Source organism: Crotalus tigris, unplaced genomic scaffold (assembly GCF_016545835.1).
Source record: "Crotalus tigris isolate CLP2741 ecotype Arizona unplaced genomic scaffold, ASM1654583v1 scf7180000017592.2434428, whole genome shotgun sequence".
Classification (NCBI taxonomy): domain Eukaryota; kingdom Metazoa; phylum Chordata; class Lepidosauria; order Squamata; family Viperidae; genus Crotalus; species Crotalus tigris.
In genome coordinates, this window is record NW_024096498.1 from 2,317,765 (window position 1) to 2,389,853 (window position 72,089).

General features: G+C 36.2%; 1 protein-coding gene across 6 annotated transcripts; it reads left to right on the forward strand.

Annotated features, from left to right (window-relative positions):
- Window positions 1-1,520: 1,520 nt before the first annotated feature.
- PIK3R1 (phosphoinositide-3-kinase regulatory subunit 1) lies at window positions 1,521-58,080 on the forward strand. 6 transcript variants are annotated; one of them, XM_039365337.1, is made up of 16 exons: window positions 1,521-1,596; window positions 12,186-12,888; window positions 31,469-31,561; window positions 33,893-33,967; window positions 35,160-35,291; window positions 36,253-36,454; window positions 36,560-36,636; window positions 47,221-47,323; window positions 47,773-47,871; window positions 47,969-48,149; window positions 48,871-48,996; window positions 50,432-50,574; window positions 50,678-50,854; window positions 50,944-51,012; window positions 52,050-52,220; window positions 53,846-58,080. In XM_039365337.1, exons 2-16 carry the CDS (start codon window positions 12,555-12,557, stop codon window positions 54,033-54,035), a joined length of 2,172 nt encoding a protein of 723 aa, XP_039221271.1. In that variant the 5' UTR covers window positions 1,521-1,596; window positions 12,186-12,554; the 3' UTR covers window positions 54,036-58,080. The 6 variants fall into 6 exon arrangements, with proteins under 6 accessions (XP_039221271.1, XP_039221254.1, XP_039221261.1 ...); XM_039365320.1 differs by lacking the exon at window positions 1,521-1,596 and adding an exon at window positions 1,631-2,081; XM_039365327.1 differs by lacking the exon at window positions 1,521-1,596 and adding an exon at window positions 3,111-3,470.
- The last annotated feature ends 14,009 nt before the right edge of the window (window positions 58,081-72,089 follow it).

Sequence of the window (72,089 nt, forward strand, 5' to 3'; positions counted from 1 at the left end):
TGGTTGAAGAGAGACGGTTGCCATCTCCGAGGCATGGCGCGTGTGCCCACAGAGAGTGCTCTGAGTACCGCCTCTGGCACATGTGCCATAGGTTCGCCACCACTGCTATATGTGTATATGAGTTGAACATATGTTGCAGAATTATTGTGCATATACAATTTACTATTGCATGTTTTTATGGACAAGGTTTTTTAAAGATTATTTTTCTTTGTAAGGCTTGTTTTCATTTGTTCCATTGGGGTCAAGATTTTAAGAAGCACCCATACATCTGATAAATATATGCTTTAAATATTGGACTTCCATCAGTGGATGGTATCCCTCAAGTGGATTACAATCTACAGATAGGTGTCTTGAACTATAGAATTGCCACCATTTCAATATATGGCAATGAGTAAGAATTAATGCAGCTGCAAAATGCATACTTGAAATAAATAAACTATAATAACCCCAAGAGACCTAAATCTAGCCCCCTCCCTTGACGTCCATTCCTGCGGTGCCAATTTGCCTTGACTTGTTATTAGATCAGATTCTTGTGCATGGAATAAACATTTAGTGCTTTTGAATTCTATTCTGCCTCCCAATTTTCTACCTGACACAAGCAAATGGAAAGTGTACTGAAATTCTTCTACAAAAGAATAAAATGAAATAAATAAGCAGGCAAAAATAGCCTTTTTCTCCCCATTGAATGCGCCACCAGCATCTTTCAATAGCTCCTTGTCCACTATTGCTATCACATTCAGTTCTTTCCCCATTCTAAATGGTGGGATATAACTTCCCTTCATCCTCCAGCAAATTGTTGAAAGGCTTGCCTCCCAGATATACAATAATTTATCAGAGGGATGAACCCAAACAGGTATAGCTCCAGAACTTTTTTTTCAGAGTAGAAGTTTTGATATCACAGTTGATATCAAGTGGCAGAATGCCAGAAAAAAGCAGACCTTTCTTGGGTTTAGTAAATGAAAAATGGGGCTTCCTGTTGTGATAAATTAGTATGAGAAAAGTAAGAGAATGAGGAAGCCAATAAGCTTGATTTATTTATTTGTACACCCTACTGCTGTTTGCATATTAGTATAGATTCAAATCACAATGAGCTGATGCAAGTGAAAATGGTCTTGCGTTTTCTCAGATTTATAGTGCTATAGGCCATGTTAAAACTAAGCTTTTTAGACTTTGTGTTTTGGGGCCATATTTCCAGAGTACCTTCCGCAGGTCCCAAAAGCAGTTCGGGGAAGGCTGTTTTGCGCCATCGTTACCTATGGAATTCCACAACACAAGTTCAGGTTGTTCCTTTTTTACTTCCTAACCCAGGCTCCCCTTGTGTATTATTTCAGTCACCAAACTTTAATGCGAAGACAGGCCGCCACACAGACGAACGTCGCATGGCACGAGACTGATTACTAAATTGATATGATTAAGGCAGCGGGTTGAGCGGGGGCGCGCGCACGTGTCTGCCTGCATTGGAATTTCAGCGCAAGAGCTCCACCAGGGGAAAAAAAAACGAAAACCTTTGCGGACGGGGCTGCAGCGCAAGCCCGCATGAAGCAACCGAGGCTCTGGCGTCGCCTTGGCCAGTTCCGTTCCAAGCGTCAATAGCGAGTGAGAAAGGGCATGTGGGGGGGAGGAACATCCAAACCCTACGATTTCCAACGCCTTCCCCCCGGCGGGCCCTTTATACTGCGGCCTTCCCCGGGGCCACGAGCGCCCCATTTTCCCTGCCGCAAAGAGGATGGGGTTGCAGCGCGAGGGGCAGCAGCAGGCGAAGCGCTCCGCGCCGGCACCAGCTACCAGCTCGTCGGTTCCTCAGCCAGCAGCGCGACAGCCCAGCCAGGCGGGGAGGCGGTGCTTGGGTCCCCAAGGCGCGGAGCGGGTTGGCAGGGGCGACGGAGCGGAGGAGGAGCGAATGGCGAACTGAGAGGGCGGCCAGCCTTTTCGCGGCTCGGGCTGCCTGGCTGGGACGGAGGCGGCTGGAGGGAGCGGCGCGGCAGCGGCGAAGGAACAGGCGGCTTCTGCAGAATTCCCTCTTTTCCCTGCCTCGGTGGGGAGGCGCGCGGATCCAGGCTCGGGAGAGCTGGCCGCCGAAGGTGAGGGGGTGCCGCGGGTATCTGGGCGGCCTAGCGAGGGCGACGCCAAGGGGGGCCCGCCCCGCCGGACCGGGACTCCGCACGGCTGGGCGATATCCTGTGCAGCGCAGCGAGGCCTCCTGCAAACCCGGGGCGGGAAGGGGCGCGTGAGGCCGCGGGCTTCGCTGCTGGCTGGGCTGCTGCTTTTCCCCGCGACGGGCTCGGCGCTGCAAGCAGCTTCCTAGTCCTGCCTCTCCCCGCCCGCGCTTCGAGCTTTGCAGAGGAAGTTCAGGAGCCGCTGCAGCGCTGGGGCCCGACCTGCATGGGGTTCCGAGGAGCCCCGGGCCCTGCGGCTTGGACGCGGAGGTGGTTCGGGAAGAAATGGGCTTAAGCGTTTAGCTGCCGTCATAATGGTTGCGTACATGGCAGCTCGTAACCCCAGGCACGCGGGACTGCCGGAGACTGCGGGCAGACGGCGCTGGCAGCCGAGGGGAAGATATATTGCAGGAATGCCCACATTCAACACGTTTTTTCCTATCCGCTGAAGATAATAGTCCTGGCCGCAGTCACTGTAAATTTGCCCTGAATTGCAACACGAGTAGGCGAACTGTTGAATCCTGTAAATGTCTGAGCGCCTCGGTTTTTTGGCTCTGTAGTTCAAGATAGACATTAATTACCCTTCTCTGACGTTTCCCCGGTTTTTTTTATCCAACATATCCCGTCTGGGCATCAGTGGTCAGGAAATGCATTGCTACCTTATTAAGTTTTATTATTTATTTATTTTTTAGCAATCCAGAATCCTTGCCTAGAAACAGTCAGCAGGGGCTGTAAACCGAAGTGCTAGACTGGTAAATGCTAAAACAAAGCTTGGTAGAAAAATTGCACACAATTATAACCCATCACAATAAGGCGATGGGAGTGGAAAAGATTTGATTGCTGCAGTATACAGTTGGAAGTGCCATGGGTTTAATCAATAACAGTGATATTTTAGGAGGCCTGTGTAAATTTCAGTGAAAAAGCCTAGTGAGCTGTTAAGAGAACTTTTTATGCTGCTGAGAACACTGCTTTGTGTTTTGCTTCTTATTAGTGGCATTTGGGAAGAATAGCTCTTATTAAGAAGTATTATGACTTTCTTGGAAATCAGTGTCTAGTTCTGAAAGAACAAATGAGGTTTTGAGCACATGGGAGGGACAAAAATCTGGTGGGTTTTTAATGCCAAATTCTTCTTCCCAACCATTGGAATAGCTGTGTGTGCAAATTGTGTCTGACAACAGTGAGGCAAGGAGTTGTGATACCAGTTCTGGCCAAAAATCTTTGGAAAGCAAGAGGCCTCTCTCACTGTTTTGGCTGTTAGGAGACCCTATGCTCTACATCTGCAGCACATCTTGTGAGGACTGTTTGTGGAATAAAGTATGTATAAGCTAACTAAGTTGGCAAAAAATAAAAATTAGAAGGGTGATTTCAACTGTATCTAGGAATTAATTGTACGATAATCCAGATTGTTGGGATTCCTAGTTATGTTTACTCTTGGGAAATCCCACATCAATACCAAGACAAATTGTCTTGTGACACTTTTATAAAAAAATTCACTGGAATGAAATGTAAGTAGTACATGGTTCTTAATTATTGTATTCTATTTATTGTAGAATTAATTATAATTTAGTTTTGAATCCAAAACATTGATTAAATGAAAGCAAATTGACTTGACTATGAGTTATGTTTAAAGTAACTTTTAGAATTGGGATGATTTTAAATTTAATTAACCATCCACTTTCATTGTTTTGATACATCTTTTTCTTCTGATTTTTTTATTATAACTCCCCTGTTTGTAGTTATTATTCTAAGCTTTGCAGACTCCGGAAAACTCTGAAAACTGTTTTAGATTAAATTATGAATACAAGCAGGAAAAAGTTTTAGGACGAGTGCAACAACTGAAAATGTAAATGCAACTTTTTGCTTTCAAGATGGCAAGTGCAAAATGTTGTGTAGTAAATTGAAAAAAATACTTTAAGCTAAGTCAAGTACTTTAACATAGTTTGTGTACTGAGCTATCATTAAATTGCTTAGAAAATCAGAGATTGGACAACTATTTGTCTGAAATGGTACAGGGTTTCTTCCTTGAGCAAAGGGTTGGACTAGCAGACCTCCAGGGTCCCTTCCAACTCTTGTTATTCCGTTCTACTTTATCATAATCTTAGGGATCCTGATATGGAAGTAACTACTTGGGATATGTATAATATATATAAAATAGTTTGAATGTGTATATAAAAAATAAGTTAGTATCTCCCTGGTGTGAGCAGTGATTCTCATAACACAATCTTGTGCTTGTCTTCTTGGAAATAGGTTTGACTGAATTCATTGGGATTTATAATTAGGAAAATAGATTAAGATTGCAACCTTAATCTGGTGGTGTTCTATTGATTTCAGTTGCATTCTGATGGTTTTTTTTTTTTTTTTGAATAACTGATAAAGCAGATCTTTGCAGAGATGCAACTGGATGATCTTCATTACTTAGGATCATGTTAACTGCATGTATGTATGTATGTATGTATGTATATGTATATGTATATGTATATATATATATATATATATATATATATATATATATATATATATATATATAAATGTGAGCCATATTTATTTAATAGGCTCTTTGACTATTCTAAATTCTAAATCCATAATCCTAAATGTATTATCTGGCATTCATGTATATGAATAAGCTATGTAAAGACTTCTATAATTAATCAGTTCTAGACAGTTTATGTAATCATAGCTATAGGCAATGGCTTAGGTTTGGATTAAATAGGACAGGTCTGTGTGTCTTCTTTCAAAAACTTCTGATTTTGTTTTCTAAATATAAGCTCACCCAAATGTGCTTAGGCAGAGTACTTCAGTATATCTCCAGAAACAGAACATTGATACTAAGGCTGTTGCCCAAGAACATAACCGGGCTTGTCACGAGAAATTCACTTTCCTCTCTGATGGACTGCAGACAAGAGAGTGCTGTAAAGCTGATAACTTGGCCAGTATTGCCAGCTGTTCTAAATACAAGTATATAGAAATAAACCTGAACAACCAGAGAGGAGTTGGACAAGAGAATGATGGTAACTTCTGTGGACAAAGAGCATAAAGGGAAATCTTTCATAGTAGCTCACTCTGAGCTACAGACATTCCCCTTGCTCTGTACTTTCAAAGTAGGGAACATACTAAAATTTACCATGAGTGATTGGGTGTAAGAAAGTACTTGTATCTAAGAAAGTAAAATGTATTCTTTTTCCATATTATATATCATTGATCCTGATGGATTAGAGTTTCTGATAAACTTTGTTTATATTATAATCCCTATTATATTTTAATATGTGGGAGACTGAATTTATCCTACTATAGCATACTACGGGACAAAATCGAGTAATTAGATTTTGTAGTGTTTAGAGAAGCTATCAGAATATATATGACAACAAAAATAAACTGAGAATACCTCCTGACACCCTTATTGAACTCAAAACTATTTCTTCACAAGATAATAAATATTTCAAAGCATTTGGAATATTTGGGCAAGTGTTAATTTTCTGGTACATAGTGTACGCATATTAAATTGAATGTTGGCAGTGTTCCAACATCTCAAGGCAAGGTGTATTTAAAAATATATTTTCTTGTTTGCTGCAGAAGTTAGGAAGGAAAACAATGCAGTTAAGACGGCTTCAGAACAATTTAATTAATACTTGAACATTCTCACCCCTTGTGTCCAATTTTTGTCATGTAATTTTGTGTAGTGTGGAAGTTCTAAAATAAGCAGTGGCTTGATAAGCCTTTCAAATTAAAGTGAAATACTTTGGTGGTGTAATTTAAGTTAAGATACAACCTTAATCATGAGTCCCAAATCACTGAAATATTTTCCAAGAATCTGACTTTAATATAAAATAATTATTATAGGATAAGGATATAGTATAATTGTGTTTCTGCATGTGTAAAATTAAACAGACAATCTCTGAGATTTCAGTGGTGCTTTGGTCTCAATACCTCTGTATGTTACTGCCTCTGGATTCTTGTGGTACACAGTTTGCCATTATGCATAACCTCTAAGCAAAATACTCTTAAGGCAGTGTCTGGAAATGGGCGGAAGTAACTTATCTTAATAATGCATGTTAATTCTTTCAGTTGGAAAGCATAGAAAAATAATGGAAAAGAGCTATTGAAGAGAAACTCTGCAATGCATAGATAATTACTGATGACTTCTTTAGATTGAGAAAGTAAACCTTGCAGGAAGGAGAGAAGGACAATAGGTATATTTAAGGAAAACCATTTGCTGTTCAAAGTAATGCTTGTTTTAACAGGCCCTGTTTGTTTTGATTTTCTGCAACAAACTTTTCATTTGTGTTAAATACATGGTGGTTGGTACAGTAGTGCTTTCTGATATTTTGTATTCATAGGAATTTTTTCTAGATTTAACAGCTTGGAGAGGTGGGGTGGTATAGTGGTTAAGGCACTGAATTAGAGCTCTTTTCTAATTAATTTCAGGTGATGGATGATCTTCTGGAGCTTTGGGGCAATTAATTTCTCCCAGCCCAAGTTGCTTTAGAGAACTGATTTAAGGAACACTGAAGGAGAAAGTGCTGTGTACAGATAGTCCTTGATTTACAATCATAATTGAGCCTAGAATTGTGGTTGTAATTGGAGCAGTTAAATTGTTAAATGAATCTATTATCCCCAAGGAGTGTTTTTTGCTGGAAACAGGAAGTAAACACTGGAAACTGGCAAAAATCACTGAAAATGTGACGGTGGGACATTGCAAAGGCCATAAATGTGAACAATGGCCAATCACACAATTGTGAGGTGAGAGATGGTTGCTGTTGGAACTTCGAAATTGGGTTGTAAGTACCTTTTGGGGAATTTGTCATAATTTTGAATGGTCGCTAAACAACCGGCTGTTAAACTTTACTATTATTATTATTAAATAAGGACTACCTATTTGCTGCCTTGAGTTATTAAATGAAAGGCATACAACTGCTGTATCGAAATGGTGAGTGCAGTTGTTTTGGGTTTTATTAAAAAAAATGGTAATAAATGGCAATATGGGAAAGTTAACTAATACTAATTGCCCATTCTCCTCAAATCTGTATTTCAGAGAAGTTGCAGGTGAAGATAATGAAAATTAAAAGCTATTATGTTTGACCTTGGATTATAATTTAAAGTTAATTTTCCCTTTTAGTATAACTGATAAAGCAGATTCATAAAAATAACATCTACCTTCAGTCGAGCTTGATGGATGCAACCAGTTAGACATCTTCATAACAAGACAGAGGGTTTTGCTGTTCCAGCCTTTTAGAGTCTCTGCGTGTTTGTGTATGTGTATGTGCTTTGTCTACTACTATAATGTAGCATTCCCTGGAGGTCCCCCATCCTAGGACTGACCCTGCTTAGCTTTTAAGCCAGGTAAAATCAGCCATGTGCTGCCACCTGCTGGGACACAAAGCAGGTCCTTGAAACTATAGAAACATTTCCATTGAGCATTAATAATGCTGCCTTACAGAAATGTATCTCCAGAGTTTGTTCTTTGGTGTGACTGTTCTGTCTTTACCATTGTTGTTGCTTACGAATTAGTGATAAACAGCTAATTATTAAGTTTTGTGTGTCTCAATGAAAGTGTCAAAAGCAGGGTTGGAATCTGCAAACCATACATAACACTATGAATGAAATGGTCATAGATTTTTTTCTCCATTAAAAATAATTTTGTTTTGCTTTTAAGTTTTGTTTGCCTATGATATGCTGTTGAAATTTTCCTATTTGTCTGGTTACATTATTTGTATGAGAAAAAAGCTTCTAGAACTTCCTTTATTTCTGGTTTATTTTTTTCTCCAATGTAACGGGTTTTTTATTTGAACTTTCATTGTTGATTGCTACAGTACAAGTGAAGTAATATAATACAATATTTGTATTGATGTATATATTTTTTTCAACTTACATTTGGTCTCTAACTTTTTTCAATATTCCATAATTAGATCAGTGGGTTTTTAAGATTCGCCCAAAATTTCTTCAAATAACTACTACTTTATAGGTGGGAATGAGTGTACATAGGTGTGTATATGACTGCATATAGGTGGATGGATATATGGCAAATGAAAATAAAAAAGAAGATAGGGAGAAATATGGCTTCATCCAAGGAGAAACAGTTGTATGGAAACCATGCTGCTTCTCAAAAGATTCATCTCAGAGCAACAAGACATATTTGCACAGATGCCAAATGTTAAAAATGTTATTCTCATCTAGAAAACAAAAAAAAGGTAACTCTGTAGTTCTATGGGTTTTTCTCACTTTTAACTGCAGCTCTGTGGAAAAGATTATCACAGAAAAGAAGATAAAGGCTCTAGCCATAGGAGTGAAATTTGACAAGAAAATATATGGATATTTTCATTGTTAGAGTGTGATAAAAATATGAAAGCTATTAAGTATGATTCAATGCAAAAGATCTCCCCATGTATTTTTCTTGTATATATAAGCAAAAGGAGAAATGTTGACTTTGTCAGTTTGATGTTCAAACACAGGTGACCAATAAAGATATGAATTACTGTAATTGTATTGCTTAAGAGTAATTATGATATAGTTATGTTTGTTGTTTGGCATTACCCAATTCTGTGGGGAAGAGGCTGCCTGCATATAGAGAATTGTTGGCCTTGACAGTTTCATGGTTTAGGTGAAAAACATTTTTTTCGTGACTCTTTGAAGAAGACTTAAGTAGGGACCATTTTGTCCCTGTTGATATAAACTGCTGCTTGCGCCTCTTGTGTCAGTGCAAAATAACACCATCATAAAATATGTTGTCTTAATTGTCAGTCCTTAACCCTTCCCCTGTAGTCATCCATTGCCCAAATTGCAAATGTATCTAATATTATAAACTGATTGGTTTCCTTCCCTGATTTCATTTTTCTTGTCTACATTTCATCATCCTGTAGAAAACATATCTATCAGGTGAAGCTGGCATTGTTTTATAATTTTGAAATTTATATTTAAATTTAAAGGTATAAAAAAATGAAGAAACAATTGAGAATAAGGTACACCATTATGTACTTAACAAAAATTAAAAGTTAACCGAGCAGTGCCAAACATATTTTCATTTTTTGTACTTTATTCCATATTTTTAACAGATAGGGTGCAAAAAACCCCCAAAACTAAATTGTCGAGGGAGATAGTTTTGCATTTGTTCTGGGAAGCTGAATTACCCAAAGGGAGTTGAAGTGAGTAAAAGCATATCCAGAACTCCAGTACTGAAAAATTACCGTTAGAATTCTAGCTAGGGCTCCATGCTGGCTTCAAAATGGTTAAGAACTGTATCGGTTGTTGTTGTTTTTTTTAAAAAAATCAGAAATGTAAATGCAGACATAGGTAAAAGAGGAGAGAGAACAAAGAGGAGAGAGAACAAGGCTACAGGCAGCTGAAGTAAATATTTGTACTCATTCTATTTGGTTGCATTTCAATAGTTCCTCTGGATGGGAAACTAGCAAACTGCCAGGCCTGGGTGGACCTGCTAAACGGGAGAGCCTGATAGGTGGTGTTCTCCCTCTTCCCCCATACACAAAAGTTATACCAAAAAAAAGGATAGAGGCCTAATCGTCCTCACCAAATTTGAGCATCCAAGGCACTGGACAGTATGTATCAGTATGTATCAGTCACATGAGCGTGGACACTGCAAACAACCTAAATGTGAGCCAAGTGTCCAAAATGTGGTCACATTACCACAAGGGGGGCAGTATGTGCCATCAGAACTCTGGGACTGGGTCATCAGTAGCTTTAGGAAGATCTGTCATAACTTTGAATGATTATTAAGTGACTAATCATTATGTGAGGATTGCATGTGTACATGCACACAGAGACACATGCACACAGATACAGAAATCTGGCAAATAATTTTCCAAAACTCAATACATTTCTCATTATTCTGAACTATTTTATTTTAGGATATTGAAGAGTGTGCTGCAGCTGTTGCCCAAGTATGCTTTCTTTTTCCAGATAGAAGGGTAGTGTGGTCTGGGCTCCTCTTTTCTATGGAAGTCCAAAGTATGGTTGATTTCAACAAGTGAATGGGTGGGGTAAGGGGTAGGTGATAGATGAAAACATAAATAAGACCAAAGTGAGAGAACACATTTTAGGAGAGAAATATTGCACAAATAGCTCCAAATTTGTGCAAAATACATTTCCTACCATAAATACAATAAATCACCTGACCTTACTACTAATAGTCAGCAAAATGTTACAGATTTTATATAGCTTGAAACTGCTGGAAAAAATATTGGATTGAGGGTAAGTGAGAACTACAGTACTTTTTTCCCAATATGTAAGGTGATGAAATATGATTATTTAAATCATGGCTGCAGATAATATGTAGCCACTATTGAATAATCTTGGGGAAGATTGGGGTTTTCATGTTGGAAAATAAGTGGACAGCCTATGATCCAGAGTTGATACCTTTGGGAATACACTACAACAGCTCAACTTCTTACACTGCCCAAGGAACATGTTAGCTTGTGGGAAAATTAGGAAGAAAAAACTGCAGGTTTATAATTTAGCTGCAGTGTGTAAAATCAGATGGTCAGTGGTTTGTGGATTAGCCATGGGATTATGCTGCTGTTATATATTGCATGAAGGGGCAGACCAGAAGTTCTGTAGCTTGAGAAGAGAATTGCATTAAATAGATAAAATAATGGCTTGGCCATTAAAAGACAATCTTCAATGCTCAGATTAATGTGACTTCTCAATTATATTTTGTTCATTTTACTCACAGAATATAGAATAACTTGGAAATTTGTCTTAAATCAAGAATAGATATTGCACCAGAGAGTTGGATCTGTAGGGTGCTGATATGCAATAGACGAGACTCCCCAAACCTGTCACTGGGGGGGGGGGGATTGATGGACATGTGCAATTTTGAGAGCACATTACTGGCATTCTTAAAAAAGGGATGACATGATGATATATCTAGTTACAGAAGACAGTGTTACTTGAAGACATAAACTTAAATAGCTATTCGCTGTTTCATCTTTTCTATTTGTTTGGTCTCTATTAACGAAGCTTTCTTGGTAACTGGGCAAATATGGGAAGTATTGGTCTGCAGCCATTCACCATTTTAGTTTCTAAGAATCCCTCTAGGACGGGTTCCCCAATGCCTAGGCTGTGGCCCATTACTGGACCTTGAGCCCTTTGGAACCGCGGGCCATGGAAGTGGCAGGCAAATGCGCATGCACTTGTATCCCCACTTACACAAGCAGGGAGCAAGTGCGGGTGCTCACACGAATGAGCTGCATGCATGCTTGCCTGGCGCTCACATGGAACTATCCCCCCCCCCAGGCTGGTCTGCAAAACCGGAAAGATTGGGGAACTCTGCTCTAGGATCCACATGGATCCCAATGCCTTTTTGGAAAAGATAGATTATGTTTTAGGATGTTTGCTTTGTGCACATTGACTACTCAATTATCTATTATATATGGTATTCCTTTGGGTTTGAAGAATATATGTTGTGCAGTTCATCTTTGAATACAGAGTTGGCTCTATAGTCTCAGTCTGGAAGCTCAGAGTCTAGTACAAGGAGGGCATTGGAAGTCCATTATTGTAGAAACCATAGCTATTATTCTGTGACATCACACATGGTTTTCTATCAATTTTTGGCAAAAGCCTGTCTTGAAAGCTGGTGGAAGCTTCACAACACAGCACTCACCAGCAGATCATTTATTAAAAACATTTAAAATAGCTTGACATCAGGGAAATGTCAGCAGACACATATTAATGTTCAGAATAGCAGAGAGACTTTCTATCCTATCTGATTTGCAATCAAAAGAATCTTTTTTGGACCTAACTGGAGTTAAGTATGCAAACTTAAAAAAAAATCAGAATTTTATCTTTTCTTTTGGTTTTTATCTACAACAATGTTCTATTTGTGAAAAAGTTACCATGAAGATGGCCAATCTGTGGCCATCCAAGTATTGTTATTCTCCAACTCTTAACTCCCATCAGTATTATCCTGCATATTCATAAATCAAAAATATTGAGATTTGTAGTGTATGAGCATTTGGATGACCATCATTGATGCTTGAATAATTGCACTGATTTTGTGTCTCAATGTTTTTTTCTTCATAGGTAAAGTATGTGCAGAATTCTACAACAAAGGTTTTAAGAAAAGTAAACATTATGGCAAAGCCATCAGAAGGAAGTTCAGCAAAAAGTAACATTCATCCCACCTTGAAAAACTCTGCCATTAAGTGCCAAACAGATCCGAAAAAGAATTAGCCGGGAATCTAAATCACAATTTCTCCTGGTCTAAATACAAAGAAACAACAATAACATCCCTGCACAACCACGGGTTGTGGTGCCTTTTTCATATTTGAGTTACAGTTGTCATAATTCATATGTATTGCTGTGTTTAGAACTCCTTTAATTGTATATACAATAAATCCAAATAGCACTGGCTTGCTGTTCATTAGAATAACTGCTAAAAAAATTGCCAAAATGAGTGCAGAAGGATACCAATACAAAGCTTTATATGATTACAAAAAAGAACGAGAAGAAGACATTGACCTACATTTGGGAGATATTTTAACTGTAAATAAAGGTACTTTAGTTGCTCTTGGATTCAGTGATGGAGAAGAAGGAAAACCGGAGGAAATTGGTTGGTTGAATGGCTATAATGAAATGACTGGGGAGAGGGGAGACTTTCCAGGAACTTACGTAGAATATATTGGAAGGAAAAAAATTTCTCCCCCTACTCCAAAACCTCGTCCGGTTCGACCACTGCCAATGGCACCAAGTCCTGCAAGAGTCGGAACAGAGAGTGATCAACCAGGTTAGTGTTTTGTTGTTATAATTGGCCAAACAAACTGAATACCAGATACTATGACCTTGCTTCTTTTTCCTCAGGTAATTTAGATTCTTTAGCACTTCATGCTGCAGAATATTAACACTGCAATTGGGAAGAAATTAGTTTAAATATTGTGCAGGGTGTTAAACAATGTAAATGAATGTAAATGTAAAAGAAGCAAGTTCATTTGATAACAAATCTGACTAGAAATTATTTCACACTGTCTTCACATTTCGTTTAAGTAGGCAAACATCTATTAAAATTAGGGAAATATTTACCATTCTTTTCTAAAAATGTTCCTTTACACCGATATACTGTAATTGTGGGAGGAAAAGGAAGCCCAGTATTGTAAGGCACGTAATCAATCTGTAAAGGTGGCAGATCCTGACCAGGATCCTTGAGTACTCAATCTCAAAAAATCAAGTCCTGTAAAACATTCTGACAGACAAGTAAATGGTTTTCCACTATAGTAAGGAGAAAATTCTGATAAATTTGGCTGCTGCTTATGTATTTATTTAAAATCATGGTTTTATTGCACTATAAATGTGTAAAGGTTTTTTCATATAACTTTGTTGTTTGCAGTCACAATATGTGCATATTGGTTTCTATTCAAAATCTTTTAATAACTTGACTGATAATTACGCTGGGATAATTAAAGTTGAAAACTTGGAAGTCAAATTATGTGGGTGGCTTTTTGTATTACCAATTAAAAGATAAGAAACTTAACATTTAAATAGAATTAACTAATTATGGAATATGTCAACAGTGCCCAGTTTGAAGTCAGTGGCAATATACTTATGTAAGTGGTGATTATCTTTCTCCAGTTTCTCTTCCACCATTCTTCTGCTATAAAATAAAACAGTACCCTGTCCCAAAGTATATGAACAGATTTCTAAAATGGATTTTCCCCTCATTTTCTTCTTAGAAGAAAAGATTTATTCCAGAAAGTTTACCAATAATGTTTGGGGAGAAGGATACCTAGAAATGGACTCTCCATTGAATCTGTCTGTTGCATGTGAAGCATTACAATGGCAGGCAGATTTTTCCCAAACTAAAGAGGTCATATGGCATGCATATATCTGGAGTCCTTTTTATAGTTACAAATTTTATCAGTGTTCTAGAGCTGGGAGGAAAGCTATTCAGATTATTGAAGGTAAATATAAGCTTTTCTTCAGACTTTCACTCAAAATAAAAACTGTATAGGTGCATTTAAGCATACTGTTAACATATGTGGGAGTTACTTTTCCATTGTTGCAACTCCACGGATTAAGTCCATGGCTCTTTTCCAACATGATTGTTGCTTAGCTGCAGTATGATTGCAGAATGTCATGTATATGATTAGGTTCTTCTGAAACATGAGCCATGAAAGATAGATTAGAAACTAGTCTTCAAAAATGTGATAGTAATAACAGAAATGACTGTGTAGAAAATACTTCCTAATCTATCAGCTGATACAATAGAGATGCAAATAATGAACAAATAATCCAGTATGCTTACAACCTATTTTTTAAGAAGCGTAGAACTTCTGAGATCTTAACACTAGTATTTAATCATTGCATTTAGAGCTTCAGTTGTTAAATATGATAAAAATAGAATTTCCAGAGAATAAAATGGTTAATGGTTTATATAGTCCAGATGGATGTGGGCAGCAGACCAGAAGGAATCTTCCCAGAGTAATAAACTCTTGCTTTGCAATTTGAATATAAGGAGCGTGGTGTCAGAATTGCTTGACTCTATTTGGTCAAGTTTATATTTTCTAGACTTCAAAGTTTTGAACTGCTGTGTGCCAGTAAGTGGTGAAGAGTCTGAAAAAGTATTTTCTTTACTGTTTGGAATTAGAGTGAAAAAGCCATTTGTTTGTGTGGCTTACAAAATACATCTTTGTTGTGGTTTCCCTCCGCTACATTAGTTATGATACATTTTCTACAAAGTTTTCCTAAACATATAAGGTTTTCTATAAACATGTTCTACTTATGTTTTTACTTATGTTAATCAAACTAAGCAGCTTGACACTTAGTTCAGTTGTCTTGGTTAATCAGACAAGTGTTTTGTTGTTTTTAGGAGCACTTAGAATACTTCTCAAGTACATCTGATTGGAACTTAAATCCCATGTTTGGAAGGCTGATGTTTCACTTAAGCTTTATTTACAGTTGAGATCATTTTAATTCATAAAGTTGACAAAGTAATCCTGTTAAAAACAGTTTATTCTCTTTTCCTACAGCAGAGAAATTCTAGGTAGTGCAACTTTAATGGAGAACTAAGTTTGAGACTGTAACTGTTTGATTTGTTGTAACAAAAACTGTTGTGGCAGCTTTAAAATCTTAACAAATTGTTAGTACCAATGATACTCACTTATTGCCAGTAACACAATTATTATGTTTGTACTGTTTGCATTTCATTTTCTTCTAATCTCGGAGCTTATAGTTCCTTTGATTGTACTACTTTCTGTCTGTTCCTATTTTGAAAGAAGTATCATACAATACTTCATAAATATTGTGGCTTTCAAATAGTAGCACATTTCTTCCAGTGATGCTGATAATTGGAAATAATCAAATTATTTTCTGTGATCTTTTTTCTTGGACACTATGAGAAAGTAGTCAGTACTAAGTGGCAACTGCTAGACTTCACTAAATAAAATTCTACCACATCATAATTTATATTAAAATTTTAGACCTTTAAGTTTTATATGTGCTCTTGCTGATTTTGGCAATCTTGAGAAATTAGAGAAAAATGTAAATCTCCTCATTCCGTATTCATATACCCAATATCGATGTTTCCTTGCTCTTCCCTAGATGTGGATCATATATGGCAAAAGCAAATGCTTAGCAAGCCTCTTCAGTTCCTCTTAAATATAATTATATGAAAGTCATGAGACCGTTATTGCACATTGGATCTGTTTCCCAGTAAAGCAGTTTTAGCCCATTGAATGAGATTTTTCAAAAATGAAAAATAGATTTTTCAAAATTACCTTTTTAAAAAGGAAGACATGTATTTTGTTAGTTTTGTTTATTTATAAAATAGACAAAACTAGGCAACACAGTATTTTATAATATACTGATGAAAGGATTACTGTATTCAAAAAAGTTAGGAACTTTATAAAGAGTGAATAATAGTAAGCATTGCCAATGTATATTGTCAGGAAAAGTCATCAATTTACAAGTAACATCAAGAGTAGTTTGGAAATTGTATATTAAAAGAAAATACCAAAACAATTTTTGCCTATTTATGAAGAGCTCCATATAGTACAATAATACTATTGAGTATTCATAGAAACACCATCTTCCTTACAGTTTCTTTAAACAGAGTATTGAGAAATTATGTGGTTTTCTAAATGGATTGACTTTTCTTTAACAGTTAAATGATTAGAGCCTGTGATAAAGGAATGACATCTTGTCTGTTGTTCCCTGGGCACAATAAATAGAATACAGTTGTTTATGCAGTAGCTGTAATCCATAGTCTCACTGGAATTTACAGGAATATTAAAAGGATCCTCAGATTGCTGCCCATTTCTACAAGTGTGAATATTACATTACAAGTGTAATTGTTTACTAATATGATATGCTTTGTAGTTTGTTTCAGTAGGGCTAGTTAAAAAATGAAAAATAGTATAAACAAATGCGTACAAATTAAAAATTGAAAAATTATATACTCTAGATAGAAACTGAAAATAGGCTGCTGATAAGGAGGTCAATTCATGGAGGAATTAGAAAAAGAAGAAAGATGTTTCCAGAGGCATTGTCACACTGGAATGAAAAATGAGCACACTGAGGTTAAGAATTTAATAGGAAAAGGCAGCAGATTCCCCTTTTATGCTTTGATTATAACTTACATTAGCTTTGGTAGTAATGATAATGGTAGGTAATGTTGTCCAAAACCTCTACAGAGCAGATTACTTACAGGATCGCATACTGCCGCACAGTTCCCAGAGACCGGTGAGGTCCCATAGATTGGGCCTCCTTCAGGTCCCGTCGGCCAGACAGTGTCGGCTGGCGGGCCCTCGGGGAAGGGCCTTTTCTGTGGTGGCTCCGACCTGGTGGAATCAACTTCCCCCCGAGGTTCGAACTACTCCCACCCTGCCAGCCTTTAAGAAAGCCATTAAAACTCTCCTGTTCCGGCAGGCCTGGGGCTGATGTCCCCGGGGGGGGGCGGGATATGATCGGACACGCTGTGTGAATGTATTTATTTTATTGTTTTATTGTTAGATTATTGTTTTAATTTTGTATGCCGCCCTGAGTCCCTTGGGATTGGGTGGCATATAAATTTTAGAAATAAATAAATAAATAAAACAGCAAAAAAAAAAAAAAAGTCCATGGAATATACTGGATTCACTTATCAACCAAATTGTTCCCTTAACAACCATTGTAAAATTGTCAGGTCACATGATGATCCATGTAATAACTGTTCCAACTTAGCCAAAATTTTGCACCCAATTGTGATTGTAAACCAAGGACTATCTGTATTGTTTAAATATACAAGGAAGCAACAAAATTGCTATCTGAATAGCAACCAAGTATGAGAAAACCTGTTCAACAAAATAGAATTTAATGTCCTTAAAGACATACATATATTTCATGTTATATATCAAAAGTCAGGTGAGGAAAGAGCATTGGATGTATATCTACAGTTAGGTGAGGGAAGGATGCTGGGAAATATTAAGGCTGTGGCATGTGGGAGGTTGAGAGTTAAAATTACCAGTAAGAAAAGGCCATTCACAATAAGGGGTTTTTTTGTGAGTGGCATGTACTTTTGTACTGGTTAGTGGATAGATGTGTATCATCTATCAAGATTGGATTTAATAAGCAAGAATGTTAATTCTTAACACAAGTTTTTTAGTTCAACCATTTTCCAGTAAAATTTGTTTTTCAGTAAAGATATGACTAAGGCCTAAAATTGATCCCTCACTTTCCATGCACAAACTAGTAAAATTGGTAACTATCTTTAAACTGTTCTTTGACTCCACCTGCTGGTTATAATACTGGAAATACATGTAATGCCAAATCAATGGATTTTAAATTAGTAAGAAACAAAGGCATATTTTTTCCAGATTTGAAAGAAATGTGATTACTGTTGGTGATGCTTCACCAATCACTGTAAATATTGCGTTTAACTTGGTAATTCCTGCTGAAACAAAACATACACAGATTTTCAACTTGTCTGTTTTTGGATTTATTTTTTTAATGTCACATTGAATAAAATTTCATCTCCCTCCCTTTTCTCCCACTTTAGGGCCTAATCATTAATCAGATAAACATTTTAATTGAGATAATATTTACTATCAGGAAAAGTTGGAATAGGTTAGTCATGTTTCAGTTAGAAAGGTTTAAAAGGAACACCTTTTTTTTTGGAACTGCTGAATTCTTGCCAAGGATGATAATTCTGTACCATCCTGCTCTCTTAAATCTTTATTTAATGCTATTTACAGATATGCTGCCTCTTGTGAAAGAACCCAGATGTCTGCATTGCAGCTGCTTATAAGCCCTTTGCACTGTAGCTTGCTTAAAATTTTGTGTTTCGTTGAATGACCATGAAATCAGTTTGAAGGCTAAAATCTTAGGAATTATAAAATGTTAATGGAATGAAAAATGTGTTTGTGTTATATTTAATAGTAGAGTTTATAGATTCAGAACTGTTGCATTGTATTACTTTGTCAGTCGGAGGATTGGGGTACTTTGTGTCAGTAGAGCTACAGTACTTATTTTAAATATATTTCAAAAGAAAGGCTGTAACATATTGTTATTGATTATTAAAATTGCTAAGTCGTACTCCAAAATTTATTGCAATAATTGTATCCTTGCACACATATACATACCGTACATAACACACAATTCATAGAAGAATGCTTAAAAGCTCTGTTGACTAAATATGAAGGTCTTACATTGCTTAAATTGACTTAATATTTTTAGCACAACAGAAAGGGAATTACTTATAGACAAAATTTTGCCAGACTAAAGCACGTTCTGCATAACTATCTGATAAATGCTGAGAAGAAATTAGGGAGGATCCCTTCCATTCTGCTTCCTGCATAGCAACAACTCAAAGTTGATGCTTCTGTTTCCTCTCCTGTAATTCAGCACCAAATTCCATCACATTTAGATTACCATTTAAAAGCAAATCCCTTTGTGATTTTAGTAAGATTTATATAGTTCCCCTTCAATTTGGTATTTTGAAAGTTTTAATCCTAATAGATTTGGATCCTACCAGGATAGAGAAAGTCTGGCAAAAAGAAAGGGCATACACATTTAATAAATTATTTTCATTAAGTAGGAGATTATTTCTTGTAATTTACTAGCCTTGTGAAAGTAATTCCTCTGTATTCAGAATTGTAGAAGTGTCATTGACAAGTTTCAGGTTGAGCATTTCCCAAGCCCAGATGAGATACACCTTGAGGAAGCAAAGGACTGTAATATGTGACTGAATACAAGATTCTTTGCCACTGTAGTTAACATAGATCTTTCACTCATCATTGGCACTAACTGAATATTATATAAGGTTCCTGATAGGTGACAAATAGATAAATAGCACAATTTGTCTGCCCTAATTACTTTTTGTCTAGGTGATAATTTTGCCATTATTACACTGAGCTATACATTCAGGATTTCTAAGTAAACAAGTTTGCATTCGTATTTCATTTTATTAATAGTCAAAGTTTGCCCCTTTGACTGCATGATCCTGCTGTAATCATCTCAAAGGTTATTTCTGAGAATAGAAATCTGATGATTCTTGGAAACTAGAAGTCTACTCCAACTGTTGCTGGAGTGGAAATACCCCTGCATTGACCAGCTGCAAAAGATATAGAAATGAACACTGCCTTCTGTCTCTTTGTGTAAAAAGCTTAAGATGCTCAGAGATTTGTTCTTGCAGTACAGGACTGCATTACAAGATAGCCTGAGGGGATTTAGTGAAAGAGATTTCAGTTCTGATTTCAAATCAGAAGGTTCCATATTCAATTCTAGTTAAAGCTTTCTCCTTCAATGTTGTTTAATAAAGAATGTTTAAAATAATTATTCTCTTTTTATGTTCTTAGCAATAATGTGGATTTATGCAAACTTAGTCATGGATTTTTTTCTTTAAAATATTAATGGAAAAATTCCATTTTAAAAAAGAAAGCCTATGCTAATTTTCATAAGGATGCTGTGATGTTGATGCTATCAATATTTCCTTACATACTGAATAATGCTAACGTTTGGATTTTTCTCTACTGTTTACTTTCTGGTGCCCTGATTCTTTCTCACTCTGAAATATCAACCTACCAAAGTCAAAATCATATAGGGATGATATATGAAATTATAAAAATGTCATTAACAATAGGTTTTTTCTTTTTTAATAAATGGAAAAAGGGTATATGATTTTTTAATCTTAATACACACTTTAGGAACAAAACTGCAAAATTGTACAGCTTCTTATCAAATTTTGCTATTATATCTATTATTATTATTATTAATCATCGCACAGCCAGCCAGATGTTCAAATTTGGCATTTTTGTCTGTCTATCGAGTCCTTCCCAAGGACCTGGGATAGGCAGATGTGGATGTTTGATGGTATTACAGATATCGTTGCAGGATGGAAGCAGTTCCTAGTAAGGCTGCCTTTTGCAATTGACTAATGGCGAATTTGTCAATGCCAATGGTGTTCAAGTGGTGCTCCAGTTGTTTTGGGATTGCACCCAAGGCGCCTATTACTATTGCTACTACCCTTGCTTGCCTTTGCCACAGTCTTTCTATTTCTATTTTTAGGTCTTTGTATTTTGTTATCTTCTTCAGTTCGTTCTTGTCTGTTCTGTCTCCAGGCACTGCCACGTCCACTATCCAGACTTTTTTGTCATCATCATCATCATCATCACTACTACTACTACTACTACTACTATTACTATTACTATTATCTGTTCATCTTAAGTTTTTGAACATGTTAAGCTAGACCTGAATGTGCATTGATATAGAGATCTTGTAAATTCATGTGATGCTTCAAATTCAAAATAATTGGCCTATATAAGCAATTTTATGAAAAGCATTATTGAGAGATTTTTTTTTTCCTGACAACATTTAATTTTGACTTGACCTCTCTTTGGGCTTCAGAGTCTCGCCTGGTAGTAGGAGAAAGTGCTGAAGAATGCACATTCATTAGCACAATGGTAAATAGCAAGAGTTGTTTTGTTTTACATCAGATATTTAATCATCCAGGTAAAGGGACTGCTCAAGTACAGTGATGCTGCATATTGTGCTTTTATTTAAAAAAAATTGTTAAAAAGAAATTAAGCACTGGTTTGGTTTTTTTGCAGTTTCTTTTTTTGCTATAGTGACAGTAATAACCTCTTTAAACTGAATAATTTTAACTGCTAGGCATCTTTAGCTTGTTCTGATTACGCACTATGAAAAAGAGAGCTCATGTAACACGTTTCCTGTTTATAATAATTGGCAATTGTCTTTGGTGATTCACTCTTCAGAGCTCACACAAAATGCATCTTTAAATTAGTACATTATCGATGGAACTTCTAAGTTACACTGCATTATTGACAGATCTGCTAAATTATACACAATATAAGATGGATCTGTTAACCCTTGATAGTTTTTAAAATAAGTGTTGTGGTGAGATATTGCAGAACAATTTGAGTGAGGAAGGGAAAGCATGAAACACTGCAGACTGGAAAGAGATCCTGATAACTGCAGGTGTGTCTCGGCTCCTTAAAAGCATGGTGCTAATGACTGGCTAGAATAGCCCTGTTCATTGGACTGTTCTAGATAGCCTAGACGTCAGTTTTGGCTGCTATTTAATCAACATGTCTGTCATCTGAGACCTTCCTCCACTGCTTTCTAACAAGGCATGTTTTACTATCTTCCTGAGATTTAACTAGTCATTTATCTCATGAATGAAGGCAAATATATGTGTCCCAGGATAAAGTTGCAGGATTCAATCTGGATCGGTCACTGGGATCAGAGGTTTTGGATGGGCTCCAGCACGTGTCTGAAACCTTGGAAGACAAAACCTCTGGTTCCAGTGACTGACCCAGACTGGATCCTGCAGCCATTTCTCTTTTGTTTGTGACAAACAAGAATTCCTGTTCTGCAGTGTGGTTTTTTTTATAGTTAATATAGTTAAGGTTTTGCAGACGTTATGCTCTCTCTTTTGTTTCACCAATATAAAATGTTACAATGGCAAATTAGGTGTGGTTGGAGGTAGGATAATACTTTTTGTGTGATTGACCAAATTAAATCTCTTTTAGAAATAATTCATAAAAGTTCCAATTCCACATCAAACTTCCCTGTGTAAATTTTCTATGCCTGAAGGCAGAAAATTCTTATATTGAATGAAAGTACACATCTCTATTTACTATTCTTATTAAATTGAGGTACTTTAACATTAATACATACATAATGTTGAAAGCACCATTAAAATAAAAACCACTATCAACAGATCTTTATTCAGATTGCATTACTAACTTGAAAAGGGGAAGATTGATATAGGTTGGTGTAGTTTTTTTTTAACTCCAGATGTTTCCTCCAAAACACATGTAGAGTCGGTTAATTGAAGAAAAGGGCAAAATGTCTTTTTTTTTTTTTAGCTTATATGACATATCTTATGTGTACCATTTTTGTTGAAAGAATCTGTATATATATATATTTTTAAAAATCAAGGATGACATTCTCTGTTTCCTAAATCTCAGTGGCTAAAATACCTTAACACAAAATTATTAAAAGATTATTGCTTTTGTTTTCATCTATTTCATAAAAATTTGCAGTTTTTGTCTGAGAATGTAACATAAAATAGGTCTTCAAAAATAGCCTCGGATTGCTGTTGGACCTAAAAAAAAGCTTAATACACATTTCTTTTTCTAACTATTTCTGCATATTTGCTCCAAGATCATCTTTGTGGCTCTCCTCAAATATATTGGTAAAAGACTATAATTACATGTAGCATGACATTTCAAATTCTCCTTCTCTCATGCATCTCTCATAGGGGATCTTCTGTAACAGAATAGGGCAAAGTAAGGGAAAGTCCCATTGCATGAGCAGATACATGGTGCAGCAAGCATTTCTGAGATATTCTGCTTACTGATCACCTACTGTTTTTTTCTCAAAGTCACTAAAGTGAATGACTGTTAGTGCTATTGGTATCCATTTTATGTACCATATACTCTAACTAGATCTTACATCGGTGGTGCATATCCTTCTACCTGTTGCTGTGGTCAGTTCTCCAAAGCCTTGTGGGTTGGCCTCCTGTTTCTCCTGTCTGCAATCTGTCTGCATTTCCATTTGTGCTGTTATTAAAGAAAATAGTTCTAAAATCTCTCTTGAAATGTTCTTCTCTGCTCAGCCCTATGTTGGACTTTTCTAAAACAATCTTTAAAACATTCTTTCTTGGTCATTCCTATAGCCCATGACCTTCCTTCCTTCTTCCTGTCTTTTTCATTTGGAAATTGAAACATCCAGTGACAAAAGGCCTTAGAGAATTGATGGAAATGTTCTGACAGGTTTAATCCTGTCTGATTTTGGAAAGTGGAAACTAAATTCCTTGATATTTATGAGTTGCCGCAGTGCTGTTGAGTACAGATAGTCCTCATCTTATGCCTGTAACTAAGTCAAATATCATTGTGGTTGTAAGTCATTGCGATTGAAAAACTAGATTCAAAGTTATAATAATTTTTATGAGGGTCATTAAAAGAAAACACCACAATTGTTAAGCAAATCCATTTTCCTGGTGGATGTTTTTTTTCTGGAAACCAGAAAAAACTGCAAACTGCCCAAAAAGTCACAAATTGTAGTCACGTGACTGTGGGATATTGCAGATGGCCATAATGGTAAACCATGTGTCAAGTGCCCAAAATGTGATCATGTCACCATGGGGGCTGTATGGCTGTCATTAAAATGGGTTTTAAGTAGATTTGAGGTAGTCTATTGTAACTTCAAATGATTGTTAAATGAACAGTTGTAAGTAAAGGACTACCTGTATAAGTTGTTTCTGGGTGTAACAGTGAGAAATCCAATTAATTTTATATGCTATAGATTTTGTAATAGAGAGAGAAACTAGACAGTTTGTGGCTACAGAGCAGCATGTAGCCTCCAGGTTCCCCTTTTTTGGCCATGACTGTTGAAAACTGACAATAGTTTCCCACAGTTCTGAGGTGGGAAATACATAGGAACTATGTTATAAGCTCTAAATAAGTACATCATACTTAAAAGCAACACAGTTGATAGGTTATCTGTCAGCAAGTTGTGGGCAATTCTTAGCAATCATCTAGATACATTTTCTTTATGATATTCTGTCCCTAATTTGGTCTTTCAGGTATGGCCCCCAGAAGATTGTCTCTTGCTGAAACAAAATATACTTTTAATGCTGGTGTAATAATACAGTTTTTTAAATCTATGTGCATTTCTTCGGATGCTTCAGAATACTCAGGAATGTATACAAACTCTTTCCAAATATATATACCTGAACATACCTGCATTTTTTTTCTGGGCTCCTCTCCCCACTTTGGCAGCTCCTTTTGGCTGCCTCTCTGTACAAGTACATGCACATATCATTTGACTTCATCCGGGAACAACTTCTGATAACCATGTTTGCAGTAAAATATAGTTTATAAAGTCCACCAACCTATAGCCAAAGCTAAAAATAGTGTTGATTCCTGGAGATTGCCTGGACAAGCAAGTAGTTTGCCATTGTCCTCTTCCTAGGGCTTAGAAAGAAAGAGAGACTGACCCAACGTTATCCAGCTGCCTTTACCTAAAGTGGACTAAAACTTAGTTTCCCAAGTTTCTAGCCTGATGTCTTAACTTAATCAAATTGGCTGTTTATAATCTTTTAACAATTTGGATTTTAGTTCAGAACAAAAAAATGTGAATATAAAGATATAAAAAGATGTTTGGAAATGCACCAAAAAAAGCCAAAATGTCCCTCCATACATTTAAACTTTATGCAAGATGTGAAGTGCCTGTGAATCTGGTGCGCATTTTTAATTTACTTTTGTCAGTAAATTTATTTATTTATTTGATCTTTCTGCTCTTCTGTATCCTGAGAGTATCTTTTCAAAATTAGATAGTGTGTCTATGTCTTAGCATTGCCCAAATTCAAATTTCTAAAAATGTTTTGCCAAGTTCTTTAAATTTTAACTTCATTTATTTTTTAAAATAAAACGTATTGCTTTTCATAATAGCATACAATATATATAATAATCAAAATAGAATTTTACTTAACTTCATTTATAAGTACAGTCTCCATTTATTTCTTTGGGACATCACTATATGTAATGCTTTCATTTGCATACCTATCTTTGTTCCTTTTTTTTCTTTGCCTTTTAAAACTGCCATTTTAAAAAATAGGGAGGGGAAAGTAGGAGCGGTGAACAAGAGGTTTGAATGTCAAGGAATTGTGAATGTACACTTATATAAAGGCAATTACTGCAGGAACCCATTTGTACTCAGCAGAGCAAGTTCTGACAGATTATAGGAAGGTACATGTATGTGTGCTTCGTTATTTGATTGTCTTAGGAAATTGTTATTTGAGTTGGCAGATCAACATATTAAAGCTTATCTGCTGATAATATTACAGCTTGTTAGGGAATGTGAAAAACCGGAACATTGTCTGTTTAGAAATCTTTAAATCTTACAGGGTAAAGTGAGTAAAGTAAAGCAGAAGTAAATTGTATATATATTTTTTTTAATCAGAATCATTAAGAATATCTCTACTGATTGATTTATTACATTTCTAACTTATAGAAAGATTGGATGGTTCTAAATGTCTGAACAGGCTTTTTTTTTCTTTTAAACATAGTCAGATAATCTTGGATAAGCATAGTATAGTTTCCAGTAGAGGTGCTTATACTTATTTCAAGATGAGAAGAAAGTAAAAAGGGTTTTCTCTGAGTTTCTTGTCCACCCATTATCCAATTACAGGGTATATTGTCTCTTGTCTGATCATTATCTTGTCAATGTCTCTTTGCCCAGGGTGTTTCCCACATACCATTATAGGTAACGACTGGCAGACCAAAAGGAATTCGAGGTAGTATCTGCTATTGAAGGCTCATTCTTGATTCCGGAGACCCAGGTCCAAACTTGTTTGAAGATGTCATACAGTCTGGCTTTTTAACAATAGTATTTGTGTTCATAGTATTTTATATACACATACACACACAGTTGCCCTGGGAAACCCACCATATTTATTTATTCTTACTTTGGTTCCTCCAAAATGCATATTACATCTTCATGTTATTATTTTTCTTTTTGGATTTTTGATAAAAGAAAGCTGATAGAAAAAGTGTCATAACTTTTGCAAATGAAAACACTACTTTATATGCAGTTTATAGAATACCAGCACATAACAGATATTTTCACTCATAGTCATGTTGGAAAAAAAAGAGGTTCCAGTTGGAGCCAATAAAAAACATCTGTTGCCTTATTTATAGCTCCCATTTCCAAGAAGTAAATTCTTTAGCACATGAAAAACTGCATGACAGCTCATAATTCATAAAGTTACCATAGCCTAATCTGATAGTACATCATGTACAAAACTCTTCCCTATCATACAGACAATATCACTTCCTTTTAACACAAGATACTGTGCTGCATTTTAAATTGATAGCCTACATATCTTTAATTATCTCTAATTATTAAAGATAATACATGGCCATCATACTGTACGGTTACCAAAAGGTGATTCAAAATCAGGAACTCACTATTGGAAGATGTACTTTATTAGCATATCACCACTCTGTTTTGTCAATAACCAAATTTTCTTTCATTCCCAAATCTGTTTTGCTTTATATTACATTGATTCTAATTTAAAATGTTTGCTAAGTCAGGCACTTCACACACCCTGATGATTGGCTCTGAAAAAGGACATTTTCAAACAAAAGCATACCTCATATATGTACAAATATGGAATGTCCTTTATAAAATGGAGTCAATCCAAAAAATAAAAGTATCCTTCAAATCAAGACTGAGTTCAGATTTTATTGGCAACAGGATGGAAATGGTTGTATTAAAATTCTCATCCCTCTTAATTGAGCGTATTGGGTACAATCAGAGAGAATGTTAAAATATTGAATCCCTGTGATATCATTGGATACAAATCTCATTATCTATGTTCTTGAAAAGCTTTAATTTTCTTCTAAAGGACAATTCCTTCTTTCTCCTCCTCCTTGGTCATCATCATCTCCCAGATTAGGTAAACCTAAGCATCTTTTCAGTTGTCTATTTAGTTGAAAGTGGCTAGCTATAAGTCTGGTTTGTGTTTGTGCAGTATGAACATTAACTTATAAAATTCACATATCTGAATCATGTTTATCTATATGGCAACAATCTGTTGAGCAGATAGAAAATAATTCCTTTCACAAGAGTTCTCCTCCAACACAAAATGTTTTCCACCAGACTCTAAACATAAAAGAATAATTTGGCTTTGGAGATAAATCATAATATTTGTCTCCTGTATACTTTCTGTTAAATGAATCTCTTTTTTTCCATAGTGTGTCCAATTACATTGTAAGTTATAAATTTTGTTATATCCACTTTCATGCTTCCTCAAGCAATAATGAAAGGTTTGAGGACTTGCAGCGCCAATCTTCTAGCTTTAATTTTCCATGCACCTTTGCCAGGTAATAACTCTGAAGATCTCTTTTTACTGAGAACTTCTCCAAAATGTGCAGCTGTGTGCTGGTTTCATCTTGCAGTTTGTAACTATGTTGGCAATGTTTAACTACAAGGTATGTTGTCAGCTCACACGTTGTCGTTGCTAAATGCTGTTCAGGCCTGTCTCCATTAGTGAAAGGGGAGAGCTTGTAGATTGGAGGAATCCCAATCTCTTTTTAATTTGATTGGTTATTACGGTGACAAGATAAAAATAGAACTAACATTTCTGCCTTATCGTTAAACCTGGGATAAATGCTTAATGACCAGTGAAGAAGGCTCAGAAGGACACTTTCACTGGCTTGTACATTTTGGAGACAGTATGGCTTAAAATAAAACTGAAGAGTGTGCTTTTTCTGGTGGGAAAACTTAAGATGATTACTTTAAGTGAAAAAATGGTACTGGATTGTAGCAAAGGAATCTGTAAAGTTGTTCAGATTCTTAAGAGTGAACTTGGGTCTCCAAATCTCTGGGCAGTTTTACAACGCACTTCAAAACGGAAGATAGTTTTAAAATCAGGTACTGGTTGATGACTACTTGTTACATTTTTGTTTTAGTATTAATTTGTGCATGATCATTACAGATTGCATGTTGGCACTAATATAGTATCTTGATAAAGTTTTAGTTGTAGGCTAATTTAGTTAGCTATATTCTTAAACTATTTCTTGTTATGGTTTGGTTTGATTTACATATAGTCCTCAATTTATGACCATAATGGAGCCTACCCATTAAAGTCATAAGTCGTGATGGCCATAAAATGGATCACCTCACATGACTGATCAAATTTTACGACCTTTTTTGCAGTAATTGTTAAGTAAATCCATTGTTCACTAAGAGCCAGTTTTGCCCGAAACCGGAAATAAATGCTGTTTTTCAGCAAAATTACATAAAACATGGTCACATGGCCATGGCTATAAATGTGGGCCAGTTGCCGAGGGCCCGAAATGCAGTCACACTTCCTGGGGGGGCAGCCATTGGAACTTCAGAATCTGGTCTTAAGTACCCCCAGGGAAGTCTCATTACTTCAGTCATTAAGCAACCTGTACTTCTTGGTTTAGCTTAGTTCTAATTATAATATTTTGATACATACATAATTCTCTACTCTATTATTTCTCATCCATATTCAAAGCTTGTTTTGACATTGATAGGTGGATTACTAAGCTTTATTCCAATCTGTTACCATACCGCACTAAATGTAGCTTTTTTTGTAAATCATGTAAAATGTTATTTTGTTATAAGAATATTATAGGATGTTTAATTTGGAACACAAATGTTTCCTGATTTTTTTTCTTAATCTGAATGACCACAAAAAATTTGATTTCACCACCACCACCACCAATGGTGGAAAGTTAATGTTGAAAGTCCCAATTGTAGTATACAAATAGCCCTTGAGTTACAATCACAATTGAGCCCAACATTTCTGTTGCTAAGCAAAACTGTTGTTAAGTGAGCTTTGCCCCTTTTTACGACCTGTTTTACCACAATTGTTAAGCAAATCACCGCAGTTGTTAATTGAATCATGCGGTCATTAAACAAATCTGACTTCCCCCATTGATTTTACTTTTTGGAAACTAGCTGAAAGTTACAAAGGGTGACCACACGACCCCGGGACAGTGCAACCATCATAAATATATGCCAGTTGCCAAGTGCCTGAATTTTTGATCAAGTGACTATGAGGATGCTGCATTGGTTGTTAAGTGTGAAAAACAGTCATAAACCACTTTTTCCAGTGCCTTTATAACTTCGAATGGTCACCAAACAAATGATTGTAAGTCGAGGACTACTTGTAATGCGATAGGAGCGTTTATTCAAAAGCTTTACAGCTGGAAGAGGTTCATTACAAAAAATTAAGTGTGTTAAAATGTCCTTTTTTGGTAACATAATAATTTGTTCACCATGATTTAATTATATGTTTAATTACTATGAGTAGAATCTAGTGGGATATTTGTTCACTGTAAACAGTTTCTGTAAAATAAATTTGTTCCTGCCTTCTCAAAACTGATCTAACTGACCAAATTCTCGGAAATGGAAAAGTAAAGAGTATATAATGAACTGCAGTGCACAGGGACAAAGACGTCTATCCCTTTCATTTCAGTCTAGTACTGATGATGTTACCTAGTTTGGGAATGAAACGTCTGCAAGAAAATAAGCAAGCTCAGAGAGCTTACTGCCTTTTATTTCCATCCAGTTTCAATTAATTTTAATAAAATTTATTGAAATGTTGAACTGGATGAAATGAGGAAAAAAACAAAAAGCAAATAAATGCATTTTTCTCATTGTAAGAAAATCCTAGTTGTCCTAGATTAGTTGTATTTTAAATAATAATATTTCATCTAAAACATAGATTCATTTCCAGGAACATTACAAGCATCTTCTTGGAAGAAAAGATGCCTATTTCCTTTCCTTCTTAATATATTATTTTTAAAATCTTGCTCTCTGGAATGATTCCTTTGCAAGAAATTAGGAAGACTTTTAATTAAATTGTCCAGCACATTAAGGTCATCATAGTATGTGCACAATGTCCCACTGAGCATTGGATTTATATCCAAGTAAATATAAATTGGATAGCACTTGACATATTTCAGAACTCAGCTTTCTCTTTATTGTAGCATCCAAGTTGATTGCAAGAATATTTCTGAGTCTGAATCATTTAGTTTTGCTAATGGCATGCAAAAAGATGAAAAAAGTTTCTTCCAACGCATGCTTTATTATATATATTTAATATAGAAGATGTGCATATGTGTGCATGGAGATGGAGGAAAAGGAGAGTTTTATATATACTATATTCACATTATATTATGGAGTTTCACACACACACATACACACACATATACATACACACAGAGAGACATGTGTTTTTGCCATCTTTCTAAATAAAGGACCTCTGGGGGAAGGTGCAAACATATCTCTCCTTAAAAATCACATTCCACAGCCTATGAGCCATACAGGTAAAGACCTTTTTGTAAGACAATTCAAGTTGCTGGCAGGGGGGCATCTTCAAGTGGCCTTCTTCTGCCCTTCTAAATAGCCAAGCGAGTAGGTTGCTTCAGCATATTGATACATATATTTTGTCAGTTTTTAAAAACTGAAGCACAGTATTTATCTTCTCTATTTCTTTCAAAATGTTTGTTTCCCATTTATCTAAACGCATTCCTTGATGACAAGAAGTCTATTGAATGGCTATTAAAGTATTAGAACTTTCTTCCCATATATGGTTTTTCCTAAACAAAGATAGGTGCTGCAAAAAATGCTAGCTTTAAAACCTCACTGCATTAATGGTTCATACAGAAATCACTAGCTAGTTTGTTGCTCTAATGAAAGAAAATATATAGTTCTCTCAATAGGTCCTGGATGATAAATTTTAAGACAGATGCATAAATTTTTATTTACTTATTTATTATGGGAAAGTTTTATAAAATTTGCACCTAGGATATCCCTCGTTGTGCCCAATATTTTTGCTTCTTCCCAATGACAAGGGAGATGGGCAAGAAATAATAGCAAGAATGCTGAAAATTACTACTACATAAACCCCCTGAGCAGGGGGTTGGATTAGGTCTAAGGGCCCTTCCATCGTTGTTGTTGTTGTTATTTGCAAGCCAAATAATAATAATTGTGAATGGACCTCATGAAAACCCTTTTTTAAAAAAGAAGAAGGAGAAGGAGAAGAAGAAGGAGGAGGAGGAGGAAAATTATGACATGGGAATGCCCACTTCATGCTACTACTGATTTGTCTATAATTTGATTTAAATATGAACTTGGATATTGCAGCATCAAATTTTATTTTAAACAAAGTTATCATGTACAATATATGAAGCACAGAAGAAAAAAACACGTGCACTTTTACCAGTTGTTAGGGAAACTTGTTCGGTATTTTAAATTTAACCAGGTGCATTATATCTCAGTTTTTTTATAAACTGCCAAGTATAGCTAAATTTTGTTTGTTTGTTTTACAGTTTTTACACTTCCAGATCTTTGTGAGCAGTTTTCACCTCCAGAAAATGCACCACCTCTTCTTGTGAAATTAGTGGAAGCTATTGAAAGAAAAGGTAGGAATAGGGTAGAATATACATTTGAATAAATTGGTATAGTAACCTGTATGCTATTAAAATTCACATCTATCTATGTGTAACTTTTCACTGGATGAAACAAAGCATCATAGGGCAACAATTTTTGTATCATGGTACCTCAACTGTGCTAACTTACAGAATGGGTCCAAAATCCGGAATCTATGACACCTGTGGAATTAAATGCAGTTAGTGAGTTTATTAACATATTTTCCTAAAACAGGTAAGAAACAGACATAAAATTGAAGACAGTGTACTTTGCTTAATTTATATATATATATATAATCCTGCCTAAGGCAGGATTAGAATTCATAGTCTCTTGGTTTCTAGCCTTAACCACTCCATCAGACTGTTTCCTCTCTACCAAATTATTTCACTTTATCACTTTATTCTTACCTTGATTTAAAACTTATTTTGTTAAGTTTTTCAATTGATACTGAAGTTAAAAAGACATTCACTATTGGTGATGGTAGAAAGAGTGTAAGGGAGTTGGATGAGATTTCTTAGCATTGTGCTTGCTGCCCACAAGTTCTCTTGCGTGGGCCAAGTGTTAAAGAGCAGCAACCTCAAATACTTCCTTTGATAAGAAAATAGTCCTTGTGCTACTTTCAACACACACAATGCTAGTTACATCAGCATAGTAAAATTGTACCTTAAAGAAATCTTGCTTGGCTTTGCTTTACATTGAACAAGGTATTCATCCCAACTTGCCCTAGGTTTTCTCAGTCTCCAAGTGTATTATACAAAAAGGTATATGAAACAAATGCACAGATAATTTTTTTTGCAGTCAGTTGTTTCTGAAAAAGAAAAGGCAAAATATTGCCACAAGAAACTGTTTTATATTCAAAACAACTCTTATAAACTAAAATTAGGCATTTCAGCTTCTGAGATCAGGGATTCCTAGCTTTTCCAAACAAATACCCAGCCAAAGATAGAAACAATGCAAATTAATGTTCAGGTTGCATTCTGTTACGCATCAATCAAAATATTACTGCAGATAGTGCAGCTGGTCCTCATTAGTGACCAAAATTAGGACCAGCAATTTGGCTGTTAAGTGCTGCAGTCATTAAATGAGACATCACGGGACAGTGAGTACCAATTTTATTTGTGTTCTCCATCAACTTTGCTTATCAGACCCCAGCTGTGAAGCACATGAATGGCAACCACGGGACACTGGAGTGATGTGACCATTGTAAACTTGATGGTTGGTTGCAAATCTGGGGGGGGGGGAGTTATACCAACATAACTTTGAGTGATCACTAAACAAAGCAGTTGATAAGAGGACTACCGGTACTGCTGTAGTTATAAAATTATGAATGAAGGCTAATTGGGACAGAAAAAAAAATTATCACTGAAAGAACAATCTTTATAACTTCAAATAATGAGAATGCTGCCTAATGCAAAATTTGATTTGATGTCTTAAATCTGAGCTCCTCAGAACCTACTATAAGAAATACTTTCTGCAGTGCTCAGTTCCCTTTGCCTTACTGTATTTGATTGGATACTTGCAGTTCTATCTATTTTTTATGTATTACATTTATTCCTTATCCTTTATTCAGGAGCTCAAGGCAGCATTCTTACTACTTCCATTTTCTAGTAACTAGTCAGGATATATGGCGCTAGGAATGATTGGCTTAAAATTGGCCTTCCTATGTGTCACAGCAATTGAGGGTCCTACATTACCTAGGTCAGGCATCCCCAACCCTTCTGGCTCCACGGACCGGCAACAGCAGCAGTGGAGGTGTGGGGAAAAGGGATAATTTCATGCTCAACTTAGCTCCCATGCACAAATGAAGCTTTGTATGCTTACCCACCACGGAGCAGGAGTTGGGGAACCCTGACATAGGAGATCAGATCCTCCTCCTTCTCTTTCATTATTATGATGCTATAAATAGTTCTTTAAAAGTTAAAATAAGCTGCAGGAGACCCTAAATTAAATCACGACCTATTACAATATAAAATACCTGCCTTTCCTTTCTACCTGAACTAGAGTATTATTATAGTGGTTAGAACTTTTAAGTACTAACTTAAGATCCTCAGCATTCCTTTTAGGAACTCATAAACTTTAAAGGTTTGGTTTGGTGGTTGTTTTTTAGTTTTGATATTTGTTTTGGCCTTTCTCAGGTTAGAATTTTGGATATAAAACTAGATTAATAATGTTACACAATCAAGAGTTTGCAAGAGAGATATACTGTGTCTGCACAGGAGAGATAGAGAACATAATTATACAAGAACCTGGAGGAAATGTAAACAACCAAAAGCTACAGGAGATTTTCAGCATCATAAAACTTAATATATTCTTTTTTTTTTAAGGTCTGGAATGTTCATCATTGTATAGGTCACAAGGGTCAAGCAGCAGTGTTGAATTAAGACAAATTTTTGAGTGTGGTAAGCACAATTATTTTCAGAAATCAAACTGGGTAATAATTTCACTGTAATTTGCTTTCGGATAGCAATGTCATTTATTACATTTAAATTCCATTATGTGGGATATATCAAATACTGTGGCAGAAATAGTATTTGGAATAGTGGTAGAGTGAAACTTCATTAAATGGACTAAGGAAGGGAGGTGCTTGTTATTAATGACATTCCAATAAATTAAAAAGTAGATCATAAAAGACCCAATCATAGAATCTTTGAAAATATTACTATTCTTACCAATAAATTATAGTTTGCCTCTTGTCATCTGTATACAGAGGAACTCGGTCATAGTAAAAACACATCATCATTACAAATGTCTCTGTAAACAGTAGAAAAGATTCAAGGCATTCCCAAAAGTAGCCACTGTCATCTACTATACAGGGAGTCCTCAATTTAACGACCACAATTGGAACCAAAATTTCCATCCTAAGTTGTTGCAATCATAAGTCAAGTCGGACCCTATTGTATGACAATTTTTGTTAAGTGAATCTAGCTAACCCGATGGCCGTTTTTTTGCTAAAAATCAGCAAAATCACAATCATGTTACTGCACAGCATTGTAACTGATCATAAATGCGAGTTGGTTATCAAGCACCAGAATTTCAATCATGTGACTGCTGAATGGTATGATGGGCATTAAGTGGGAGTACAGATTGTAAGTCATTTTTTCTGAGGCAGTTGTAACTTCCTGTTGGTCATTAAATGAGTGGTATAAGTTGAAGACTGCCTATAGAAGTATTTTCCAGAATTTACTGAGTGGGGATGTAAAGAAAAATGGTGCAAAAAGTATTATTTACACAGGATTCCCTTCCTAGAAATAATTCTTGTGAGAGTTAAATGCAGATATTGTTCAACACTGTTTTGGGGGGTGGGGAGAGCAAAAGAGTGTGAATCACAAATAAACTTGTGTCATGAAGTCATACCCAACATTTTAATAAAACTGCAAGTTGCTGTAGATCAGGAATGGGCAATTAATGTTCACAAGGGGCCACTTGAGAAACTGGGATTGATATGGAGGGCCACTAGCCCATCCCCTGCCAGACATGGGCCGTAAAATGCCCAGGTCTCATCATTCATTTAAGTGTGGGCCTCCCTGAGTGAAGTTTAGCTCTTGGCAAAATGTATAGTGCATAACATGTTGATGTCTCTGTGTTTTTTAGAGGTTTCTTCAGTGGATTTTGATGGAATTGAACTTCACATTTTAACAGATGCATTGAAGAGGTACTTTCTCGACTTGCCAAATCCTGTCATTTCAGCATCTGTTTACAATGAAATGATTTCTGTAACACAAGGTATGTTTATAAATGTTTCTTTTGGTAGAGTTGGGTGTTTGAGGAGCCTTATTTTTACATTGCATGCTCATGATGCAATGGTACAGCTCATGTCATTGTGTCAGACCTGACTTCTACATGATTACATCATTGTGGGAATATTATTTTGGTCTGTTGTGGGATGCTGATGATGGGTTTTGTTTCTTTTTCCAACATAATAATGTAAAAGGACATTATTATAGCTTCTTCCATTATAGGATATACATAAATTGGGATTATCTGCATCTAATCTTGTTCTCTGGCATGCATATCTGTAGGATACACATGATTGAAAATGAATGTGTACATTTTAAAAACATAATGTACAAAATAGACCTTAGTGTTAAGAACTCCATGTAACCTGGCAAGTATAATATTTGTTCAAACACTGGTTAACCAATCAAGGATTGATGTGTAGAAAGAGCTAATTGTTAACCTTTTATCTGTGTGCATAAGGTAAATGTATTAGCTAAACATGATTCTGAAGTCCATTTGCAATTTGGGGTGCAGTGTAATAAAGACTTAAAGATAAGATTTGTCTCTTCATTATGAATTCAAACTGGATTTAACCTTTTCAATTTTCAAATTCAGTTGCTCCTTATAGGGACAGGATACAACTTTCAACTTTAGAATTGCGTTCTTGAGACTTATCTGCTACATCTCAGAAATTACCCAGTCACGTGAAGTGAAGGGGAGATTTCTACTAGCATTAACTGAACATTTAGTGGTTTTCATCTAATTATATTTCAGTTTCAATTTGACTTCGATATAATTGATTTTTTTCCCATCCACGCTTGCTTAATTTTTCATTGTTTTAAGGAAGGAAAAGTGTTTTAGTTTTTATTAAAGGGATGGATATCTTCTTGCAAAATTGATGCTTTTCCATGGCTGTTTAGAACAACTGCTGGTGATTTCAAGTTGACGAGGGTATTTTTTTTTCCAGAAGTACAGAAATCAGAAGAATATGCTCAAGCACTGAAAAAATTCATCAGATCTCCTAACATACCTCAACAGTATTGGCTCACACTCCAGTATCTGCTTAAACATCTCTCTAGACTTTGCCAGGTCTCTACCAAAAATCTTTTAAATGCAAAATCTCTGGCTGAAATTTTTAGCCTTTTGCTGTTCAGATCTTCAGTAGCCAGGTAAGACGCATGTTCCTGAGTCTTGATAATTATAATTTTTTTCCTTCCAACTTCTGTTTTATTTTCCTGTGATGCATGGTCATTTTTCTTGTTGTTTTTTTATAGCTCTGACAGTGATCAACATATAAAAATATTGGAAGTGTTAATTACAGGTGCATTGAACGAGAGACAACCTGCACCAGGTAAGAAAACATGTGTTTTGGAAACTTTCTGAAGTCAGTGTCTTTGTTTTCTTTTTCAATCAACAACTGCTACATTTGATGGAAGTTTATGTCAGATGGGGGATGCGTTTCAAAAATAATATATATTTTTGCAATGTGATTTTGGGGGGGGCTAATATTTGATGTTCTTTTATCTATCACTTTTTTACTTGATACACAGTAAAGATTTCTTTGCTTCTTTGAACAGTTAGGTTCAATAGTGTGCAGAAGGGAAATAGCAAGGACTTTGCTGAAAGTTGTTTTTATCAGAATACTAGCAGCAAGTGCATCTTGGCACAAGATAGTTCAAAGCTGTAGCTGTAAGCGCTCTATAAGCTATGTGGAGAATAAAAACTGCCCGCAAGTTGATTTTGTGGCATGTGTTGGACTGTGTCCAGTGGTAAAGCCATTTCTCGTGGTATGTAAAGATTGTGTATTTCCTGCTAGTCTGGTTTAGATTTATCACTCAAATACAACTTCTTTGACTTGAACTTCCTAGATAGTCATGCAAAAGCTATAAAGTTCTTCCAGTGCCATCAGTGGCAAAGAACTTGCTTAAGTTAGGGTTCACAACTGATATTCTGAGTCCTCTGAATACCAATCCTTATGCAACTCTGATAGCTCCACATACACTGGGGACATCAGCATATTTGGCGAACCTTTCATAGATATAGAAGGGTTTATAGACGTTCAACAATACTTAAGGGAAAAACTGCTATATAACCAGGGAGAGGTACATACCCAGAGGAGAGGAAGAGCAAATATATGATGGGGTGCTTCAAATGATTGCACACTGCAGTATTTTACCATTGGTTTCATCATTTTTACATTTTTGTTACTGATTTCCTTAAAGCCATTGGTCAGACATGTGCAGCCTATTTCAGCAAAAACATTTATATATGGTATAATAGATTCCTTTTAACACAAATGCAAGGCTTAGAAAACATACTGAATGAACTCTGTTTAGTGAAAGATGCCACATTTCATGGCATAAAGGTTTATTTGATTTTTTTTGAGTGTCAAACATAAATGTTCCTTTAACTCATTTACTTGTTTGCAGAATGATTTTCTTAAAAGCAGAATTGGCGTTTGATCGATTTTAGAGAACAGTGGTATTTTGATAATTACAAGTTGTAAATAAATTTTATCTCTATCTAGAATGATATTTGTGTTACAGATTCTAATAGTGGCCTATAATTTCTAGAGAAATCATATGGATTATGTTAATGGTATATATGAAGTTAAAAACAATTTGTTTAATTAACTAATAAAAAAATCTTGATTAATTGGGCAGCTTGTTTTTAATAATGCTAAGAATGTAGGTGGTAATAAAATTTCATATGCAGCATATAGTCCTGATAGGGATTATATCATATGCTGCCATAATGCTAATAGTTTTTCTCAAATCGGGTAGTGTTTAGTGAGACCTTAACTTCTGCTTTGTGATGTATTCTTTAAGTTATACTTTTCTTCTCTGCAAAGTGTTCTTATTCTGTTGTGGATAGTAACCTATTTAAAAACAAGTCAGATTATTGGTTTATATAATTTAGTATTGTCCTTAGTTTACAGACAAAGGTGTTTTCTCAAACGTACTAGACCGGTTAGATATCCTTCAATATAGGAAAATTAGAAATCAGGGAATACAGTATATAGGTAAACCCAAATAAAGGAGTTCCATCAAAATGGTGAATACTTTTTTGGCCTGCTTCTGATCTCTGGAGGCCAAATTCTTTTTTCTTGTAATGTAGCCAATACAGTTTAACTATTCTTGAATTTTTAACTAACTACTGAATATGAGCATAAAACTTAGGTGAGAAATCTATTTAGTACACAGTAAATTAAGAAAAGCATACAAATAAGTTTTATTTTAAAATTTATAATATATTTTTTTATGAAATCTTTGGCAAAAAGGAGAAAAAAAATTCCCCAAAGATTAAGTTATGCATATCTAGAATCTAGATATGCATAACTAGAATAAGCTCTTTGGAATACAGTCGGATTTACTTTGTGTAAGTACACCTAGGATACCCTATCAGGAACTATATAAGGCTGCAAAACTGCCAAATTTCCAAATTGGAAATACATGGATGTAAATTGATGCTTGTTCTGTATCAAATTAGTGGTCAGGCACCAGGCAAGAAAGCAGGAAACTGTGAATTCCAGTCCTGCCTTAGCCATGAAAGCCAGCTGAGTGATTTTGGGCCAATCACTCACTCTCTTGTTGTCGGGAAAGCAGGAGGAAGGTGTGTTGGACATGTTTTCTGTCTTGAGTTATTTGTAAAAATAATAAAGGTTGGAAATGAATGAATAAATAGCTGAGCAGTGAAGAGAAGATATGGTAATTAAATGAAAACATGACATATTTTATGATAGAGAAATATTAAAGACAAAACTCAGTATCAACATGAATCATAAGTCATTATTTCTGCTTAGGATCTAATGTATTTGACATTACATAATTCCAACCCCTTTATTCAACTTGAAGCTAATTGGTATTACAATATTTGTCCAGCAGAGGGCTCTCTTTTTTAGCGAATAATAATAACCAAGCTGCATACCATTTTAACATATTCAGTACTAAATCCGGCACCGCATTTTGCATCAGAGGCTAGTTATTCTTTAATATAAATTTTAGATAGAATCATTGAAGCAGCCACAGTTGAATGTTAGGCCCTGTGTACTTGTTCAGTCATCTTATCAAATGTCAAAATTCTGTCTTTTACAGTACTTAATAAAAGAGGGGGAAAAGGAAGCAGAAGTCACAAATTAGTTCTTCCATGAATTTACTCTCATATGTGTGCAAAGCTATATAAGAGGGTTGCCTCTAGTAATGAGAGGGCTAGACTGAGGGCACATTAAATACTCCCTCCAATTATAACACTCCTGATAAAATTATGTATACAGGACAACAAATCCTTCCATAAATAAATATGGAACAATTTCTTATCTTTGGGATGTTGCAATCATTGTTATTTATTGCTGTGAATTTACAAATATTTAGGTTTGGAGGTAGTTTCTTCTTTCTTCATCCCAGTAAAGGTTGGTAATCAGTTTGTGGGCTGCTAGGTACCACAAAGATGGAGCAAGGATCCATAATATATTGTACTAATAGCTTCTGCAGATCGTGGGTTACCCACTCCTGATTAAAGTCTTAGCCAAGATTGGAATTAAATAAATAGTGGGGTTTTGCTATTAAAAGGAAACATAAAATGAGTATTCTAGATATCTTGTTGCTACCTTGTAGAAAGTGCTAGTAGCTTATTTAACCAACAGTTACCCAATTTTTCTTTCACCAAAATGACAAAATTAAAAATTGTGGAAAAATAATGTTTATGGAGAATTTGTTTCTGTCCAATATAATTCATTTACTGCTGGATAATGGTAGATTATATATAGGGCAGGGTTCCAAGTATTGCAAAGCAGAGTGTTACAAAAGATGTTAAATACAGTTATAAGCAAACAGATTGTAGTGAAGGTTCAAATAACATTAAAAAGCCTGCTCACTCTTAAGGCTTGATAATTTTTTTATGTAAGAAATAAACATGGTTGTCCAAATAGTTCTATTTCTACTGGTGGGCATCATTGGAAACCCAGAAGGAAAAACAAAACCAAATAAAGATAGCCAGAATGAAAATTAGGACTATTAAGCTATCAGTCATGCTAGAGGCCAAGAATCCAAACCAGTTTGGCTAGAGGACAGGAACTCAAAGTCCATACCTCCGATAACCAATCCATTTTAGGGGGAAATGCAAGGGAGAATTACTACCAGAGAAATAGCCAGAAAAATGATTGAAGCCTGGTTAACGGGTCCCTTGTCAATCAATAGGAGTGCTGATTTGCTCCCAGCCTATCAGATACTTACGGTAGGAGTCGAGGGCATGGTGGTACAAGGAAACAACAATTAATGACTTAATAGCTGGCCATTAACACCCTAATTAACAACTCAAAGTTATACACAACCAAGAACCATATAAATGCAATGCTCAGACCAGCCCAGTGCATGTATTTTGGAAAGAGAGAAGTTCCCTGATGATGGCCTCCAGCACAAGCCCTAAAGCTTGGAAAAATAAATCTTTGGTCCTGTTGATCAACTCAGATTGGATTCTGCAACATTATCCTGAGACACGTATATTTACCTTCATTCATGAGAATTATTACCATATAGCCTCATTCTTCTGTTGTCAATCTCAATAGTTTGGGCATATCTTCTCCCCTGATATATTTATTAAGTGTGTATATGCGGACCCTGCCATAGCACGGGAATAACACTAGGAAGAAGATTTGTTAAGTATATATATGTATGTGTGTGTGTTTCTCTCTCTCTCCTCATACAGTTTTTCAAAGCTTATTTACCAAATTTCCCTTTCATAACTCCTGCCTTTTAATATTCTAGACAGGAACTGACATATTGTGTTTATTCTCTGCCTCCATTTCTTCCTCAGTATGTCAAGCCAAAAGCATAGTCAGAGGAGCAAGAGGTGAAAGTTTTTCTAAAAAGCAAAAGTGGCTGGTGAATACTTTCTGGGGCGTTCTCCTTCAGCAGCCCTTACAACTGTTTCATTCTCAACTATGCTCTGAGTGGATGTTAAGAGCAGCGTGTCCCAAAGAATAATATGGAGGGGTATAAAGAAAGAAAGAAAACAGTGTAAAAGTAGACCACAACCTACTAATTGGTAAGCTAGAAAAAGGTAGAATAGACAACATCACCACCAGATGGATCTGTAGCTGGCTGACAAATGTTACTCAACGAGTAGTCCTCAACGGCACTATATCCACATGGAGAGAAGTTAGCAGTGGGGTACCACAAGGTTCCGTCTTGGGCCCAGTAATTTTCAATATCATAGATGAGAGAATTGAAGGGGAACTCATAAAATTTGCAGATGACACCAAACTGTCAGTAGCCGCCAACACCCCAGAAGACAAACTCAGGATCCAAAAAGATCTTGACAAACTCGAACAATGGGCCCTATCCAACAAAATGAGTTTCAGTCTGGAGAAAAGTAAAGTCTTACACTTAGGCAGGAAAAACCAAAGGCACAAATACAGATTGGGCGAGACCTGGCTTAAAAACAGTAACTGTGAGGGACCTTGGAGTCCTAGTGGACGATCACTTGACTGTGAGCCAGCAGTGTGCAGCAGCAACCAAAAAAACTAATACAATCCTGGGTTGTATAAACAGAGGCATAGAATCAAGATTACATGAGGCATTAATACTGCTTTATAAAACCCTACTAAGACCACACCTGGAATACTGCAGCCAATTTTGGTCACCATATCACAGAAAAGATGTTGAGAGTTTGGGAAAAAAATCAGAGAAAAGCAACTAAGATGATCAAAGGCCTGGAGGCTAAAACATACGAAGAATGGCTGAGAGACTTGGGTTTGGCTAGTCTAAAGAAAAGAAGAAATAGGGGAGACATGATAGCAGTGTTCCACTATCTGAGGGGCTGCCACAAGGCAGAGGGGGTCAGGTTGTCAGAGCACCAGAGGGAAGGACGAGAAACAATGGTTGGAAACTGATCAAGGAGAAAAGCAACCTGGAATTAAGGAGAAACTTCCTGACAATGAGGACAATCAACCAGTAGAACACCTTGCCTCCAGAAATCCTGGGCGCTCCATCACTGGAGATTTTTAAGAAGATACTAGACAATCATTTGTTTGAGATGGTATAGGTTCTCCTGCTTGAGCAGGGGGCTGGACTAGAAGACCTCCAAGGTCCCTTCCAGCTATTCTATTCTATTCTATTCTATTCTATTCTGTTCTATTTGTTTAATTTCCAAAGAATACTTGTCTGTTTGCCAAAGAGAGAGAGAGAGAGGGAGAGAACCAACTAAAATTCACTCATTAAGTAGTAAAATAAAATAATGAAACAAGAGTAATGGATTTATAGATTAGGTACTTAGGGTATGCCTGCACTTCTGTAATATTGCTGCCCTCCACCCGACCCCCCCAAACCACCACCACCTTTCTGTTGTCAGGTTGTAAGAGGATTTCTTACTTTAATGAAAGTTTGTGGGTTCAACATCCATTTACACTGATTGTAGGAGGTAAACAATTTCTTATTCATGCTTTCTACCCAGATATAGTGAAATGGATTTGATCAAATAACATTCATGTTAAAATCTTTATCTTGCACAGTGCTATTGACCTCACTTGACCAAAATAATGCCCTTGTTTAGGGATCTAATTTATGGCACATCTGCTTGAGAACAAGCCCCATTGGACACCGTGGGAAGTACTTGCAAATAAAGATGCACAAGATTGTTCTTTATAAAAGCTCTGTGGAAGCTGAAGCTAGCAAGAGATGGGGGAGGAGTTAGATTTTAAGTTGATTTTTAAATTGACTCAGTAGTATATGGCTTCATCTAGGAGTCCTCAGACAGCACCTGTCATTGTGGTCTATTGGAAGATGGTGTCGTGAATGCTAATGAGCTTCTGAATTTGTGGGCTTTTTGAACAGTAAACTTTACAAGGATGTCTTTCATTCTATCTCTCCCCCCCCTCCTGAATTAGCTTAGCCACTTCCTGTATTTGGCTGCTCATAATGCTTTTCTTGACAGTCTCCTTCAACACTGCACAGAGCAGCTGGTTATAGAAACTGTTTTAAGGCTACTTACAATGGTCTTCTCATTTACTTAGCTAAACTGAGACCGGTTAGTCTTGCATTGGCCACTTGTTAGCCAGTGACAACTCTGACTTTGACTCCAGCTCCCCTCCCCCATCTGAGATCCCTTGCTCAGCAAATATTTGAACCTGCCTAAGTTAATCATGAAACTGAGATCTTTATCTTGGAGAGACGTGCAAGCTACAGAGGACTTTTTTTAAAAAAAAGGAAAAAAAGCCAGCTAAATTCAGTGATGAAACAGAAATGGGCTGATAGTCTCAGCAAGAACAGAGATTGATTCTTTCCAAAGGAAAAAGACATGGAGCTTTCTGATTCTACTCACTGCAGCTTTTTCTTCTGGATTTGCCAAGCAGAAGAATTTATTACAGTTTTCGAGATAACTTCTTCCTAGTTGTTTCAGAGAAGATTTGAATCCAAGAAAAGGCTGATTTAATTTCTATTTTAATCTGTGAAGCTCATCTGAAATCACATTTGATCTGGAATTTTCAGATTGTGATATACAAGGGTGAATGTGCACCATGCATAGTGTGCAAAGTAAGTAATTCTTGATTTAATTTGAAGTAATGAGACAGATAAACTGATTCTTTAAAGGAAAGAACTCAGGTATATGTGTTTGTGTGTGTAAATTTACATATATGTGAATATTTATCAGTCTATCACAATTAGAATAATATATGCTGCAGTCAAGCAGATTAAATAGTTATGCTTTAATAGTCAAAATGTGCTTTAATGAAACCTGTCCAACATACGCTGGAACTGTGGAAAATCACTGGTTTGTTAGAATCTCGCTCTTTCTGGTTTGCCATGTGATGTCATAGCAAGCTAGACTAGTTTGGGTTAAGCAGTAACTTGGTCATACAAGTGCAGCTGTCTAGAATTTAGCCAATAGTATAAGAAAATCCTCTTCTCCCACCTGTAAGATGTATTTTGCGGAAACCTATTTCAGAGAAATACAAAGAGAGAGAGAGAAAGAACTGATTAATAGTTAGTTGTGTTCCTTTCTATCTCACACAACCTATGTAAGCAATGTGCTTTGGCGACAGAGCTATTTGGGTAGCAGGTGGGCTAAACCCTGAGCTTCGCTGTTCGGGCTTGTGTCTGGGATTCTCTGAAGTGTCCTGTTACTTGAAACAAGTGGAAGGAATCTCTGGAGTCCGTCCACCTAACTGGATGGGGAAGGGTAGGAAAGCTGCTTCAGGATGGGCTTAAGCATGGCTGTGGTAGGGTAGAGGTGATGAGTTCGTGCATGCATTTGCCAATATGGTGCAAAATGTTGGTTCTTTCAGAAGATAAAAGTGGGTCACGAGATGATTCTTATATATGCACTGCTTTGATTGTAAAATTCCTGGCTCTGTTGTTGCAGGACAAAACTCTTAACAATACCAGTGCAATCATTTGTGTAGCAATACTTGCACTACTGAGTTCAGTACTCTCTGTGTCCGGCCTTCACATGTGAAACTGTTATATATTCAGAATGCAACTCATAACAAGTTGTATAATACGAGAGACTTTTCTGAAGGCTAGAGAAAAAATTATTATTTTTTTAAAAAAGAACTTTGTTTTTGGTTTGTTTTAGCTGAGAAATTTTTCAGGGCTTGAGGAAACATGAAGTCTGATAAACTGATTATCACAAAAATTTTGTTTAAGAATGGCAAAACTGGCAAATTATGGAATCAAGTCAGCTAAATCCATGTAAATCAAGTACATTGAAAGAGTATTCCCCAAACATTTACGAGCTGGAAAGTCACCTACAAGGCAGTGGTTGATTTTTCTCCCTTGCTGCAGCCGAGTCTTTTTTGTTCTTCATTTTTAAAATAAAGCTATTTAGAATGTTAATCCCTAAAGCTAGGACTTGCAGTTAAAATATCCTGTAAATAATGACCTATGTTGAACCTACTTAGAAGCAAATGACACCCAAGAACATTTTATTAGGATAAAGCCTATTCACAACCAAATATCCATAAAATAGGCATTGAGCAATACCTCTTGAGATTTCTGGTTTCTGCCTCTTCCTTTAAAAGCACCACCGTCAAAGCTAAACAATGCCCTGGTGTTGCATTGCTGTGTCTAGAAGGGAAGTAGCTCTCCATCGACCAAGAATCCCACAGTAGTGAAAGAGAAGGTTTCCTGCTGCAGCATATCACCCTTTGTCAACCTGCCAGCAGTGGAATGTACCAAATGCCAGACAGAAAAGATTAAGGGGGAGGGGGGGGGGAAATCTGTGTAAACTGAGAAACCCGTTCAGTCTTTTTTAATAAATAAGATCAGGTGCCGATCATTAGTGCCTGCTCTTTCTGAAATGACAATTGTTATAAGATTAACAATGAATAACAAAAATGATGAAATAGGAGTGGTCCAGTGACATTATTTTTGACATGATTGGCTGGGGATTATGATGTAATAGGTTACAGTGCAGCCCCTTAGAGGTTTTAAAATGAATTCCAAGACACCATTACAAAGAGATCCTGACTGTTTCGTTTTAACTGAGCTTTCTTGCTGAAAGTCATACAAATGTACAACACAGTCTGGAACATGGAAGAAGTGGATCTAGAGTATCCTAGGACAGATGTAAACTGTGGCACAGACTTAATTTTTTACATAGAAATGGACCCACCAGGTAATGGTAAATTACACTGCAGCATTATTATTTAAAAGGCAAGCATATTCTGGATGTTACAGTTGCTGTTATTAGAGCAGGGTGAAATGTTTAGGAGGAATTTTGTGATATTGTTCAGTTGTGTTTCGTACACAGAAAAAGGGAATCAGGAAGGGGGTTTCTGCAAATTCCTTTTTTCCTTGTTAGATGAAACTGCAATTGTTGTATGTTTCTGTTTTAGTTTCATACTTTCACCTGTAGGTCTGTGGTCATACAGAAAAGGGGGTCCTGATTTGTGCATCATGATTGACTCAGAATGCAATCGGGCATTTTTTTAAAACAATGCTCGCGTTTAAAATTGTTAGTCACTGTAACAGTTTATTAGATGTGATCCTGCTTATCTGCAAGCATTTAGCACAGGATGTGCAGATTGTTACTTTTCCTTAAGCCTCTGAATATGCAATTGTCATTTTTATTTGCATGTTTTATAAATGTGTTTAGTGGGCAAAGGCATGAGTGAACTTGCTTGATGTTTATTATTTTAAATAATGACCCCTTTTAGCTGATAAGCCAGGGAATGCTGCAGTATTTTTTTTTTCCACCCACGGGTGTATGTATGCAGCCTTGACATTGAGCAACAGAGAAGTATGTGGCTTGAATCAATCTTGCCATTTGAAAGAGTTTTATCCTACAGACTGCTCGGATTAAGGCAAGGGATATCTGGGTCACAGACTTCTTCCTTAAAGTGTTTGGAGACAGTACGTTATGAAAAGAGGCATAAGAAACCCAGATGATGTGCTAAAACATGTAGTAGTACTGATGATTTGCTGATTTGTTCTTAAACCACAGCAGTTCTGGAGTTAATAGCCAAACAATTCCTCCTGGTAATTAAATTGGGGGAAGAGGGCTTAAAACATTGCATTATATAAAGTGATGCACAAAAAAATTAGTAACAAAAGGATGTAGCATGAGGAGGAGACTAACTTCAGTTTATACGTTTGGAAGTCTAAATTGTGTTGTGTTCTAGATGGAGGGGGGAGGGGCTCTTGACTTGGAAGCATAAGACTGTCAGATAACAGAGGCTGCAGTCTTATACCCAGAAAAAAAAATCACCTGCAAGTCTGGTAAATTAGTATCTTTTTTGTTGTTTTTGTTAAGGAATTAATTTTGCAGGCATGCTATTTGGACTGGTTAATGACAAGTTGAAAAATATGGCAGATGACAAAAAAATGAAAATTCAACTTGCAATAATTTAATTAGATGTAAATTAAACATAGATTCATTAAAGCACTTAAAATTATATTGCCTGCAGGTTAAGCTATTTTCTTTTTAAATTTCATTGCAGCATTGCCTCCAAAGCCTCCAAAACCTAACACTGTAACAAATAACGGTATGAATAATAACATGTCTTTGCAAGATGCTGAATGGTACTGGGGAGATATTTCAAGGTGAGAGAAAAAAAATCTTTTATCTTGGTGATTATACATACATGTGTTTAACCTGCACTATCTTGTGATAGTTTTAAAGCATTTGTATTACAGTTTCTGGGTGCACAACATATAAAATATTTAAAAATATCTGGACACATACATTGCCAAAAATAAAAAATAACAGAGATTCATTAAACATTTCTATGCTATTTTGCTTTTATTGCAAGCATATCTAGAATAGATACATCTAGATTTTTACATCTAAAAATCATTATGTTAATGCATAAGACTAGAAATACAAAATATATCTATCCTTTATATAATTTTTGAGCAAAAAGAATAATGTCATTATAATAACTCAAAATTCCAATGCTTACCTTGCAGTCAGAAAAAATTAGGAAGGTTGTGCAAAAGGGTGCTCTTTCTTGAAGAAATTAAATCTGAGGTTGCTTTTGGTTCCTTAATAGGGAAGAAGTCAATGAGAAACTTCGTGACACTGCTGATGGTACATTCCTGGTACGAGATGCCTCCACCAAAATGCATGGTGACTACACTCTCACACTAAGGTAAAAACAGCTGAATCAGGTATCATCTTTACATCACACTACAGAAGAAAAAAATAATCATGAATATAGCTGAATCTTTTTTTTCTGAACTTTACAGGAAAGGGGGAAATAATAAATTAATCAAAATCTTTCATCGAGATGGGAAATATGGTTTTTCGGATCCATTAACATTCAGTTCTGTGGTTGAGCTAATAAACCACTATCGAAATGAGTCTTTAGCTCAATATAATCCAAAACTGGATGTAAAATTACTTTATCCAGTATCCAAATATCAACAGGTAACGTATATATCTTATTTCCTTTCTCTTTGCTGCATGAATACTAATAAATTACATAAAACCTTAAATTATTTTGTAGATGTGGCAACTCAAAACTCTTAAAGTTAATCCTGTGGAAATTATAACAAAAAATATGTGAACAACAGTAATGCTATGGAAATTACACTGAAATTCTGCAAACAATTCTTATTTTAAAAAATTAATATGTTCATTTTATTGGAAGTAAATTCTGGGTTCCTGCCTGTCATGAAATATTTTCTAAGGTTAACCAAGGAAGATTTTTGTTGTTGCTTTTTGTTTTTGCAAATTGATAGCTGATATAGCTTCACACTTGGAATATGTGTTTCAGGTGTGAAGGATGAAGGGTGAAAAATTATCTTTATGTTGATAATTATGAGCTAATTTGTATATCAAGCCTAATTCCACAATGATCACTATTAATTTTTAGTAGCAAATAAATAAAAATGTCTGAACAAAAGAAAGGTTCACGTGCAATAACTTATTAGTGTAATAAACACATCCATTTATCCCACAGCAAGAGATGTCCTGGAGCCCTGCCTGTGGTGGCAGCATTATAAGTAATGGTTTTTGTTCTGTGCAGAAACTATTCCACGAGCTTTAGCATGATCATTCTTTTGCAAACTATGAACTTTGGTTGATTGCTGTTTTATGAAAAGGATCTGCGTTCATTGAAAGTATTTCCATGTATTTATCCTCCTAGGATCAAGTGGTTAAAGAAGATAGTATTGAAGCTGTTGGAAAGAAATTACATGAATATAATATTCAGTTCCAAGAAAAGAACAGAGAATATGACAGACTCTATGAAGATTATACAAGAACATCTCAGGTTAGCAGTGTTGAATATCAATTACAATTTAAAATATAAAGCGGTTTATCCAATAGACCCATTAATTCAGTGAAGTTCAGTTTGATGGAGTTTGAGGCTAAATCCTGACCTTTCAGTTTCAGTTTTAAAAACTGGTTTGAAGCAAGACTGGGATTGATTAATAGTGCTAAACCATCCAAGTATTACTTATGCGTTGCTATGGTCTCCAACAGTAATTTCAGCAGTAAACCAGTAATGTTTTCTTTAAAATCAAGCACATTATAACCACAGAAAATCTAATGACTTAGAATTATTTAGCTGAAATGTTCACATTATAACAATATATTACAAGAAAATCATGTCTATATAAATACAAATATGTAGACCTATTTAAATTAGAGAAGTACAGTGATCTAAAGAATTATTTCAAATATTTTGATAACAATTTCTCTTAAGATATTCCTTGAATGCTTACATACTATACATCAGAGATCCCCAACCTTTTGGGCGCCAGGGACCAGTTCCATGGAGAGAGGTTTTTCTGTGGACTAGAGGGAGTGTGGTTTTGTGTGCTACCTGCATCCCGAAGATGAGGCTTTGCTTGTTTGTGTGGACCGGTTGCTGGCATGCCGGGGCCCGGTACTAGTCCACGGACCAGGGGTTGGGGACCCCTGCTATACATGTTATACATAGAAAAGATTATTTTTGAATGCCAATGATTTAAAAAATAGGATGGATAATAAGGTATCTGTACATCAATCACAAAGAAGAACTATAAATGTAGCAAATATTTTGTGACAATAGCACATCCTCTGCATGCAAAATCTTCCAGGCTTAATCTACACTATTTCCAATTAGGCTTGGAATAGACTAGACCGGTGGTGGCGAACCTATGGCATGTGTGCCACAGGTGGCACGCAGAGCCCTCTCTGTGGGCACGCACACCGTCGCCTCAGTCCTAGGCCTTCAGCTGGGTTTTGTAAATCCTTTTTGATTTAGGCCTCCGTCGCCGTGTGCAAAAAAAGAGGTTCGATCAATCAATCAATTTCAACTTCTCATGAAAAAAAAAAAGATCTTGCAAAGTTGGAATTGATTGATTGAACTTTTTAGTCCCACCCAGTCTGCTGTTACCACCACAACCACGCCCACCCAATGGGCCACACCCATCCAATGGACCACTCCCACCTGGCACCCGATGATACATAAGTGAGTTTTGGGTTGCACTTTGGGCACTCGGTCTCTAAAAGCTTTGCCATCATTGGACTAGACTAAACTCTTGGAAAGCCACCTCTTGTTGTAGAAGATAATAGTGAACTAATAAATGCTATACAAGACATCTTTTTGTATCCTATCCTTTAGTGATACTCTTTTTTAAAAATCATATCATAAAACTGGTTCAGTATTACACAATTAGTCACTCTTAAAGTATTATTAAACAGTTTTTCCTTTTATCCAGGAAATTCAAATGAAAAGAACTGCTATTGAAGCATTTAATGAAACCATAAAAATATTTGAAGAACAGTGCCAAACACAAGAAAGATACAGCAAGGAATATATTGAAAAGTTCAAACGGGAAGGGAATGAAAAAGAAATACAAAGGTTGGTTAGAGTGCTTCAAAAGTATATATATTTAATATCTAAATGTCTTCAGAAAAACTAGAGACCAGAATGGGATGTAAACATGCCAAATTATTTTGTCCAGAATTATGCACAACTATGAAAAGCTGAAATCTCGAATCAGTGAAATTGTGGACAGTCGACATCGACTGGAAGAAGACCTAAAGAAGCAGGCTGCAGAATACAGAGAAATAGACAAACGCATGAACAGCATTAAGCCAGATCTTATACAGCTCCGAAAAACTAGAGATCAGTACTTGATGTAAGTATTTGTGAATTCCAGCCTTTTATGTGCACTTCTTTCAGTTGAGCGTTATCTTGATTAACTGTGTTTTCAAAACTGCTTTGTAGGTGGCTGACACAGAAAGGTGTTCGGCAAAAGAAACTGAATGAATGGCTTGGCAATGAAAATTCAGAAGAGTGAGTATCCAAAATATTTCTCTGTGTGTGTATGTTATCTCAGGTAGATTCTGATTATTGCATAGAGGTAATATGGTGGGTTATCCACATGTTTTGAGGCATCTTTTTGAAATGAAGCCCAAAATATTGCACTGTCCTACTTATTTTAAGTGGGTTGTTCTTTTCCAAAATCTAAATGTATTATTTCTAAGATACACACACACACACACACACACACACACATATATATATAAGATATATATAAGATATATATGTGTGTATGTATGCATGTGTGTGTGTGTGTGTGTATATATATATATATATATATATATGTTATATCGGGAAAGTAAAAAGTAACAGATTTATTTGTATAAAACTAAAATTTATGGATAGAATAGAAGAGAATAGAACAACAGAATTGGAGGGGACCTTGGAGGTCTTCTAGTCCAACCCCCTGCTCAGGCAGGAAACCTTATACCATTTCAGACAAATGGTTGTCCAATCTGTTCTTAAAAACTTCCAGTGTTGGAGCATTCAAACTTCTGGAGGCAGATTGTTCCACTGATTAATTGTTCTGACTGTCAGGAAATTTCTCTTTAGTTCTAGGTTGCTTCTGTCTTTGATTAGTTTCCATCCATTGCTTCTTGTCCTGCCTTCAGGTGCTTTGGAGAATAGTTTGATTCCCTCTTTTTTGTGGCAATCCCTGAGATATCAGAACACTGCTATCATGTCGCCCCTAGTCCTTCTCTTCATTAAATTAGACATACCCAATTTCAGCAACCATTCTTCATAGGTTTAAGCTTCCAGTCCCCTGATCATCTTTGTTGCTCTTCTCTGCACTCTTTCTAGAGTCTCAACATCTTTTTTACATCAGACAGAGAGAGAAGAATGTCAAGTTATGTAATATTGCCTTCTCTGAAAATCTAGAAATAGTCCTTGTAGTTGACAAAACTGCCTTGGGTCAAACAATTTGATTTTAATTTTGTTACAAATTCTTGTATTATGCTTGGTCTTTTATTATTTCTGGTTTTTAACTGTCTCGTGTTGCTTCTGAACAGCCAATATTCTATAGTAGAAGATGATGAGGATTTGCCCCATCATGATGAACGTACATGGAATGTTGGAAATATCAACAGAAGCCAAGCTGAAAATTTGTTACGTGGGAAACGAGATGGAACATTCCTTGTTCGGGAAAGCAGCAAGCAGGGTTGCTATGCCTGTTCTGTTGTGTATGTATTCAAATATTTACCCTGTTTCTTCAGCAATGTATTGAACTCCCTCATTCCCTCTCTGTGATGATTAACCAAAGCTTGGATCCATGCATCTCATTGGATTGCTCTTCAAAGGATTATTGTAATACTGGTTTTCTGGCTTGAAATAGTTGATAATGAAGTCTTCAAGACATGGGCAACAGCTTTTCAGCAAACAGTTGTTGTGAAGCTATGTTGTGAAGCTACGTGAAGGTCATAAATATAAATATTCTTTGCAAAGTGTGTTAATTACCAGATTACAACTAGTCCAACAATTGTGACTGGAATTTCTGTCGCTAAGTGATACAGTCTCAATCACTTTGCTTAGTGATGGCAATCCCAGCAGACTTGGTTGCCATTGTAACTCTAGGACTGCACAGATTGTTAAGCAAGGACCTCACATGACTAACATGGGAAGAGGTGAAAAACCCAAGCAAACAGAGCTGTAGATGGGCAGGTGGGTTCTGTAGACAGACACTACAGAGTGCAGCCAGATGTCCAGTGACTACAGGCGCAGAGCATGGAAAGTTGGGTTTGGAATGTGAGTAGGCTGGCAAAAAAGTAGTGGGAATAACTTGAAACCTCCTGCCAGCTTCACCATTGACATTGCTTGTGAGAAACCAGCATGGAAGGTTGCAAATGGTGATCACATGACCATGGGATACTGCATACATCTGCAAGCTGGTTACCAAAGGCCGAGTTTGTGATCATATGATCCTGGAATGTTGAGACAGCCACAACTTCATAGACTGCTCATTAATCCCTCTTGTTTAGTATCTCATAACTTTAAACCGTTATTGAACGAGGATTATATGTATTTTTTCCACCAACCTACTCTAGCTAACTTTGTTCATAATATTACAGAGATCCAACTGTACCCCTATTTTGTAATGTTCCTCTCTCTTATTAAGCATTTGTTTGCATGGTGCCATGCATTTAAACTCTGAATGCCCATCAAACCCCGCCTAGTGCTCTACGCCTAGCAGCTAAATTTATTTCTAGAGAATATTAATTTATAAGCTTTCTTCATGTTTAAAATGGTTTGGTTTTTGGCTTCCTTAATAACAGTTGATTTTATAAGCCCTTAGGGGCTGTGTGCAGTTGGGCTTCCCCAACTGACACATATTCAGTGGAGGCTTGCATCAGAACGTGATGATTTTTAGCAGTTTCATTCATCCACTCAGACTCCTCTTGCAGTTGCCAAAACTCTTTGGAGAATTGAGGAATTCTTCAAAGCAGGATCAGGGTTGTGGAGTGAGGAACATTTGCCAAAACTGCTTGTCTTCCTACTGCTGATAAAGACAATCTTCCATCAGCCATGGGGACCAATTTTCTGCAAAGCACTGGTAAATTTGAATAGCACTGAAATCTGAGATCTATAAGAAATATGTGGAATGATACTGGAAGAATTATAGAGAAAGGCAAATTTATATACCTATGATAGAAGGACAGTGCAATGCAGTATTACTGATTAAATGAAAACAATGATAGGGTTACAGTAATGGGTCAAAGAATATTGCTGTAATGTTATATCAAGAACAAATTATATAAGAAAATGTGTCTTAGCAACATTTTTTTTAAAATCCTTTTTTTTTCCTTTTTAGTGTGGACAGTGAAGTGAAGCATTGTGTCATTAACAAAACACCTACTGGGTATGGATTTGCAGAGCCATATAACTTGTACAACACGCTGAAAGAACTGGTGCTACATTATCAGCATACTTCATTAGTGCAGCACAATGACTCTCTCAATGTCACATTAGCCTATCCAGTATATGCACAGCAAAGGCGATGAAGATGTTAATCCTTTGGGGTTATCTCTTTTTATTAAATACCCACAAAGTTAATTCGGCAGTCTTGAGGCTTCTGGGTAAAGAAGGCTTATGAGTTGGAGCTAAGGTGTCAGAGCCTTCAAATGGAACTGAAGCTTTCTTCACAACTGCAGTGGGAGAGGTCACGGTTGAGAGCTATGGACACACACTTCTAATCTAAAGTGCTTTAAAAAAAACTAAGCGAAAGTAAAAATGCATCGAAAGAGAGAAATGCTACACCTGTCTCCCTGCAGGGACATAGTGGCCTTTAATCATGGTGCTTACTGACCATCCCTTTGAAGTTTTACGAGCTCTAAAGTTGGAACTTTGGAGACCCCAACGTGCAGCGGGAGCCATGTAAATGGCAGCGGAATTTCTCAGTCATGACGTGGATGATGCGGTGTGCAGTGTGCAGTGGATGCAGTTGCCAGCATTGTGGATTGCTGATTTTCTGGTGAATGATATGTAGCAGAATGGCACTTTCAATTTTAAGGGACACTTTAAGACTCTGACAGGGTGTTCGTTGGAGAAATGAGCGTGGTAATAGAAGTGCCAGGAAGTGTTTTTGTTTAGACATTTAAAATCTTGTTTTAAGGTATTTAAGACTGAAGAGAACTGGACTTTTATGACAAGCAGTATATAATATGTACATAGTTCAGGATGACTATCATAGATGGATACTGTCAGTACCAACTCATTCTATTCACTTTTTTGTTTGGATTCCCCCCCCCCCCAAAAAAAGCCGAATCCTTACACTGCTATGCAATACTTGATTTTCTATAGGCTTTATTTGTTTCATGTGTAATTAAAGGATAAGCTGTTTCTATTTTTTTTTCTTATGTCATCTCAACATGTTTTCATAGCTCATATTTTTTTGTGTTTTCATGTTGTCCTCTTTCCCTTCCCCCCCTCCTTTTTTTTAAATAAATGTACAGGATATTGGCAAAAGATGGCTTCAGAATTAAAACTATGAACTATTTTTAACAGGGTTTTTCCCCTTTTGGTAGCATATTGAGCTGCTAGCTCAAGGTTACAATTCAAGATTAATTTCTCAGCTAAATATTTGTTGGGCAGTGCCTGATAAGCTTAAAAGCTGCTTTATTCAATAAAAATAAATGACTATTGCAAAAATATCACTTGAGTCCAACAATATTGTTTTAAAAATATCTTCACATAATGGTATCCACTATATTTTATTTAGTTTTTAGATTATTATCTTGATTGCGTTTATTGGAAAGAGATTCTACTTTGAATGTTGCAGATAAGCAGGTGAAAAACATTGACTACTAAAGTACCAAATTTAATCCTTCAGAATTATTTGTCATGTAATTTTAAACAACCATTTTAGACACTGCATCAAGATATATTTTGCATCCCATGGAAGAATTGTTTTTCAGCTACTCTTTAAAAATAAACAATTAGATATACATTTAGTTTTTACATTTTAAATGAAGGAAAGAAAAATTAAAAAGTCACCCTAAAGAACAAATATATCAGGTACCCATGTAATTAAGTTAATGAAAGAAATATAAACCTCAGTGTTACAGTATTTAACCAAATTCTACATATCTTGACCAACACAATAAAAATCATGATGTGTTTTATAGTTTCATAGATTAATGTTAAGGAACTCTGGAAGACTTTTATATGGTGAATAAGCAAAAAGAAAGTAGATCTTATGGAAGAGCTCTTTATGGTTTCAATCCCATAGGCAATCTGTGTTTCTAAAGAGGCATTAAAGACTATTCTAGATGTATTTTTATTGTTAGGTAACACTATGAATAAATTAGCTTTAGTCTTCTTGTTTTTATTTACCGGTATATTTTATATTGGAAACATTTTTTTAGAATGTTTAGAATTTCCTGAGAAATATGCAGACTTGAGACACTTCAAAAGCCAATGGGGATTTTACAAGCACTGGAGAGCCCAGTAGAAGTTTGTTTGTGGGCTATAAAGCAGTAATCCCCTGGTGTTTAGTCTCACTAAAGTCTCACTAAATTCAGTGGAATTACTCCCAAAATGTACTCCAAAGGAAATAGACTGAAAATTGCATTTATTTCACGGAGCAAAGATCAAGACAAATTTGCCAATTTAATCAGTTTGTTTATTCTTCCCACTAGATTTTTCAAGAGGAAGGAATCTGCATTTTGCTCTTGTTTATTCTTGGAAGGGCAAATTATGACCAGTGACTGAATAGAAACTAATTTACTAACATGCACTTTGTGTGTGAGAGAGACAGAGAGATTGATGTGCATCAGTGGGTCCTACACCTGATTTGTCATCATCTAATTGGCTTTATCAGTTCTGATTACCTCTAGGTCCCTTTGATGGGGAATAGATGGGGCCTAGCTTCTGTCCTTCCATGTTAAAACAAAAGCCAGCTGATCAGCAGTGTTTCATTTACCATTTAGTGCTGTGCATTGTTGGTATTCTTCTGAGAACCATACAAGTAGCCTCAGGAGCTAGGTTGAATATAGTGATCAAGTCTTGAGAACTGCATGCACAGGACCCTTGGTTACCAATCCAACATTCGGTACATACACAAAATAATTGTTTGTGTGCATGTCTCCCCCTCTCTGAGAATGCAGAGAGACAAATCCAAAACTTCTGAGCTACAACAATAACATAACAGGGCTTCTGAAATATGAACTACTATGTTTATACCATGAATACAACTACTTCAGACAAAACAAGTTATGGATTCTATAACTTGAGGCTTAGTTTTGTGGTTTTGATGTACTTCTGTATATGTGTTTGTGAAAGAGAGAGTGTATAAATGGGCCATGTTCTGATTGCAGTTTTCAGTGAATCTAAATGCATAGTGAAACTTTTCTCCCAATTTCCTAAGTCTCTAAATAGCCTGGAAGGAATTACGTTGACAGGGTCTTTCAAGGCTTAGTTATTATTCATGTTAATGATTACTCTTAAGAATTCTGTAAACTTATTTTTCATGTTAAATGAAATAAAAATCATAGGAGATTTTAATTCAATTCAGAAAATTAAATTTTTATTTTATAAATGATACTTGAATAAAGAGAAAGTTTGCTGTACGTGCAATTCTCATATTAAAGTCAGCATATTTTAACTTCTCTTTTATTGAAAAGAAACATGCAAACTGATATATCTTCAAATTAAAGCTTCACTGAAAAAAAGATTGATGATATATGGGTGTATGCAGGCTAGACTGGGTAATAAAAGAAAAAAAATCCAGTGGCAAACTATTTTGGCAAATGTCCAAATTATTGTCAAGAAAGTTATATATGGTGGAGTTCAGAAAATCAAGCTGGTTTCATTGGAGACTTGACCTTATCTTATTTAAAAGGTATATGGAGCTTGGAAAAGATCATGTTTCTAGAATTTGTTTTAATGTGTAAAGCCAAATCTTATGTTTCAGTGTCAGCTGTTATGTAGAAAAAGTTGCTTTGTCTTGTAGTTAACAATGAGTTATGATGCTTGGGGAAAATATCATTGTGATGTTTTTCACTGGGGAGAAAATCAGTTAGATTTAACACACTGCTTTTGCTATGCATGGTATTCATTTGAGAAAGCAATTCCAATTGTGACTTTTATTCAGGATTGCTTTTGAAATGGGCAATTCCAAGCACAATGCCTCCCATGGGACATGGCTCAAAATATAATATTTTTAGTTTTTGTACAAAACAATTTTAGTAAAAACTGATGAAAACAGGTCACATACAAAATTAGGGAAGAGCTACAGTGCCATTTGTCCCTATGAGACTGCATTAGCTGCCCAAAATGCTGCTATTTTTATTCTTAGTTTCTCCCCTTAAAAAATAAGCTCTATTTTGTTAAATGTCTTTAAAACATTAAAAACATTTCTATTTTTTTTTAGGGAGGCAGAGGCTAAATGGATGTTGCACATTGTCTTTAAAAGACAATATTAACAAATGCGCCTCCTAAAAAAGTGTTGTTGGCTTTCTGAAATTGATGGAGCTGTGTCCTGTTTTTAAGTTGCTTTAAAAATTGTACTAGGTCTTCAACATGAATAAAGATTGTTTTGAAACTGCATTTTATGTGTTAACTGCTCAATAATAAGTGAGGAGGGGGTTGCCTTATATTTATACTTTACATCCTTGTTTTCTAAGAATAGATAGAAGAGTAAAGATAACAGAGGATTCCCTTTTTCCCTCAATTCCAAATATGAGAGAAAAAATAACTCATTGGTACAACAAATGTATCTAAACTTAGGATCCATTTCAAAGGCCATATTAAGGTGTGGGTGTCCCCATATTCTCCTACCTCATCAGGGAGAGCTATAAGTTCCTATTTCCTTTGCCACATCTGGCATATTTCAATTAATACTGTCGGATTTGGGATATTTTGTCCCATTTCAAAGATGCTACGGTTTTCTTGAATGTTACTTCCTTCCTGGAACAGGGACAAAACTTCACTGTCCCTTAAAAAAAGAAAAAAAAAGATGCATTCCTGCTATGCCTCTCTTTTCCACCTACTACTATTGTCAGCACAACAAACTTTGGATTTAACTGCTCTTCAGCCAAAGATTCTCCTATGTATTTTTGACACCATAATACTTTGAAGAACTCCAAAGAATGATATGTGCATCTTTTCATTATAAGCATAATATAATGGTATTGTAGAGTAGACAACCATTTCACCCAAATTTAGATAAAACAAAATGAACTTACTCATATTTTAAGTTTTTTCTTTTTGTTCTAAAATCACATTAAATCTAGAATCATGGGATATCATCCTTTCCTAACTCTTCGATAATATGTTTTGAACCCTTTTTGATATGATAAATAATTTTAGCATTTATCAACATAATAAATCATTTCTGAAATTTGACAAACTTTCATACAAATTGTATATAACATGATGACTAGTATTTAAGTGGGGGAGGGAGAGATTCTTGAAAAAAAATAGACTAAAAAAATCCAGATGATCACTAGATGGCATGAAGGAGTTTTGTATCTTTGCTGTAATGTTGGATTGTGGCTGCCAGTTTTGGTAACCCTATCCAACTTTCTATCAGACTTGACATTATAAGCTTTAGAGCAGAGAGAGACCCCAATTGGGTCTATCAATGTTGTCTTCTATATGGAAAAGAGCTGATGTTGTTCCCATCTTCAAAAAAGGAAAAAAAAATGGACCCAGGAAATTATAGACCTATCAGCCTGACCTCAATACCTGGGAAGATTCTGGAAAAGATAATCAAACAATGAATCAGTGAACACCTAGAGGCAAACGAAGTCATTACTAAAAGCCAACATGGGTTTGTCAAAAACAGATCATGCTAGACAAATATTATTGCATTCTTTGACTAAGTGACAAAATTAGTGGATCAGAGGAATGCTGTGGATATAATTTACTTGGACTTCAGTAAGGCATTTGATAAAGTAGATCACAGCCTACTACTTGATAAGATAGAAAAATGTGGGGTAGACAGCATCACCACCAGATGGATCCATAGCTGGCTGACCGGCCGTACTCAGCGTGTAGTCCTCAATGGAACCTCATCTACATGGAGGGAAGTGTGTAGTGGGGTGCCCCAAGGTTCTCGTTTTGGACGAGGGGATAGATGGGGAAATCATTAAATTTGCAGACAATACCAAGCTGGCAAGAATAACCAACACTCCAGAAGACAGGCTTAGGATACAGGAGGATTTGGACAGACTTGAACACTGGGTGCTATCTAACAAAACGAAATTCAATGGTGAAAAAAGTAAGGTTCTACATTTAGGCAAGAAAAACCAAATGTACAGGTATAGTATAGGGGTATCTTGTTCAATAGTAGTAACTGTGAGAGGGATCTCAGAGTCCTAGTGGACAAACACTTAAATATGAGCCAGCAGTGTGCTGCAGCTGCCAAAAAGGCCAACACAATATATTAACAAAGGGATAGAATCAAGATCACATGAAGTATTAATACCACTGTATAATGCCTTGGTAAGGCCACACTTGGAATACTGCATCCACTTTTGGTCACCATGACGTAAAAAAGATGTTGAGACTCTAGAAAAGGTACAGAGAAGAGCAACAAAGATGATTAGGGGACTGGAGGCTAAAACTTATGAAGAATGGTTGCTGGAATTGGGTATGTCTAGTTTAACGAAGAGAAGGACAAGGGGGGACATGATAGCAGTATTCCAATATCTCAGGGGCTGCCATAAAGAAGAGGGAATAAGCTATTTTCCAAAGCACCTGAAGGCAGGACAAGAAGCAACGGGTGGAAACTAATCAAGGAGAGAAGCAACCTAGAACTAAGGAGAAACTTCCTGACAGTGAGAACAATTAATCCGTGGAACAGCTTGCCTCCAGAAGCAGTAACTGCTCCAACACTGGAAGTTTTTAAGAAGAGACTGGACAGCCATTTGTCCGAAATGGTGTAGGGTTTCCTGCCCGAGCAGGGGGTTGGACTAGATGACCTCCAAGGTCCCTTCCAACTTTACTACTACTACTACTACTACTACTACTACTACTACTACTACTACTACTATTATTATTATTATTATTATTATTATTATTATTATTATTATTATAAATTTAACAAGGTGCCTTGATTAATGAATATATGGGGGAAATCACCCAAGAAGTTCAGAAATGAGAGAGAGAAAAGCTTGTAATTAATGAAGTTTAAGATCATGGCTAGAAGGAAGGATTTAGTCCCAGCTATGGAACTAAAGAAAAGTTATAAGACAAGTATGCTTTCCTCTAATGAAGTATCAGATGCCCACTCTCAGTGTGTGGTCATTGTACTGGTAAGGCTGAGACTTCTTGTTTGACAAACAAAAGCAGATGGTAATAAAACATGCCATTTGGGCATATTTTTATTCCCATAGCCTTATTCCAATCTAGTTTTGACTCTAAGATAATGATTTTGCTGAAGTCCACTCAGTCCAAGTTGATAGAACCACACAGATCTGAATTTCATATTTGCCCTGTACTGTAATTTGCTCCTCTAAATCAGCCCTTATTTCCTTCTAGGCATAATAATTAGTATAAGAGAAAGTTAAATTTATAACTACAGAGGAATCTGCAGAGGCCATTAGAAACTCTATGGAGACAAACTAGGACAAGGCTGCTAGAACAAAGCTATTAGAAGGAAAACAGCTGTTGGTGCCCTGGGAAAGGATAACACAGGCAGGAAAAATTTGAACTTTCCAAAGCTCTTGGGAGACTAATAACATTTGAATCCCAGGATTACTAGAAACATCCATGAAAGATCTTCAGAATGTGTTAATTGTTTGTCATTGCCATGTGCTAGGCAACCCATGAAGTTGAAAATCCAAATGGTTCCTAACAGCCCTAAAGGACTAAGTACATTTCAGAACCATGAATTCAATGGATGCTTTAAAGAAGTGCTGCAATGGAGAGGGAGAAGGAATGTGTTTATTATTGATTGTTATTGCAATAACTTATTTTAAAAGCCACTATAGATGTTTTCCTTATGTTTCTCTATACACAGAGAGTATTGGAGATATTTAGTTTCCTACAACAATACATTTTGAAATCCAGAGTGCAGACAACAAGCATATTCATCTGTTGTCACTATGGAGAGCAGGAATTTCATTGCATATTTCATATCTAAATGCCCATTAAATGCAGCACCCCCCCCCCCTCGTTGACTGCTCATATGCAGACTAGATATTGATCATGATGATCATGGCAATAATAATAAAAAATACTGTGGAAGTTGCAAGGTAGGGGCACAAAAAATGATACAAACTATTTGAGAGTTGGTCTCATTTATTTTAAAACGAATAATACTAAAACAAAATTAATTATTTGAATCAGTAACTATTTTGTGACCACCTGACTGAACATCTTTAAGTACAATATCAGGGTACAAAATCATTCCTAAAAACATAAAAAAAATATGTTGGAAGCTGACATTTTTTGTGCAGAATGATACACATACCTCCTTTTATTCTTTCTAACCTAAGAGGAAGCTGGAAATAAATTATGTAGATGAGTTCAGGAGTCTGTCTGTCTAACTACCAACAGAAGAAAATATTTGTAGCTCAAGGTTGAACTGTGAGATCCTTGGTGCTCTCTGAGCTTGGTTATTTTCTTGCAGTTGTTTCATTACTCAACTGTGCTGGAAAGGATTGAGGTTTGCTCTCTTTTTATATACTAGTGGTTTGCCCTATCAGTGTTGGTGGGAGTAGTCTTGGTGGTTTCTTGATTAGGCTGTAGTTTACTGTTAACTTGTTTGTCTGAGCTGGTAGTTCCCTCACTGGGGTATTGTTTGCTTCTTGATTGTTGGTCTATTGTTAATCTTACTGTTACTCTCTGTTCATCTCAGTGTTGATTGCTGTTGAGGAGGTCTTTTTTGGCTCTTTTGTTTCCTTTTTTACTTTTTGATTGTTTCTTTTGAATGTAGATATTGTTTATCTCTCTATGCCTGTTGATGGTCAATTTGTCTGAGTGCCAGGCTTCCAGGAATTCACTAGCATTTTTGATTTGGCTTGGTCTAGTTTCCCAGTCGAAATTATGGTTAAGTCTGCCCATGTGTTGTGAAATGTAGGTGTTTTCATCATGTCTTTTGACTGTTAGCTGGTTTTCACAGATGTATTCTGCTAGTCTTCTGTCTATTTGTCCTATATGGTGGCTGTTACAATCGTTACACTTTATATTGTGGATGAATCCTGTTTTTTTTTTTCTTTTGGAGTGCTGGGCCTTTTGGTTAAGATGTTTTGAAGGGCTTTAGTTGGTTTGTGTGCTATAGTAATTATCATGTGCTTGTAATAGTATGTTGCTGGTTTCTGAGATGTTTTTGATATATGACAGTATTATTTTTTCACAGCTTTTGTTGGTTGGGCTATAGTGGCTTTAATGGTCTGACACTTTTTGTTGGAAGATGTTATATAGATAATCTGTTTCCTTTTCCTGATGCTCAGAATTGCTGCAGTGTGTTTATGCTCATCTAAATAGTGTTCTTACACAACTTCTCTTGTGAGAGGTTTGGATTGTTACTTTGGTAGTGGAGCACCTGGTTGGTATGACTGACTTGTATTTCCAATTTTCCATTATTGCCTCTTCTGATGAGGATATTTAGGAAGGGTAGTGTGTTGTTTTCTTCTTCCCTAGTGAATTTTATTCCTTTGAAAATCTAGTTGATAGTTTAATGTGTCTTCTCTAGAGGTTCTTTTTATTATAAGAAAGATATCATCTATGCACTGGGCCCATATTTTGGATTGAATGAGTGCTATAGATTCTAAGTATTGCATTATGGTCTCTGATTTGAGTCCTGAAAGTGGTGATCCTATGGGTGTTCTGTTGAAACACACATACGGACCACTCCTGTATTCCCTACAGATATGGAATACATTACAGTACAGATGCTTTCTATGACCACAGCTAATAAAGGGATTGGAAAGAATTCCAAAAGTGTACTTGCTCTGCTTGTTCCCACTAAGTAGTTTTAATTAAAAGAACATTTTAACAATATAAAGTCAGATGAGGCAACAAACGTGCCATAAGGTACAGATAAATAATGTTTAGCCCAATTGCAATGTAGTTGCTTTGAATCCTTCCAGATACAAACATGGTTACCAAGTTTTATATTCATTGAAGTTCCTGGAACGGAAAAAGTTACATTGAAGTGTTTGAAGTGCTTTTTTTCCCAAGAATGTATGCAATTGAAATATTAATTAAAAATGATCAAGATGACCCTACCTTTTTCTTATGGATCCAGAACACCTTCAAACAACCAACCTTTTGTGGGGCACACAAACCTATGCTGTACAGGAGGCCTGACCACTTTTGAAACTATGATTTTCATAGGAGTATCTTTGTCTAGTCTGGATCCTTCTCCAGTGCAGGGAAGTTTTAAATGTAAAGCTCACACTTTTTTTTATATATGCAAGCATGCTCTCTCTTTCCCTCTCCTGTTCTTTCTTTTTTTGCATCCTATCCCCGTGAATTTAAGTTTCCCTTTCTCTCATAAGGCTAGATCAATATACTATAAGTTATTACGTACAGAAAGAAAATCTTTTCTCAGCTTACCAAAGCCAACATTCAAATAAAGGTGCTGACGTTGATCGAGTTGCACTTTGGCCTTGTCCTGATGGCGAAATGTTTGATCATCATGCAGCATAATCAAATTTACACAGTCTTTCAACAGAACCATGAGGCAGTTTCAGATACTACTGCTCCATAATGTTCATTCATTTCAGCTTTGAGACTTCCAAAGAATCCTTTGGTGGCAAGGTAGAAAAACTACTGGGCCCAAGGTGGATAGGAGTTTCCAAAAGAGGAAATACTCAACACAAAGTTACAAATAATTCCACTGAAGAAAAATTAGAGGACAAAAGAAAAAGTCAATGTAATACAGAACGCTTAGTGACAATTTAAGAACATGAAAGGACACATATGGGAAATGAAAAATGGGACAGTTAGTGAAGGAACAGTTGAGTTATCACTGATCTGTAGATATAGCATCAGAAAATGTGAAGCTGAGAATGAGTCGAGATTGGTGAAAGAATCATCATTTGTGACTCAAAAACTAACAAGTGACAAAGAAAACATAGTATACTCAACTCCTATTCTGGCTCAAGAGCATATATGTTGGAGCAGGAAGATATGCGAGAGGGATCTTGAAGTCCTGATGGACAATCACTTAAATATGAGCCAGCAGTGTGGTCAAAAAAACTCAACACAGTCCTAGGCTGTATCAACAGTGGGATAGAATCAAGATCATGTGAAGTGTTAGTACCACTTTATAATGCCTTGGTAAGACCACATTTGGGATACTGCATCCAGTTTTGGTTGCCACGACATAAAAAAGATGTCGAGACTCTAGAACAGGGTGTCAAACTGCCGGCCCACACCACAGGCTGGTTTCATCATACCGAAGCTATGCCCACCCCATTGCCGGCAATGCAAAAAGAGTTGTGATACGTCGCGACATGTCACGTGATGTGGCAAGTTTGACACCTGTGCTCTAGAAAGTGTACAGAGAAGAGCAACAAAGATGATTAGGGGACTGGAGGCTAAAACATATGAAAAATTGGGCATGTCTAGTTTAATGAAGAGAAGGACTAGGGGTGACATGATAGCACTCAGGGATATTCTTATAGAATTGTTGGTAACTCCTTAAAGCAGCATCTTTTCCCAGGAGCACACAACTGCATGTGATTCCAGGAAAAAATACATTTGATTTCAGTAGTAGTCAACAGGTTAAAAAGCCTTCCTAATTGCCTACATTTGCATTGATTAGGACATGGAGGGTCGATAGGAATAAGTCCATTTTTTTTTCAGGTTTGGGAAACTTTCGATACAGGACAAAATGTCCAAAGTTTTTCCGGATACTACAGTCAGCTTCCTCCCAGCTGATACTGTTGCTGCAAATCCAGTGGTGCAGCAAAGATTAAATTTAGGTCTAAATAATTGCAATAGTAGGGACTGTGGAGTCATAATCTCCACTAAAGCAGAATGCCTATGCTTATACTATATTGTCATCACTAATATACAAGGAGCTATTGTTCTGAAAAAGTGTCAGCAAAGGTCATCTAAGCAAGTTAAATTTCTTGCAGTTCTCAACCTTTGCAGAGAGATTCTAAGAGGCTCAGTTTTGAACAAGATTGAACATGTTCTCAGCTGAAATCTAAATGGGTTCTGCATCAATGTTGAAATGGTGTGCTTAAATGCTGATCCTTAATGCAACCTACACACAACCCACAGCAAATGTTCTTCCAGCTGCTATTGCTCCCATTAACTGTACAGGGGAGAAAAATTACAGAATCAACTTCACTCAAAAACCTGAAGCTAGGGCTTTCACTCACTGTCAATTTGTAGGTGGAAGGCTGCAATAGATTGGGAAGCAGCAGGAATGCTGACCCGAGGTCAGCTCCTTCAAGCTTTATCATACTTTTGGCTGGCTTTTTGAGCGGAGAAGAAAGAAACTCCCTTATCTAAAGGGACCCTGCATTTGCTTTTTGGAGTTTTTTCTTCTAATAATTCATGTCTTATTGTTAAAATGTTGAAATACAAGGAAAGTAGAAAAAAAAGCAAGATGAAACAAAAGACTACCTGGATGTCATTTTCTGAGGTTTTCAACACCCCCAGAAGTCTACATACCATTCTACTAAATGTTATTGAGTTTTATTGAGATTTTTTTTTACTGAGTTTTATCATTTTATTGGCAGTTTGGCATGAGAACAACACACAATGTCAGGCTTAATGAGAAAGTAACATGCCACCTTTTTAAAGATGAAGTGATGGGACTGCCATTGTTTGTGAAATTTTTTCTCTAATGCTACCCAGCTTACAAGCAGCACATTGTTGTTGACACAACAAGACACAGGTCTCAATTCCCCACATGACCTTACATTTAGATTAAAATGTAGCATTGGAGTATTTGTAGGCTTTGGTCAAAAAGTTGAGATGGCAGCCTCAATGATATAATGACATAAACAAAATCGCCTGTTTTTAATATACTTTTACAGAGCTTCTATTATTCTATCATGGCCACTATCTTGATATTTATTTTACTTACTTATTATTTGTTTGTTTGTTTATGTTCACAGCCTATTAAGGCTATTGCTGCTACTGCAGCTAATGTGAACACACTATTTCTTTTAACTGTACACAATTGGATGGGCTCAAAGCACACACCTCAGCACAGCTTTTATAGTCAATATTGGGTGCTAGCTGAGGAGAGAGTTTAAACAGACAGGACAACGGCAGCACAGGTACTGGCCATTTTCTGAGCAGCCTATTCTCTCACACACCAAAGTGTTTTATGCCTCCTTTGTTCTTGGTCTGACCTCAAAGAAGTTAAAAATATCCAAATGAACTTTAAGAGCAAAGGAGGGTGGAGAAGAAAGAGAAACCTTTCAAAAATGGAGAAGCCTACTTTATTTCAAATATTGTTATTAATAAAATTTATATACTTTCTATCTCACAGTTCGAGGCAATTCTGGTATACAGATCTTCCTGATGCTAAACAAGATAAATAAAATCTCACAGTTATTTTCATATCTATCTTTCAATTCTGAATATTTTCTAACCATCTGAAGCAATATATCTGCTTGTCAAATAAGCATGATTACTGGCAAGGCCATTATGGCACTGATGAGCTGCATTCACACAACTAGACCAATTAAAGACCAAGAAATTGCATACTGCATACTAAAGTTTGGCAATTTTTAGGCTAGGTTGGCCAATTATCCTAAGGAAGATAGAATAGGAAAATAGGAAGATGGTGACCTTGATTAGTATTTTTTTTAATAAAGTGCACTCAAACAACCATAACAACAAAAATTCCCAGAAATCTATAACAATAAAGATTAGTGCTAGAGATAAACTCACTAAGCCTATACAGATTCTTCTTGCTCCCTCATATATGCATACATTTTTTATATATACATACGAACTTCCTGTTTGTTTTCTCCCCTCCACTCTCTGACTCATACTTGGGGTTTGGGGAACTCCTAGAAGTTTGCTTCATAATATAGCCATTTCTTTTGCCTCACCTACTCCCACCTAAACAATTCAAGTCTCTCCATTGCACAGATCCCTTGGGGGTTGCCAAATCAACCATATGCCTGCACGTTATCTTATTTCCTAATAAGTATCATACCATAAGAGATGGGGAAAGAAAGTAATCTTTCTTTAAGACTGCCAAAAGCCAGGTGATCACTTTGTTGTTGTTGTTAGTTGCAAAGTCATGTCTGACCTATCACGACCCCATGGGGTGATCACTAGATGGCAGCAAAGAGATACAGAAAGGGCTAACTCTAACTTTCCATCTAGTGGTCATCTATTTCTCTACAGCCCAAATATAGTAATTCTCCTGGAGAAAAGGCAGAAGCAGAGCTGACAAAAAAAAAAAAAAAAAAGCAGCAAGATAAAAGTTGAATCTAGTAGCAGAAGGGGAGGTGGATTAAGTATAAACTTTTAAAAATCTAGACTGTACACCATCATTCTAGGGATCAAGCCACACTACTGTGTGTCTGGCTTAACATGCTTTACTATAAAGCCTTTTTATAGTTCATTGTATTCTCCAAACTCAATTTCTCCTCCTCTTCCTTCTCCTCCTCCCGCATCATCATAATCAATCAATCAATCATCATCACCCTTAAATATCTTGTGTAAATGTATCATTCTACAGTTCATCCTTCCCAGATGTGTAAGTCAACTAAAAACAACTGGTGGATATGATCTAGCTACATTTGAAACTCTCCTATAGAGAAGAATGAAACCAAATACAACAATTGCCCATTGCCAGTGGAAAAACATGATTGATTTTTAAATGCCTGGATTTGCTCTCTTTCTGAATTAATGGATGCTTGTCATGGCCTTGAGACTGTAGCTATTGCTTGATGACCTAACTTCCACAGTCCATAAGGAAAAAAAAATGTAATTTGCTAGTGCAGAGTAAGAGAGATCTACATGTGAAAATAAAAAAGGGTCTGGATGTCCTCATTGATCACAAGTTAAACATGAGCCAGGACTGTGATGTTGATGTTAAAAGGCAAATGTTATCTTGTAAATTCCAATTGCCCAGGATCTTTCAAATCTCTACAGGATATTAGCACTTTGAGAAGATTGTGCCAATGCTGGAAGTTATCACTGTTGGCCAAATGCTCTTTGTTAAGGAGCCCAAAATATGGAAATATATTAATATATATAAGAGGACGTTATTCATAAGCTCTGGACCAGACTGGGGAAACACAAATATAAAGGAGAAATCAGAAGCATCAGCCAGTTCAGAGGATGAGTAGATGATGGAGGGTGGGCTAAAAAGTAAATAAATGTTTCAGCTGAAAAAAAATTGCTGGGCTATCAGTATCTCACTTAAAGGGAACCTCCTTTTTAGTAAGATAAACCAATGATGTGATCAGCGCAGTATGACTAGGAGCGCATTTTTAACAAAATGGCAAACTCCCAAAGTACTGTCTATTCCTAATTGGGGTGGTAGATGGGGAGTCTCCAAGACAGAATAAAGTCTTCTTGAGTAGGATATTTCCAATTCCTTTCAAGGAAATTTGGTAGCCCAAGCTATCATAGCATAAAGATGAAGTAATGAAAATATTGAAGACTTTACTTCACTGGTGTGGAATATTTCAATAATCAAGAACATCTCTAGAAAATCATGGTAATTATGATTTATAATTCTTTGCAAGAGCATCAGCCAATGGATGACTTTCAAACGTCCCATAGCAAAAATCAAAGACAGTTAAGCATCCATGCTCCTCTTTTATGAGGATCAGTTCCATGCGATCCAACTGATAAGACTTACTCTTTCTGCAACTGTTCCAGGAAGAGACTTAAGGAGTTCCACAGGAGAGAAAAATTACAGAATAAAACATTTTTATAAGTTCTTATGAATAAATATTTTTAGACATTTGAAATTGGATAGTAGTACTTCATGAGAACCTGAGCTCCAATCACAGAACCAATGAGAAGGAAAGGTCTCTGTTTCTCACTTTAAAACAATATTAGTATAATCCACACATTTGGCAGGCTAGTTTGGAGAGTGTATTAACTCATATAACCTCCAAAATAGCTTGCCAAATGTATGGATTATGCTAATATGGGTTAATGTGGGTAAATAACCTGTGATTTGAGACCTGAGAGCCAGCTGGGGAGTTGTGAGAGTTGAAGTCCACAAACATAAAACATTATCAAGGTTGAAAAATACTAATATAGACAAAGATCTGTTGTCACAAAATCTTATCAGACTGTGGTGTACCTCTGTTGGCTCACAGCTGTATTGACTCAACTTACCAACTCTGTCAAGTGTGAGTTAATGCTATCATTGTATCAGGGATGCCTTGATGGATGTATTCATTCCATATTTCAATTAAAACTCTCTGATCAGATCAGATTAAACCTCAGTTATCTGAACCTACTTATATCCTCAACTAATAGCTGAATTCAGCAGTATATTCCTGCATACTGCCATAGGTCGTGCATTTTATAGTTGGCAATCACTTGTTTGGCTGAATCCTAAAAGTTACTCCTAAGGAGTGCCACAATATTTTCACAGCTCTGGGCTGTTTTGAATCAGAAAGGTATTGGCACTTCCTCAACCCCTAGACTAATTTAAAATATATGGACTCAGTAAATAGGTTAATCAGGTTTAAAGGAAACAGTTTGCATCAAGCAAGGAGCACAGCAAATTTGCTTGAATTTCCATCATAACTCTTTGGCAGACAAATGGGCATTTTGCATTTGAGAATTCAGCAGCTGGAGAAACTCAGCAGTAATGACAGGGTCCATCAAAAGCCCACATTAGGAAGGAATTTCCTGTCATGGTTTATTCTATATTACCTCCTGAACTAGCTGACTCATCAACTGGGTTTATTGACCTCCCTGGATTGTCATCTGTTCTTATACCAAAGTAAGACTGCGGCACTTGGGCTGACAGCAAAGTTGTTATAAGTCAGGAACCACTGTGCTCTCCTTCATGATAAAACTATCAGATTTCCCTTACCAAGATTCTGCAGTAAATTGCTAGCATCCTGTCATTTTATAGTTTTGATTGATTGATTTTCTACCACCAAGTCAGTGTCAACTCTTAGCAACCATATAGACAGAGTTTCTCTGCGACAATCTGTTCCTAACCTTTCAGGTCTTCCCACAGTGCACCATTGCCAATGAGTCCATCCAGCTTGCTGCTGGTCATCCTCTTCTTCTTTTTCTTCCCCCCTTTCCCATCATTAGAGCTTTGTCTAGATACATATAATATCACCAAACAGGATAATTTGAATCTGAGCTCAACTTGATTCCTAAGCTAAACTCAGTCAAAGACTTGCAGACATGGTTTGACCACCCTAAAATCTTTATGGTCAACAAGAAAGATGCCATACCTTACAAGTGATTGCCTACTGCCAGTTATTTTTATAGCCTGGCCATTACTTGTGACTTGTTCTACCTGTTAAACAAGGGGCTTAATAACCTTGAAGCCAAGCAGTTATTGCATATTTGCATAACTGACCTGAACACCACTGGTTCCCACCATAAGGCTCACAATCTTATCCAAAATGTACTTTAGCAAATTTTTCAGCCCCCAAACTGTTTACAGACAATAAAACCATAGACTTAATTACTCCTTGTGAATGTTTGTGTAGCTGTTTCAATTGCTGGTCTTCTAAGGTTTTGTGACCTTCTTCGAGGAAAATAAGCCTGTCCCTGATATGTGATATCTTCTGTCCAAGGCCAGAACGATTCAAATGAGACTAGAGAAGCTTCTCCATCAAGTAGTTGAATAGTGGGATTTTTCCAGTGTAAAATGTATGTAGAATATCTATATCATAGGCTAAGGATTTACACTCCGCTCTGAATTTGACAGTGTAGATTAGAAACTGAATGTTTCAGAATGTGTTGCTTTCTTTGACAGCTCCATGTAATATCATGAAAGCTCATGAGCTCAAGAGAAAGATTACAAATCATTGAAGACAAACAATTTAAAGACTAGCACTGTAGCTCCTTATGACCTGCTTGAAGATAGATATTTATTGTTCTCTTGAGTTTTATGAGATTGCTCAAGGAATATTTAGGAACAAAATAAATAATTTTAGCAATAAAGTGGGCAAGTCAACCTATTCTGAACTCAATGTCATATATTACATATAGACATACATACATAGTTCCATTCAAATTCCCCATTAACCTGGGTATCATTAAAATGGGACAAAATTGGCATTTATATATCTGCATATTAGGATGTAGTTTCAATATTTATCTCCTTTTAAAATATAAAACGAATACATCATTTCTTATTGGTATTTGCAAATTCTATAGTAACTGGATTTTTCAGAACAAAATTGCCAGACAACTGTTGACCTAGAATCAGATACCATTGTCTGCAATGAGGTAGTACAAAATGATTTTCAAAATGCTGTTGTCAGATTTGCTGCTTGTGAAGGCTACTTCTGGCCAGAAAATAACCAAAAACTGAACTTACAGATGGAGAGTATTGATCTTATCAGTCCAGAGATATTTGCACAACTATTGCATTAATAGATTCTCATTTTTTTAATAAAAAAGCACAATATAATAGAGATTCCCTATGGAAAGCAAAGACAATAGTTCCAGATATACCA

Bases quoted from the DNA above. Each gene is read 5' to 3' on its own strand.
- PIK3R1 (XM_039365337.1), top strand. From the start codon at position 12,555: ATGAGTGCAGAAGGATACCAATACAAAGCTTTATATGATTACAAAAAA. The intron at 35,292-36,252 runs GTATGTTTATAA...TTTTTTTTCCAG, and splicing joins AATGATTTCTGTAACACAAG to AAGTACAGAAATCAGAAGAA. The intron at 47,872-47,968 runs GTAAAAACAGCT...TGAACTTTACAG, and splicing joins GACTACACTCTCACACTAAG to GAAAGGGGGAAATAATAAAT.